This window comes from Polyodon spathula, chromosome 23, assembly GCF_017654505.1.
Source record: "Polyodon spathula isolate WHYD16114869_AA chromosome 23, ASM1765450v1, whole genome shotgun sequence".
Lineage (NCBI taxonomy): Eukaryota > Metazoa > Chordata > Actinopteri > Acipenseriformes > Polyodontidae > Polyodon > Polyodon spathula.
In genome coordinates, this window is record NC_054556.1 from 23338095 (window position 1) to 23410183 (window position 72089).

Sequence of the window (72089 nt, forward strand, 5' to 3'; positions counted from 1 at the left end):
ATGGCTGGTCCATGTCTCATGACATAGTTACCCTTGTTTACGTATCAGTCATTTACAAGGCATAGGCAAATCATGATTGCTTTCACCAAATACTCACCAAAGTCTTCTAGTTGTCTAGACATCGCCGAATTTTAAATGTCATTGTTTTAGTCTTTTAGTCCCTTTCAGTCACAGTGTCTGATTTTCATTCTAACCTGTTGGTGTTGCATTCATTCTGTTTGTTTGTCTGTGCAGGAGAGGGTAAACAAGTCTGGACGTAAATATAGAGGAAAATCAAATCCCGAACTGAACAGTTTGTTATTTTCTTCTTGTGAAGATCAAAGCAGTGGTAATACAAGTTTAATTGCAACTGAACGTGACAAAAGGAGATTTGCTTGTCGTTTACAGACTTTAAGGAAGCTTTTCTGATTTTTTGAAAACAAAACAAATCTTTAAAAGGTAGCTGTGGCCTGTGCTGATTACGACTTACAAGAGATATGGAGGTGTTATTACCTGTGTGAGAAAATATATTCACTGTACTGGTTACTGGCCAACAATGACGAAAAACCAGACACACATCTGAATGCGTTCAACTGCATTCCAGATACTGTAACATACCAGGCATCTCGTGGATGTTTCCCTTTTCACATCTTCTGCCATCTCTCAGTAATGTCTCCCCATGGGCTCAATATTTGTCCATTATATGCCTCAACTCCAGTCTATATCTGTATAATATCAAAAATCACAGATGGTAATATACAAACAAACAAGGAAATAAGTAAATAAATAAACAAATAGATAAAGACTTGACTTGTTGTCTCCAAAAAACAATGCACCATTCCACTGACACCCCTCCAGCTAAAAATCTCTGTTTGAACCTCATGGTTGTGAACTAATGCTGTTTTACCCTTGTGATCACAATGCTCTATCTGTCTGTGTCCTTAAACTGCAGTTCAGGATAATCCCCCCTGGAAAACTTTGGAAACAGTACGCATTGACTGACAAACAGCATAACCAAATGCTCATCTGTACAAATGATTATCTTAATTATAATCTTTTTATACAACCACATAATGATGTATGAAGTGCATTTGATACACATTTTAATAAAAGGACAAAACACTGCTTCTTGTCCTAGTTTATTTCCCTGATCTACAGTGTGGCAATAATTCATCAGCTTTTTGTTCCTGAGGTAGTTAAAATAACACATAAAGCATATCTGTATTCCTCTTTTTTCTTATTGTGGTGAATGGATTGCCTCCTTTCAAGATACTTTCCAGATCTATGTAGTTTGCAGATTGGAGGCCCAACCTAATATTAGTTACACCTCCACTCATATTTTCAGATTGAGAAGCACAAACAGGCCTCTCAGCTGGACGTCTCTGTGGAGGTTGACCTCTTATTCTCCAGTAATGGGTGGGCTTGCAACCATTATCGCTAAAATAATAGTTTGAGATTTTTATTCTGTTTTTAAAGTGAGCAAACGCTGCTCTTTTAATGTTTCACTGCTTGCGAGACCTTCCAGTATGCATACTATTATGAATAACCTTTTTATCAGCAACTATGTTTTTTGCCACTTCTGTTGGACTGCAATAGTTTTTTTTTTGTGTGTCCTTACATGAATATCTCTGAAAGCAGAAGAATTATAATGCTTGTACAGTACATAGTGTAACTTGGAATAAGCATTTTCATAGAAAAAAGGCTGTTGAGGCTTACTCGTATGATTCCTGGCCTCTTGCATAAGTTCTGAATTTGTTATATGTTTTCTACCTGAAAACATTTGAAAGAAAAAATTGCTTCTTGGCTGGAATTTGTACTGGATCTCTTTAGTATGCTTCAAATCGAAGTCCCAATTTCAAAAACATTTTGCAAAGGTATTGACCTGTAGAATAACTACTTAAAGCCTCCTTGGCTGAGATGATCCATGAGGTTTATTATTATTATTATTATTATTATTATTATTATTATTATTATTATTATTATTAGCAAGGAAATACAGGCAAAACAAATGAAATTAATGGAATAAAAAGCAGAGTGATGAATTCTGTTTCCAGTTGGATGGGTTAGGAGTGAGGCCTCAACCCTTTTCATCCTGGAGACTTCACAATCTATTCCCTTTCGACACAGAGGCGCCGACAACAGGATGAGATGATGGAACCATTCCAGTCTCCTCCCTGGGAATGGAGAACAGCAAAATACACAAGCAGGTATGTAGGTTCAGAAACTATTGATAGCAAATAGAGGTGGAAGAATGTAGTGGACAGACATAGAAACTCTAAGTCTCCATGCCTCCCAGAAACACTGACAAGTTTAAATTAGTGCTTGAATATTTTAACAAACATCACTGGAAACGTATTAGGAGGTAAAAACAAACATGTTTGCTGTTTGCAAGAAGTATCAAACTTAATTTATATACATTACTCTACCAAACAGGTCAAAACAGCACCTTGTCAAAGGATCTCCACGACTAATATTTTCTTTATTGTGACAGATAATATACAGCCAATTAAAAATGAAAGTATAGTTATTCTTTTTTTTACTGTTTTATTTTGAATTAATATTCAATGCAAAACCATGGTTCTCTGAACTACCTGACGTGAATCGGTTGTGTGGCCATGTCAACAAATACTCTGTACTAGATGCCTGGGGCACACTGATGGCATCACGTTAATGTAACTATCATGTGCTTCTCCACATCACACATCACACATCACATAGCAGTAGCCACACATTTATAGTTTATTTTGTTGATATCTGTGGACTGAACTAAAGGACTAAAAGATATATTATTAAAGTCTTGCCTTGGTAACACTTTACATGAAATGTCTCAGAATGTTTTTAATGATAATGACCCTTTAATTACATGTTATACACTGTAACCATGACATTGTAAATACATATCTGTTAACTTTTTATTGGCAGTTCTAGCGTTATTATAATGTAACCACACATGTACAGTGTAGGTAGATAATCTTCATTTAAAGTAAGTAGTGTTGCTTGGTTCTTACTGTTAGAGACTCTTCATATGTAGTAGTTCTTAGAAGTGCCATCTCTTCTACAAGTTTGTCATGGTCATTTATTATGCATTTACCATAGTTTATCATGGCGTACCATGTTTTTTACTATACCTCTCTGTGCCAATGCTTACCTATGCTTTACCATACCTTTACTATGATTTATTACATGTTGTATACTTTTAGCAAGGGATAAACAATTTATTATTGATAAAAATAATCCAATGTTTTGAGGATTATTGATAAATGATACTTGTTTGTTAATTAGATTCATTTATTTCAAACCACATAGCATTTGAAAGGCTGCATATTAACTATATAATAGGGCAGCTAAAACTACAAATACAAACTGCAGAGCCTATGGATTATTCATTCCTAGTCGATCATATATTTGAAATCTGTTCAAATTGTTTCTATAGTAGCCGGGCTCGTCTGCATTCATGGCTATAGAGCTTTTAACCTCGTCTCACAAACAGGAATCAGAGCCTGTAACGGCGGAGCATCACACAACAGGGCCTGTTGCATTAGTTTGGAAAGAAATGAATGTAGCTCAAAATGAACAATGTTTGTTAACAGTTAACAAACTAAATAAGTAGTCCTAAGGATAAAGTGCAATCACAAAATCTAATAAAAAAATATTCTAAATGGAGAATAATGCTCTTCTGTTATACAGCATGGTTCATGGTGACTAAGTACCTAATTAATTATCAGAGGGCTCTTAAATGCCAGTGCTCTATGTCTATACTGAATCTTAAGATAATGAACACCTTTTATCAATTACATTCGAATGACATAATTAATACTTTTTTTTTATTTTTGTGGAGTTTTATAATTTCCATTACACGAGAGTAGATGTTAAAACTTCATGCTGATTTGAACTCGGCTCTCGCCAAGATAAGCACCAACTAAGACGTAGCTTTACAGTAAACTAATGTGATCCATATGTGTCTCCATCCATTTGCATTTCCTTCCATATAATGATGTAGATATCCTTCTGTCTGGTGTTAATGGCTGAAGTGTAATGCTGGCTCCAGGGATCAGCTTATTTGCCTCCCTGGCGCATCAGCACACACAACGGCTGCGATGCTGGCTCCGGGGATCAACCACAGTGCGACCTTCCCAGCGCATCAGCATGACAACCGTCTGGATTGAGCTAAGTAGGGTACATCTCTGGGGTCTTCAAGTGGGCACCTTCCATCCTCAGTGTTTCGTTGACTAGCCCACGACACCTCAAGAGGGCTCGACGGTGATTCTGGCGACACAGCATCACCCCCCTCCGTCCCCCACTCAACTCAGCCCAGCTTACTTATCTGTACATCAACGTTTCTTTCTTTCTGTTGTGCTTGAGATCCCCAGTCATTATCTTTCCGTCTCAACCACAGCCAGTTGCAGCTCCTCTCTGCTGCTTCAGATAAGTTCTTCACTGTGCGACGCAACTCTTGGCCACTGAATCCAACATTTTCTATTTTTCCTCAGGAAAATACTTTTAGTATGCTGTCAGCATTAACAGTGAGTGGTTCATTTTTCTTTACATGACACAGCATACAATAAGCATTGAGGAATGGTCAAGTAATAGTCCCATTGTAGAGGCTGTCACATCACTGTCTTGGCCCCCCATGTGGTGCTACACCCGAGCAAAAGTAATGTTGAAGATTATCCAGCCCCTGTATTATTAAAGACAGGGGTGGACTTCTCCAAAAGGACCTGAGTTCTTCAGACTCATTTGTTGCCTTCCATGGTCCTTCTTGCCTGTTCTCTGACCAAAGTTGTGGACTGCACCTTAATTGAGATGGCCCCTGCCAGAATGGGAAACAGATTGCTGGAAAGCGCTGTTTGAAAATTCCTACAAATCTACAAGGCTTACATGTATGTTCATAAACTGATCTATCTCCCAGTGGTGTAGTACTGAAATCTAAAGGTACTGAAACTAAAATATTGATGTTCTTAAACAATAATTATTATACAAATTCACATTTTATTTGTATACTGAACTTCTGGTAACACATATAATAGGTAATGCATTATCTAATTTCTAGAGTTAGTTTATTTCCACAAAGTGTCGTTGCTTTACTTGTCAGTGGCAGAATTATGTTGTCTCAGCTGCCTGATAGAAAACAATACTGGAGCAGTGTTCCAGCTTGAATACACCACTGCTCTTTCCTCAGAATGCTCCTGAGAAACACTCCCATGAAAATAAATTAAAATTAAAATAGCATAGACACAAAGCCTGTTAAACACAGTGGAAGTCCAGACGCTGACCCCTGGGCCATTCAGAGGCTTACAGAAATAATGAAAAAGATTTTTGATTGTGACCTCTTAGTGCTGATCAATCTATGTGTATATGCTCCTGGAATCGCTCACCTTCCTGGCCTTTTGTTAGTGGATGATTCTTTAGTATGAATATAACTGTGAAGCACATTGAAATTAATTCAGAGATTCATCTCTGTTTTATATATATATATATATATATATATATATATATATATATATATATATATATATATATATATATATATATATATATATATACTAGAATTGTTCCTTGTTTTCCCTGTCCTCAAAACACTTGACTGCAGTGAGGAGGAGAGTTCCACTGTTCCTTATATTGTCCGTGGTGACTTTTACCGGAAATAAAGATGTATGAACATAGGTGACACTTTCAGTTAAAGGGAACAAGTCACATACCATTTTTATAGCTACTAATTGGTTGAAAACTATACATCAGTGAAAGCATCTGCATACTGTACTTACTAAAGTCTGACATTGCATTAATTAAAACATGCTTTAAAAGCAGGCACTGGTCTTCCTAAGCCAGCTGTGGGAATCTACAGGGCAAGGCAAATTTACAGGCTGGGGCTGTAACATAGGTATCTTGCCAGCCAAGACTGTTCAAAATAGCTGGGCTAGTTTGGATGAGTATGTACACATCCGAGACATTGCCTGATGTGCACTGCCTTCTTTGCACAACTGTAATCTCTGGTAGTATTTAACCATAGTAGCCTGCTAATCGTACAAGATCGTTATTGTGCACAGCTTGACTTTACTACTCATGTGTTATGTGTGTCATGTGGGGGCACTATAACAGCAAAGAGAGAGAGAGAGAGAGAGAGAGAGAGAGAGAGAGAGAGAGAGAGAGAGAGAGAGAGAGCCTTGTGTCTCTCTCACTGTCGGATTCTCCCTCTTTCAGCTCTAGTTCATACATCTCTCCCTGCTCCTCTCCCATCCCACCTGGATCTGGGAGCTTTAACATAAAAGGAAAGTGACCAGTTAACTTTTGGGCAAACAAAATAAATGACTCTGCAACTTTTAGGAAAAAGAAAGCACATTCTGGACCATATCTATCACCCATGAGTTTGTATAAGGATTGGCATCTCTTCCCAATAAGGTAGGGACAAATGGTTTTTAAAATGTTGTTTTACTTTTATGAAATTCTATTGACATTATGTGATGCAACTTTAGGGCACCTTTTGTTTAACCCAGGCCCTCTAGAGTTAATGCATTTAGCCTTTATATTTAGTTTGTTTAGTCATTCTGAACTCAAATTAGTTTCCATAATTGTGTTCTTAAATACTATGTACTTTAACATATTATTTTTAAATGCTAGCTTAATTGTAAACTGTTTTGAAAATGCACAGCTGTATATATTTGCAAAGGCAGTTAAAAAGGCATTGAGGTGATTTTAATTTTAATAAAGTAATAAAATACTGGCTATCCCTGTTCCATGTTTAACCACTCTGACAGTGCAAATGGAATTGTATGTACAGTACTGTATGTCAAAACCACATGAGTTAAATCAATTTCAATTGAGAGGCGTTAGGAACTGAATTCACAGTTCTTACAGGGATCAGAAAATCATTAAAAACAGCTTGTCACAGAATTGTTACAGAGAAAAAAAAAGTTGAAGTATGGATGGGAGAAAAATACAAATTACCCTGTCCTTTCCCTTCCCTGACTCAAGTAAGCGGGCAGATTAAGACCATTCAAAATGATACATTAAACCGATATATAAATGTACCTGTCCACTCCTCTAAACGTCTCTTTGCAATTCCTAAAACAAGCAGAAAACAACAAAAGAGAGGTTTACTTCAGCCAACAGTCAATCCAACAAGCAAACCCCTAACAATATGGACATCCTTTAACTGAGAGGGTACAACAATAAATAAAACAAAGTGAACTCGGTTTGGAGAAGAAGCTTCATAGAAACAGCTTACAAATTGTGGCAGAGAAAAAACAAGAGTGAAGGAGTGAATGGCCAACCACCCCCAAATCAGAAGGGGATTTATCACTGCCAGCGGCTGCCCATCTTTAGAATCACTGTAAATACCACGAAGGGGAAATATCTCCCTCATAAACGTGGCTATTCCAGGCACCTTGCGGATTACTCAGCAGGGCATATGCTGTGGTGTATGTTTTCTTGTTTCTCTGAAAGCTTGTGAGGTTTATAACTTCTGAATGCATATATGTCTTCATAATGCTGGGGGAAGGAAACGCACAGATATATACAACAAACTGTTCTCCTGAAAAACTAACCAATGATTATGAATAGGTAAACAAAAATTAATTTTACATTAATTTATTGGCAGCAACAAAGTTACCAAAATACCTACATGAACCACTGGAGCTGAACTGGTACCAAGGCAAAGCATTTGTCAAACAAATACAAGAGGACTAAAACCCATCCATCAACTAAACACATTTCAGTGCGGACCTAACCAAGACAAAGGGTTGCTGTCACTTTCTTAATAAATTGGATTTCCCATCAGATAGTAATAATATCTACTGGCCTATACAAATGATTCACTAGTTATACAAACAGGTTATTATCATCAGTATGCCTTCAGCTGAGCCAGATTTTACAACATCATGTGTTTTTTTTTTTTTTTCTTAAACCCTTTTTGTCCACTATACAGTACTTAGAGTTAAGCCTTCTGAGTTAAGCTACATGTACACTTATTAAGTTGTATTTATGTTGCATGTGAGACTATTGTACTTGTACTAGCTTCCCAGGGAAATCTCTGTAAAATGATTTCCATTACATGAGAGTAGATGTTGAACTTCATGCTGATTTGAATTCAGTTCTTGCCAAGTTAAGCACCAACTAAGACGTAGCTTTATAGTAAACTAATGTGATCCATCTGCATCTCCATCCATTTGTGTTGTTTTCCATCTGATGATGTAGATATTCTTCTGTCTGGTGTTGATTGCTGAAGTGTAATGCTGGCTCCAGGGATCAGCTCATTTTGCCTCCCCAGTGCATCAGCACACACAACGGCTGCAATGCTGGCTCCGGGGATCAACCCAGTGTGGTCTCCTTAGCGCATCAGCATGACAACTGTCTGGATTGAGCTAAGTAGGGTACATATCTGGTGTCTTCAAGTGGACACCTTCCATCCTTGGTGTTTCCTTGACTAGCACACAATACTTCAAGAGGGCTCAACAGTGATTCTGGCATCCTAGCATCACCCCTCTCCACCCCCCACTCAGCTCAGCCCAGCATACTTACCTGTACATCAGCATTGTTTTCTTTCTATTGTGCTTGAGATCCCCATCCAGAATATTTCCGTCTCAACCAGAGCCAGGTGCTGCTCCTTTCTGCTGCTGCAGATAAGTTCTTCACTGTGCGACGCAACTCTTGGCCACCAGACCCGACGTCTCTGAGAAACCAGGTTGTAGAGTGTGCCACAAATCCTTGACAACCCACCTCCAATGGGTAAACTTGGACTTTCCATTCTCGTTGTTCCACTTCAGCAGCTACTGAAGTTTCTTCCTCTCATAAGCCTCATCCACAGCATCTTCCCATGGCACTGTTAACTCTACCAGATGAACCAGGCGTGCTGATCCAGACCACAAGACAATGTCTGGTCGAAGGTTAGTGGTGGCAATCTCAGGTGGAAAAATAAGCCGTTGACCAACATCTGCCAGCATCTTCCAGTTTCTAGCAGCTTCCAGTTGTCCTGTAATACCTCAGTGAGTAATATCCCAGTTCACCTGAAAATGACTCTGCAGTCCATTAAGATGAAAGCAGTCTATATCACAAGAACTTACTGGAGAAATAGAAACTGTAGAACACATTGACCAAGAACAGTCGATTGGGGGTTGACACAATAACAATATTCAGTTCAGCAGATACATCAAGGACATGGCAGCAGGGTTAAAAAAAAAAAGCATGAGAGCTATAATTCAAACTACTGGACACCACCAAAGGAAAAACAAACTTTCATTTTCATACTGCAGGGCACTCGTATTTCCAATGGGAAGCCGAGAGGGTCACATACCAAGAGACCTGCTTACTTTAAAGATTATCTTGATCCCGGGTATAGAATTAAAATCCCACAAAGTGCATATTGACTGTTTTGCCTCGCTTTCTCTCCAGTTCTGTTGTAAAATGGCTCTCTGTTTCTACCTTTTCTTTCCTTGATCTGCTGAAACTGGTTTTAAATAATAATAGCTGTGTGACAAAGATGTGAAGGTATACATGACAAACCATGAATTGCTTAATGGGGATTAAGGCTATATTGTGTTAAGGGATTTAATTGACTAGGGGTTCTGCGCTCTGAGATTTCAACAGGGTTTATGTGATAACAGGAGCTGAAATTAAATAAGAACTCACATTGGAAGATGATTTATGATAGTCTCCTAAGAGAGGATCAGAGTCACTTATAGGTAGAGGATTTATTGACGTGGGGCTTGGAAAAATATGGATTTTCTGGGTAGCTTGTGGACAGGGACATAGCGGGTCAGCAGGTTGAGGAGGTACTTGGGACCTGTGTGATGAAGGGCATTGTAGGTGAGCAGGAGAGTTTTGAAAATAATCCAAGGCAAGACGGTAGAGGGGGGAGGGGTTAAGGATCCTGGCAGCAACATTCTGGACTAGTTGCAGTTGGTTTATGGTGTGTGCTTCTCTTCATCTGACATTATTGCAGAACTGCGTTCAGTGCAGAAAGACAGAGGCACTCAAAGCAAATGTCGCCCTGTTGCTGGTAGGATGCTTGTGTGTGTGGTGATGCATAGCACCTCTAATGAGATCTTTAAACATTTCATCTCACTTGATTGGAAAGTCAGATTGATTAAATTTTCTTCTTACAGGAGTAGCTAGCAGGGTGATAGATTCCCTATTTGTAATTTGTATTTCCACAATTACAAAACTGCAATCATGGGAGGATCCAGGACAGTTAATATACTGTGGAACCAATATTTATATGGGACCAATACTAAAACCATAAAGCCTATCTAATATATTTTGACCAGTTTTGGTGTGCAGTTTAAAAGGCTGCCTGAGTCCTTGTGAATGGCTAGAGGCTTAATTAAATGAACTTGTTTAATGTAAAAAATGCGGTGTCGAAAATTGCTATTTAAAATTAAAACAATTTTAAAATTGCTACTTGCAATAAACTGATTGAAAAGGGAGCAATATTTACTTGGCTCATGTATCATACTTTTCCATATTTGCTCTGTATTGCATATTATTTAAAAACTAATAGCTGGTCTCTCTCTCTCTCTCTCTCTCTCTCTCTCTCTCTCTCTCTCTCTCTCTCTATATATATATATATATATATATATATATATATATACTGTATGTATATATATATATATACTATATATATATATATATATATATATATATATATATATATACACACAGTATATATATATATATATATATATATATATATATATATATATATATATATATATATATATATATATATTACATTTTTCTTAATTCATGCAAAACTATATGTATATAAACAAAGAATAATCCAGTTTAATATCAGCAAGGAGATTATGTTTATTAAAAATAAAATTAAAAAAACAACATTTTGCAGAATATGTGTTGAAACTGTTGTTATTTACTGCACCATGCCGTGAACCGTAAGTCAAATTTCCATATTGGCCAAGGCACTATATAAGTACCACGGCAGGCCAGTACTTTACATTGCATACAAGTGCTAGATCATATTGAAAACATTATTTGAAACTATTAAACACACAGCCTGTGCTGACTGACAGTCTCTCTCTCTCTCTCTGCAGATGAGAAATGCCTCAGAAACAGCCCTGTTTGTTTCCACCATCTCCAGGGAGAACGATTTGATCATGGGGATGATCTATTTGGTGTTCGGTAAGCAACACCCCCTCACCAGATGACAACTGAATTTCAACACTTGAGTTACAGCTGACATTACAGAAGCGATAACCCAGGCTTTCAATTCTGATTTCTTATTAGTATAGGGTCCTATTGAGGAGAACATCTTAAACTTACAGAGTTGTAACTGAGTTTTAAAAGAAAACTGGAAATTAAGCTTCAGTTCTCGGTGTTTGTGTCCTCGTAAATATTTTTTAAATAAATAAATAAATACATTCTGTGAAAGAACAACCTATCAGCTGTAAACCAAGGTGAGAATGATCTTATGCTGAAGGGAAGAAACAAATGCATCGTCTTGTGAAATACTGGCCCTTAATGACATGGATATACTTTGCTCTCTCATTCCCCCTGCAGGTGTTCTCTCTCTTCTCGGAAACGGTGTCCTGCTCTTTGTGGCATATCGCAAGAAGTCCTCCCTGAAGCCAGCAGAGTTCTTCATCGTCAACCTGTCTCTAAGTGACCTTGGAATGACCTTGACACTCTTCCCACTGGCTATCCCTTCCGCCTTCTCACACAGGTAGCGGGGTTAAAACAGTGACCATGTCTGCTAGGGGTATTGGTGTCCTTTGCATCTCTGTTTCACCTGTTTGTCTACTTGACTTTCTACATTTTTCTCTTACAATTCTAAGCAACTGTTTTTGGAGTTGCTGATAAGAGGAAGGACCGAGCTGCATCCTGCTCCCAGTATTCTTTTAGTTGCAGTATTTAGACAGTTGAATGTTATTCCCAGCAGTCCCCGTACCAAGGCACTGACTGGCGTTCGTTCTGCCTGCAGGTGGCTGTTTGATGATGTCACTTGCCAATACTACGCTTTCTGTGGTGTTCTCTTTGGACTGTGTAGCCTTACCAACCTCACTGTGCTTTCCTCTGTGTGCTGCCTCAAAGTGTGCTACCCATCCTATGGTAGGTACCGGTACAATCAACCCAGACGTGACACTTGCTGGAGCACCCAGCACCCACACTTAGATCCTACATTCAGTGTCTACACAGTTTCTGACTTTGAGAGTTCCTTTCTGCCCTCACTCTGTAGCTCAGTCAAATAACCTCTCATCTACTGTACCTAATGGCCAGATTTAGAAACAAATCTCAAAGGGTACCACTGGTTATTACAAATGTTCGTCTACCATGAAGTGTTATCTGCTCTTCATTTGCACCATAATAAGGGTGAATCATAGATAGTTTTAGAATCAAAGGAAATGTCTCCCTTTTTAATCTTCCATGATTTGCAATCATGATTTGCAGGAGGCATATATTTCAATACAGTATTTGTCTTTGTGAATGTGAGTTGAAGTAGGACAGTTTATGAATGTAAAGATCTTCCATATCAAAGCAGAACTAGAAAAGAAAAAATAAAATAAACACAAGCACTATTTAATGTCATATGATAGCCACCACACAACGATTTTGAACTTGTTTCATAGATTGTGCAATTATTTGCAACCTCTATTGTACAATAAACATTGCCCTGCTATGAAATTAATGCAATCATTAGAAAAACTGGGCCTTAATTGGGCTCATGCTTTGCATTCCATGTGTTCATGAAATGTAGAGTTCATTCTGGTGAGCTCTAAGACGTTGAATTCATCGAAAAGGAACTCATTAGTATGTTCCTGATAGGGGAAATTGCACTACTTCAAAAAAAGAATTTTAATGTATCCTAAAGGGGAAAAAAAGAAATTAGAATTTTAATAGGGCTGCATCATTACCCAGAAGTGATCAGTTATTCTGATTCAATGTAGTGCACCTTGGACTGCACAAAAGAAATCATTCACATTGAACCACACAAAAAACACACAAGACTATATTCCAAGAGAGAGAGAGAGAGAGAGAGAGAGAGAGAGAGAGAGAGAGAGAGAGAGAGAGAGAGAGAGAGCAAGCTTGAGCTTTTTGTAATAGTCTCACTGCTTTGGCAATTGTGTTCTTGAGCAGGTTTAATTTCAATGACCTCCCATGACACTGTTTTGGACTGTTAGCTGTATTGTTAGCTGCTACCTTGCAAGAGTTAAATATATATTGCTTTGCCTGATAGCCTTACTGGATGTTTCACTGCCAGTTTATGTTTCACTGCCCCCCACCCCCCCATATGTAAAAGGTTAATGTCTTTCAATACAATGCAGCATTAGTACCGCAGTATGGGTAACTTATCCACCATGATTCACTTTATTTGTCCCAGATGTTCCAGAATGTATTCAACTTCTCTGTTCTTTTTTTTCCTGTGTTCCCTCACTCCCAGGTAACAAGTTCTCATCAGCCCATGCCTGCCTCCTGGTGGCAGGTGTGTGGTGTTACGCTTCAATCTTTGCAGGAGCTCCCTTGGCAAAGTGGGGTCATTACGGGCCAGAGCGTTATGGCACAGCCTGCTGCATCGACTGGTAGGCGTCCAACAGTGATCTGTCTGCCATGACCTATATTGTGTCTCTCTTCGCCTTCTGCTACGTTGTGCCCTGCACCATCATCTTCACCTCCTACACCTTCATCCTGCTGACCATGCGGGGTTCACGACAGGCTGTCCAGCAGCACATCTCCCTACAGACCAAGACCAGCAGTGTCCACAAGCTCATCATCAAGGTAAGGAGGCTGAGGTAACAGCTTTACCTGAAACAGAACATTAGAAGCGTTTTCCAGTTCTGAATCTGAACCTACAGTGTACCATGATAAACAAACAAATGATCAGGATTGAATGATATCCCCCTCCTTCTCTTTCAGCTCTCAATTGCAGTATGTATGGGTTTCCTGATAGCCTGGAGCCCGTATGCGGTGGTGGCAATGTGGGCGGCTTTCGGGGACGCCACGCGGGTTCCGCCTATGGCGTTTGCCATCGCTGCCATCTTGGCCAAGTCCTCAACCCTCTACAACCCTATGGTCTACCTTCTCTTCAAACCCAACTTCCGCAAGTTCCTGTGCCGCGATGCTGCTCACTGCCGACGTCGTCTATGTGCCCAGCTATGCTGCTGCGAGCGGCCGGTAGTGCAGAAGGAGACTCTGAGGAACAAGGAATTCAGCAACTCCACGCGGCTCTCTAACGGGTTGCCTGAGAGCCATATCACCTGCTGGCACTGGCTGGACACTAGACTGAAAGCAGCACCTTCACTGCACAGGACTACCCGTGTTCTCACTACAGCCACACACTCTGAGGTGCCGGTCGCCCAGCTCACCTACGAATTCCACAAGGAAATCCTTTAGGAGTCTATAGAGATGATAACCTAACCGATGGATTACAAAGGTGGTTAAGAGCTAACCAGGTGGGCTGGCCAGGCAGTTAGAGCTGTGGACCATGTCTCAGTTTATTTTTATTTTTTGTGATTTTCATGAAACTGAAAATTAAACATCATTAATTTTAATGATGAAGGACAGACAGAAAAACTGTTGTATCATGCTGTAAATTTGATATTAAATGGGTGTTCTCTAAAAGGAATATCAAACCAGTAAAATATGTTGCCATTGATCTGGTAACTGTCCTGAAAAATCTATACAGAGTGGTCCTGTATTCTATACTGGTACACAATTGATAGTCCTACAATCTCATCAGATTGCCAATGCTAAGCAGGGACAATTGTAAAAGATCAATGTATCCCTTGCCCAGTAATTTGGAGTTGCATCCCAGCTTGTGGGGCACTCAATCAACAAGGCAGCAGAGAGAACATTCTGCATGGATGAGTGGAGGCGCAGAGATAAGAGGCATTTTTAAATTACTTTTGCATTTCCGTCAGGAGTTCTAATTAGCATGCACTGCATGAAGCTCCAGGCAGATTATTGTAAAAGTGATTCTTTTCTCCTACAACCACATCGTGGTACTGAAAGGAAAGCATATGTAATCTTTAAAGAATTCTCAACTGTCCCTGATTTTGAGGGACCGGAACTCTGTTTCTTGTTCTTGCTGGTATAGAGTATTAATGTAACCAGTGTGAGACTTCGTCACCACAAGAAGAAAGGAAAAGGCTTGTGTTGCTTAAAGAACTGTACCTCTTTCCTAGATGGTAGAATATATTTAAAACGTTTAAAAAATGAAGCAGAAATGAAATGCACATCTTCGGCGCATTAAAATACCCTACACAGGGAATTACAGAGTGTAATCTCTAGTAATTCCTGATGAGCTGTCCAGTTGGAAATGCATGGTAGTAAGCAGATTTCTGAAGTTCTTAGGAATTCACAGGAGAGGGTGCAGGCTGTTGTCTGTGCCACAGAGCAATCCAGTTGACTGACTTCTATCTTATTCATTTTAGCCAAATAAATATTAACATTTGAGCAAGGATTGCTTACTAGTTTTGATTCAGTAATCCTTGGCTTGTTTGTTCTAACTATCTACAAGACCGCCCCGACTGAAGTGAAAGACTTTTGAGGAATTGTCCCAGAATTCATATCGCAGCCAATCATTCCAAAGGCATTCAAACTGAAGACTCAAGTGCAGTGAAAGCATTTCATAATATTTGCATATCGGGACTGTATAGCAGCTGCCCAATTTGCAGTCATGCCATTTAGTTGCTGTTACACACTGTTGGCCACGTACCGCTGGGAAAGTAAAATAGACATCGCCCACTGAAGATGAACCGATCTAGCGATCCAGCCTAGCAGCATGCATCTACACTCCTGCCTGCAACGATGTCAAAAGAACTAAGCAGTAAAGCTTCAATTACATACAGTTAGCAAGATATTGGTTAGAAAGCGGTGGTGTTTATATGAGGGATAAAGTTAATAAGTGGTGAATGGGTGAGTGTCACTAGGAAGAAGAAACTTTGAATTATTAGAACACAGATTCACTTTGAGATGTTAATCCCCTTTAACCCTTTGTGGTCCGGTCTGACCAGGTCCGAGATTACAATTTTCCCTTTCCAGTCCGATGTCGAACCCTGTCCGACATCATCAAAAAGACGTCAAGCACAGGTCGCTAGTCGTTTTTTCTCCGGAAAATGCTGAGAAAACCCCTTTCAATGGCCGAGTGAGACCGATAGGAGTCGAGATAATGAAAAAAAAGGGGGCATATGACAAGCACTGAATAAATGGACTGCTAAGGGTTAAGGCTTCATTCAGAATGCCACTGCCAATTTCCATGAATCTTCCACTTCTCCTTAGCAACTAACTGACTTTCAAATAAGACAACAGGCAATTGACTCCTGTCTATTTGGTCACTGTGGTTCCTTTGACAAAGCCACAGTTTATATTTCAACTGGAAAAGGAATCAATAAAAAGATCAAAGCATGGCATGATTGAAATGCTGGAGTCCATCCAAACAATGAACGCAAACCTGCACATATTTATTTCATTGTTTTATTTGTGTTGTTTATAATCATCCCTAAAAAATGTCTGTACAGGCAGTCTCTGAGAGTGTGTTTAATACCAGATTCACTATGTGGGATTGAAATTCACTGGGAAGAACAGCAGTGCACGTCACGTCTTAAAGGTCATATATCAAATAAGGTTATAGGATGAAACACCTGTGTATGTGGGTAATACTGAGACCGGTAGAAGTGAATGGACCGTGGATGGAAAGCTGAGGTCTGTTTAAGTGTTGCAAGTTCCGATATAACCTATACACTGATGCTTGTGATCCTATAACTCTATTATATAGTGCTTTATTATACAAGTTAAAAAATGTAGCTTTTGTTTTCTAATCATTACCAACTCTAATTTAGTCCATTGGCATTTTCATTGCAAAGAGGTAAAAGGATGAGGAAGAGAATACTGTTAGGTGGCTGAGGGTAAGTGCCAATTGTGATATCACAATTCTGCTGCTGTAATTTGTTAAGAGTCCAGCAGGTGGCATTAATGAATATACAGAGAATATACTAAAACAAAAAATTATAACATTATACACGTGGCTTTTTGACTCCAGATTTGAAGTGACTGATTGGAAATTCAAAAGCAGACGGTACTAGCCACAAGTAGCAAATTATGTGTACTAATAAAAAGTATCTGGCCACAGCCTTAATTGAATTGTCATTCTTATTATTACATCTGTCCTTGGGTTTGAAGACACTGGCCTGCCTCCTGCCAGAGTCAAGTTGGGCTCAAACTTTTCCAGTTAGAAAGCTTTCAGCAGGGTCCGAAACACAATGGACTCTCTTCAGTCTAATTGTATCCTGAGGACAGTACAGTGAAGTTAGCTCCAATCAAAGGGAACTCTGAGACTAACAGGAACATAGAGGAGGCTGCTAATGCACTTTCATTGATTAAGCTGAACAGTGGGAGGAATGTAAAGCCTGTGAAAAGTGAGGGACTGAAGCCCTGCTTGTTTGTCTGAGGATACTGCACAGCGGTTACCTAATTAACAGTCATTTCAAAGTGGGGATACCCACCAGCAATTGATTTTTATTTTTTGCATATTATTATTGTTATCCACTGGGAGATGTATAGCTTAGGCTGCTAGACTCTGAAGATGAGCTGACCTTGTGAACCAGGGTGGCAGCATGCACTGTATAGTATCTGCCCTCCTGCCTAGACAAGTAAAGCTTCAGTTATACAAATGAGAAAGATACCAGCTAGAAAGCGGTGGTAATTATGTGAGGGATAAAGAACGATAGGTGGTGAATCGTTGAGTGCCATTGGGAAGAGGAAACTCTGGATTATTAGAACACAGATGCATCCCTTTGATGTTTGTTTCACATGAAACATTTCTAAGGAATCTGCTTTTTATTCCCAGTCACACTAATATTCTGCCTCTTCTTAGCAATTATGCTGGAGTTAACAATGATAGTATTAACATCCAAACATCCGAACAAGCAAATATCTACTGTGGAGCCGATGGCTGTGGTTGCTGTGACAAATCCAGTTTTTAACAATTATACAGTGAAATGACATCATCATAGAGAGTGTGGAACTTGAAAATAAAAGCTAAAAATAAACACATTAATATGAGGAGCTGGGGAACAATTCGTCTGTTGAAAAAGTTCAAAGACATCCAAACAATGTAATAGAGTGATACTGAGAAGGTACCGTGGTACAGAGACCACCAGACCACAATGATACACTTCTCTGCCCGACTACAGCATCGGAGAGCTAAGAATAGTGAGTTAGTACTTATATTTAATGGTCGAGAAAGGTGAGGTTCATTCATGTTATCTTTACTAGTTCTCTGATCAGCGTCTGTGTCATGGTGTAAGCCTGATTACAAGAGGAACACCGTGCATGTTGGATACCCCAAGGGCCCTTATATAGGTCAACTGGTGACTGTTTCACCAATAGCAAGCAGGTGAACAGGGCATGCCCTGCATCTTATATTTTCTAAAATAATGAAACATACCACAAAGGATGCTGCAGTTGAGCAAACTTGCCAGCAATGTACTGATCCAGTAATGAATGTGAATTATATTATTATTAGAGTTCTTAGTGGTATAAGAGTTTGGAGTGCTGGTTTAAGAGATTCTTACAGCTAATCAAGAAAAGCTTCATTATTTGTAAAATGCATGATGAGTAGTGGACTGCCTCCTGCAGCAAAATACATTGATCCATAACTTCAAACCCGCATTAAATCTTCCTAAGTGGACAAAGTTTGGGCTCCTGCCTTGATCCATACATTGTTTATTTATTCTAGTTAAAACCTGTGATGGCTCTGAACTCTTTCTATTTTTCATATGTTCATCTAGGTTTACTCACTGTTTGGATTTGAACCCTTACAAAGAGTTTGAAGTGTGGCAAAAAAATGCAATTGCTACTTCCATCCGGTGAGCTTTATCACAAAGCAAACACCAAAAGACCACTTAATACTCTCAGCTCATTTATAGACCTGTATTCCACCAGCTCTCCCTTATCTGCAAGGTGATATCTTATCTGTAAGGTAATATTGTGCAATGTGATATTTTGTAACAACTGTAAGTCACCCTGGATAAGGGCATCTGCTAAGAAATAAATAAATAAATAAATAAATAAATAATAAAATTACCATAGTAAAAGCATGGCAGATTGTAATACAGCACAGTGAAAGCATGGTAATGACCAGGTAAGCATTGTGAAGAATTGAGAGGTATGGTAAAGCATAAAAAAAACCTGGCAAACCAGGTAAACTATAGTAAATGCATAGTAATAGCATGTGAAAAACATGAACTGCAAAAATACCATGGAAATCTTTTATAAGGGCTGAACTGTAAATCTTTATAGACATTATACTTTAAAAAAATGACAGAATCTAGGAAATGAAGCAAATAAACAAGCATCAAAATTGTACATTAGGACTGGTGTTCCTGCACACCTTCATATGCATGTTGGGACCCTTTCATGTCCCCTTATCTGTCTCTGTCAAACAACATGATGAACAAGATAGATTTTCGCATATTTTCTCCAATACTTTAATCCAATACTCTTATCCATCGTTTAGACTCCACATGTGTATGCCCAGGTTTCAACTCATTCCTCTAAAAAGTACTTGCAGGACTTACAATTGAAGCTGCCTTTGCAAGAAATCTTGCCTCGATATAGCAATCTGGAACTGAATGGGTTAAAGAGCACAAAACCGGCTGTCCGGTGGTCACCAGGGATTCCAGTCAGGGCCTTGATTATTCACGCTGAATGTGCTTTCTGCCAGCAGGCCTCTCTGAACCTCTTCCACCTCACAGAGCGCACGTACCTGTTGTGAAGTGCAGCCAGTTTGCATCTCGCCTTGTGGAGCTAATCCAGAGAGAAAACTTGCAAATGTTTTTCGGTCATGCTTGTTTATCGTTCTTCTTCATTCGACCTTTGTTGACTTGTTTCAGAATATCCGGAATATTCACAGAACAGAATTTCATAATAAAACAAATTACTTGAATAGATCTGCCAGTTACCCAGCATGCAAGACTGCACTTTTCTATGATCTAAGGGGTTTGCTACAAACCAACATACACATCAATGTCTCGCTGCTTCAGTAACAAACAGGGTGCCACCACTGTCTTGAGAATTCTAAGGAGTTAACCTAGTTAACCAAAGGGCCTCAGTTCTTATCTTTCGTTACTATGGATACTAGGTATGCCCTTAAATCACTTTCATTAGAATCTAGAGGTATTTGTGCAAACAAAAAGATTTTTAACCTTTTAACTATTCTTATGGTCCTAGAACACACATTTTGATGCACTGTTAATGTAATATTGATTGAAATTCATGACTGTATGGTAATGAATCTTACCTACTTTTTCTTATAAAAAGTTCAATAATCACTGACAGTTTCCACTCAAGCTAGCCAGTCAGCCTAGATAAATTGAAGATTACGGCTGGATCCATATCCTATATTGAGAAGGGTGTAACCATTCTACACAATACAAGATACGTAGCTAGAGCTAATGTTTTCGAGTTTCCTGTAGATCTAGTCTCTTCTCAATAAGCTATGATGAAAAAGGCAGAAGATAACAAGAACGAGTGCTGGCAGGTGGCATTATTAATTTCTACTCTTATACCGGTAATTCAAACTCTAAGAAAAAGAAAAAACTGCCTGTTAGCATTGTCCTATAGCAATGCTTCTGTGTTGACAGAATATTTCCTTTCCCACTGGTTTGCTTACAGATTAACAGTATTAACCCTTCTGAGCATTGAGATGTCACTGCTGGATTACTATCCTCCCATACTGTGTGTTAGCACAGCTTGACTCAAGTTGACGTGGGTTTTCCTTACACCTCAGAATCTATGTCTTACATTGTTTTTGCGACAGGCCTCTGTTGTGCAAATGGAAAAACTTGATCAAACTTGATAAAACTTTCCATCTGCTAAAAGATGTTCCTTTCTCTGAAACCTGGCTGCCTGAGCAAATGATTCATGTACTGTAGGTTATGGGAACCTAGTTTATCACAGTACTGACACCGGCATGGCTGAGTCTACGTCCTGAAACATGGCAAGACACTCGTCCATAATTAATGCATCAATTATCAGCTGTTCCTTTTCTTCAGTAGCGATCCAGGTTAATATAGCACCTTTTTAAGTCCTTTAAAGTAGAGTTAGGCTTTCTTCCAAGTATATTGAATTGTTGGGGTGTTTCAGCTGGATGTTACTTGAGAGCTGGTATTTTCAAGTTCTTTGCTCCCCTTTCTCCTTCTAAACCAGCTATCTCAGCAAAATAAACAGTGTTTCTCATCAGTCAGCATTGCTAAGGTGAAGAAGTTAAGCTTGCATAATAGCTGAAATTCCCAAATATGTACAATGGCTCTTTGCCCATTTTTATGTTTGTTGTATGACTTTTTTTTTTTTTTTTTTTTTAATGATTCCTAAATACTTCATTCACATTTCTGTTTGTCTATATTTTATTGGTACTGAAATCTTATATGAAGTGTTTTTTTTTTTTTGTGCAATTTCTAGGATACTGCTATGTATAGAATTGAATGTGTAGTAAGGCTGCCTTTATTCCCTTTAGCCTCTGGGACAACACTGAATGTGGTCAAGTCACTTAATGACTTTAGTTCTTTTCTCTGCATTCAGAAATCAGGATAGAGAAAGTTTTTCTTTTCTCATGATTTCTCTTCAAGCCAGGTCTGTGACAGTGAACCTGTGACAACACAGTTCCCATCCAGATTTTTGCAGTGTACAGAATCTGTAATAGCAGTGCGTCACACAGACAAGGTGCCGCTCATTTACACCTCTGCACAGTTAATGTCAAAGACAGACCCGCCCCCCCCATGTCTAATACAACACAGTACAGTAGATAGCTCTGTGATTGTTTCCTGGGATGTTTGCCAAAGATCCACAAGCCTTATATATGGATTGACCATTACATCCACAAGCCTTGTATATGGATAAGACATTATTAAAAGTTATGTTTTGGTTGTCTTTAAAAACTTAATTAAAAGTTTTCCTTTTCCTGTTCCTTACGCTACACTCCCCTCTGGTGGTGACTCCTGGCACAGTAGTTTTAAATGTTGTTTTAAGTTAATTCTTCACCCCATCAAACAGAACAGAATTAAGAATGGATCTGAAACCTGATTAAAATGAGGTTTTAACAATGGGGTTTTAAGAAAGGTTCAGAATACAGAGGGCTATTGGTAAACAGTGGCTTTATTGAAGGCAATATGTCTGAAACAGGTTCCTCACACAGTGCCCTAAAATGGCACTCGACATGCTCAAGGAGGCTCTCTGCTGGGGAAGACAGAGAACTGTACGAACACATAATAAACAAGTCGATTTTTATTCATTTTGGCTAATTAAAAGAATGCCTTAGAAAACCAAAGTCATACAGTAAACAAAAGTAACTCAATTGCACTTATCATTTTGTTTGACTTCAACTTCATTTATACCCAGTATAAAAAAAAATATTAAAACAAAAAAAAAAAACCTGAAATGTCTACAAATGCAAAAGCAGCTCAGAAGATGCGATTTTGACCTCAGTGTGTTCAGTTTGAAATGACCAGCACACCCCAGCTTTAATAAAACATTTTTTTAAAAGCTGCTTAATGTTTGTACGCTGCTCAACATTAGTGTGCACACTTTCAAGGAAGCATATACCCACTGTAAGTGCAGTTTTGGGGGTTACTGGAAAGGGTTGAGCAATGTACACCCCTGTGACAAATAGCAGCCAGTTTCAGTAAAATGTCTATTTTTTGTGAATATATATATATATATACAACACATATACACACACACACACACACACACATACATATATATATATATATATATATATATATATATATAATATATATATATATATATATATATATCACTAAGAATCCGATCAACAGGTTTATTGCTGAATAATGTAAAGTAAAAACAAGCAAGGCATGTTTTTGTAATGTTTTATTCTTGGCATTTTATTTTAAAAATGATGATTCAACAACAAATTATTTGTCTATTTTTTCCAAAATAAACCCAGCTTTATCAATCTTTGTATCTTATGTACAGGGAGCATTAATAGCTTTGTCAGACATGTACGAGTGCAGGAGTGTGTGCGATGATGAGGGGGGTCACTTCAAGAAACTACAAGTTTTTAATACATACACCACCAACATAAAATACCACAAACAAAGTACTTTCAATCAAGAACTAATTTAAACTTCCACAGGTTTATGTTTAACACCCCTTATGGGGTTAGCCCCAAAACTGATTTGGTTTGTCAACACACTACTTCAATTACTACATAAACTAGAAACAAATAAAATAAATCAGACATTTCTTTTGCAGGGATGGGTTTAATTAACTGGGTCTTCAGAAGACTTTCTTTCTTTTTTAAATACAGAAACTGGCTTAATCAAGTGTCCATCAGATTACAGCCCTCGGATTTCATTATTTTTTACAAACACAGATCAGTTCTAATACCAGCCAGAGGCAGTGGGTAATAATAAGCTACTGTAATCAGCTCCCTCTCTATTCTCTTATTGCAATTTATCCACCATCTGAACTTTTCAAGAACTTTTTTTTTTTTTTTTAAGGTAACCTTTCTGTGCCTGTAGTTCACAAAGGTATGAAATGTACTATTTTACAGCTCCTTCTATGGTATCAGAGATGACAACATCAAAACCAGTCTTGAGGACACAGCACAAAGTCAGTTTGTCATTGAGAGACTACAAACTTCTGGATGTTAATACATGCTAAATAACCCAACTGTTGTTTTCACAATACTTATGAATCAAAGGCTCCTGCAAGGCGAGTAAACCAATGGGTAAAATTGTGAAGATAAATTAATTGATATGTACAGTATGCCTCCCAAAGTCTACTTTTGAAACTCAGAAACAATCCCAGACATTAAAGGGTTAACAACTACAATTGTGCAAACTTGAAAACTCCAAATTGATTTCTTGATACATCCCATGAGCACTGCATGCCTAAGTAATTTACTGATGGTAAGTCCTTGCAATTGCTACACTGGAACAACAACAAACCAATTCTTTCCATCCTGTCTTAATTTGCGATACCGGAGCCCAACTGCTGAAAATAAAGATTTGTTTGATTGTAATACTTTGTGGGTTTTCTCAAATATGTATTTTTGAGATTTGATTTAGTTTTCCCAAAATGGCACAGGTAAGAAAGAAGACTGCATGGACTGCAAAAGAAAAGGTGCCCTTGTTGGGAGCTGGCGTTGAAGCCTGAATGCAGAAAGTTATTAAATCGATATAGGTTTTGGTAGTAATTGGGAATTATATGGATTAGCTCATATGGTGGAGGTTTTTTCCAAGTCTTGCACATGTAGGTTAAGGTTTCAAATAGCAATGGTAGAAAACATTTTAAGCAAACTGCACTACAATTCTTTATTTGTACCATAGATGGGCAAAGCCATGGCAGCACACCAAGGCTCTTTATAAAAATGTACTAGTCAAAAACCTCACGGGTGTGACCAGTGTCCAATTCATTTCCATTGGACTTCCCTGGATTTTGAATGGGTATGTGCTGCTAGCTAGGGGAATCTCTGATGCATGTGCCCATGCTTTGACTCAAACTCCACTCCAGACACCCTACAGTTCTGTTGTACCATCTGAGCTACTCAAAACTACCTGTCCTTTGCATGTTGGAAAAAATAAACAAAAACAAAGCAAAAATAAAAGGCTGGCTTGTTTTCTATTTTTCAGCAGTACTGTACAGTATAGAGCCATGACTTGAAGTTCTACTGGCAGTAAATGAACAGCCACAGTACTCCACCTTATTCTGTAGAGAAATCCCAAGCTAATCCATATCTCTCCAAGTTTGTTTTGCATAGAGGCTTTTGGACTCCACTTCCTGCTGCAGAAAACATAATGATTACAACAAACGTGGGAAGATTATATGATGGAAAAAAGGCAACGACAACATAGTAAGTGTTAAATATTAAACAAGTTTCCATTTTATACTATATATTATGAATTTCCTGTAACACACAGGCATTCCTTCACAGTAACAGTCAAGCCCCTATGGGCTTGCATCAAGTATATAATAAAAAATTTAAAAAAAAATTTAAGGTCAAGTTGACAAACAACTTGTGCCTTCATCCGTGTAACTGTATATTTTTTACTTAAACAATTACATACAAAACTTTCAGTTCATTGCTCACTTCCTTCAGTTCAAGGCCAACTGGGTGTGAGAGGAATTCAGAGGTCTAAAATTAAATTGGTAGTACAGTAGTACAATATATCAAGAAGCTTGGGTTGAGAAAGGTGCCTCAGCCCAGTCAAGGCAAAAAGAAAGCTCAAGAAATCCAGTGTAATGATTTACCATGGTTTCTGCGAAGTACCAAACAGCAGATAGGCAAGCTTGTAAAACTGTGTTACTGTGCAGATAACTTCATGGATGTTATGGTAAAGATTATGCTTGCAAAAGAAGCTGCATTTTTTGTTCTTGTTACTGCAAATGTAAAATTAGTGTCAATGGGTTCTCAAGTTGAATTCAAGAGTATACATCTTGTACATACCAGAGATTTTAATAGTATAACTGCAAGCTGATGTGTACAAATGGTTACCCAAAATTTTAATGGAGGTTACTTCTTACATTAAATCAACAAATGTGAGATGGGTCTGGAAATACACTTTAGCTGAAGGTTGTGAATACAGCTCAATTTGCCCTGCAAGTAAAATAATTTGAGTCTCCTGACAGTTTTCAAAACAGGCAGGAAAGTCTGGTAACAGTATCAGGTAAGCATGAAGATTATTTGCTTGGCTTCCTTGGTAATGACATCCCCTAAAGGACATGAAGATCCAATACCCAACTTTCACAAGTGCCTAGAGTAGTATGCGTCCTATCGATACACCAGGTGAGAGATGGAGCTGCATTTGTAGTTAAGATGGTTGTTCGGCACAAAATTATGGTGTGCATTCTTACGTCCACAGAAGTCTTTAGCATAGAGGGTCATGCAACTGTCACAGGACACTTTGGAGCAGTGCAGACATGTGTGGGAGGCACCTGGCTTGTTACAGAACCCGCAGCGCGAGCCATTGCTACCGCTGCTGGCGGTGCTCAACTTACTGGGGAAAAGCTTGGGGTTGGACTGGGGCCTGTCTGGGAGTTGGGCCTGAGTGGGAGTGCTGGAATAGACGTACAACTTCTCTTTACCAGATAAGTACCCCTCGCTGGGACGCGAAACCTTGGGGAAGTCCTGGAGCCCACAGCATGGGGAGTGCTCTTCTGCGTGGCAACTAGGACACAGGATCATATCGCACTTCTGGCAGGCGATAACACTGGTGCTGCCCACACCACAGCCCTGGCACTTCACATTAACAGATGGGGCAGCGGGACTCTTGCCTCCCCAGTTGTCTCTAGGTTCCCTGCTCGGCTGCTTCGAAGGCAGACGATAGCCGCCACCTCGGTCTGTGTAGAGATCGATTTCATCAAGAGAGGACAGGTGGTAGGAAGAGTATGAGGAAAGAGGGGGAGGCTCTGTAGGAGCAGATGTGACAGGAAAGAAATCAGCCAAAGGGCTGTAAGCAGGTCCTGTTGCAGACAGCAGAGAGGGTGCAGGTCTAATGATCTCATCCTGCTGGTCCTCCTCTGCATCCACAAAGAGAGGCTCCTTGCGGAGGCTGAGCGTGGTCATCAGAACCGGCTTGCTGGAGGGCTGCCAGTGACCTGCACCATCTGTCACGTCCATCGATTTGTAGGGCCGATCTGCTCGCTGCTTCAGGTAGGCCCGCTCACACTCAGGCCGGCGCACACTAAGCCGGGACACCTCCCCTGTCAAGGCCTCTCTGCGACGCAGGATGTCAGCACAGCCTCTGGCATCTTCGCGACTGACTCGACGTATCTCAACAGCCTCCACCGCCATGTCTAAAGAGCCCCCACCCGCTTGTGCCACCAGCTCCTTCAGCAAGCGGCACTCCATCTGTGCCAGGAACAGCTCAAAGGCCAGCTGGCGTAGCTGAGCTATCCCACCACTAGGCTCTCGGGCATGGAACTGTAGCTCCTGGTCTCGCGAGTAACCCATGGAGCGCAGCAAGGAGCGAAGGTCTGAGTCACACAAAGCTGACTGCAGGCAGTACACATAAGGGCCAGTGAAAGTCTAGAAGTGACAAAGGGGAAGAAATAAAAATACATTTTTAAAGTGCCAGCGCAAGAACAGGTCTTAGCAAAAGAGGGAGGATTGCTAAAGGTCAGTTTGCATTAAACAACTGACGGTGATTGCTGTAAGCAATGAATTATTACTGAATTTGTTACTGAAGTTACTGACAGACTTGCACACATACAAGTTACTCCTTCCCATTTTTCTCTGTAGGTTTGATTCTTGTGAAACCATTTTTAAACATTTGATTGACATTCCTTGGCTCTAAACACTAGTTCACCCTCTATAGTTTTTCAGCTTTTATAGGCAGCCGGTCTCCACATTTTCCCCAACAGACCAACTTGTCTCCCACTCCCTGAACTTCAACCATTAGGAAATCCTGCCTCCCAATCCCTTCTCTCTAACCACAAGGCTACTTTGCTTCAATTTTATTTTTGCTGTGCAGTACCACCACATACCTTAATGGAGCGGAACTCTTTTTTCCAAGGGTAGAGCAAAAGGTTGGTGCAGATTGTTTCCAGTGTATTAAAGGCTGTCTCCAGCCCTTGCAAGCTGGAGCTTCTCAGTGTGCGCAGTGCATTCTCTGACACTTCATAGAAGCGAACCAGCTGGAAACGGTGAGCTGGATCGACCTGGTGGAGACTAAGTAGTGCTGTGGCGGCCGAGCAAAGACCGGCCTCGCCCACCCCTTGCTGCTGTCCTCCTCTTCCTCCCCCCACCTCCAGCCGACACTCCAGAGATTGCACATACTTCTTCAATAGGTCCTCTCGCAGCTTTGAATCCATTAGGGACACCAGAGATGGTCACTGCACACCTCTCATAGTCGGCCGGATTCTCTGCCTATGAATAACTTCATTCAGCAAGAATCTATGGTGTATTCCACTGGCAATGATGAATATTCCAATAGGCCTCTGGACAAATCGACAAGGTCACAAAGTTCAGGAGGCTACCTCTGTAATCACTGACAAGCATAAGCGAAAGAACAGATATATATGAAGATATGTATTAATTAGTAAGACAGGCCAGCCTACTGCAGGACAACATCAGCTGCAAGAGACAAGAAAAAAAATAGTAGGTCTGTAAATATTATTCTTATTCTGTTGTTTTTTTTTTCTATTCTGTACTATTTATTATTATTATTATTATTATTATTATTATTATTGATTACTTGTGGTTCTTGCATGTTTTCTTTTCCCCTGTGCAGCATACCAAAAAGAAAAAATGCACTTAATTTGTAACTATAATATAATCCTGTCGTGCTAGACACAGGCTATAAGATGGATATTTACAAACGATGATGTTAGGAAGCACACAGAATCATCTACCATAACACTGTGATTCTACCATGCCAGGCCAGCAAGATGCATCTAGAAAGACATTCTGGATGGAAAAATTCAAAGTAATTTGGAGGACACAGAAGCACCAGCCAAAGGAGTCCCCACTATACAGTAAGCCCTATCCTGGCTGAAACTACTGTAGCATATAACAGCTGAAGGCAGCTGTTAATTGCCAGTTAATCCATTTGCTTCAAGACAACAAGTCAAGTGAGGGGTCAGCTCATGATTGCCATACTGGCAGGCATTGTTGCGTCTAATGCTTATACCTATACATGGATATACTAGTATATCTACTCCTTGTAACGAAGGAATGTAGGCAGCCCATAGATAGGCAAGCTAAGTATTATTCACAGTACAAACCCCTCAATCACTGTACGGATGCGATACTCTCTCTGTTTGCCAAGTTATTTTCCGCCTCGCACTGAATAGGACAGTCGGGGAGACGCCAATAATAATAGTAATAATAATAATAATAATAATAATAATGTCTCGTTTAATTTTCCTTTGATATTACTGCAGCTCTGTTATAGAACCAACAATCTGCACGTTGATATGCAGTAGCAATTCTGTATTTTTAAATTATATCACCTCTACAAAGTGACAGCAGCAACAGAGGGACAGGTTCCGGTTGTCAGTCCTTTTCATTCCCAGACACTGGGGGGAGAGACCCACTCATCCAAACAATTCAACAGCGACGAGCAATCAATAATGTGCGGTAGCTGTTCCGATCCCTCATTTTTAACCAAAACAAAACTCGCTATTTTAAATGCTTGGTTTGCCTCCCTCGGGCCCCACCAGTAAATACACCTCGCTGAATACACACACCGCTCAAACAAACCCTTCAGAAATATAAAATGGACTCTGAAAAACACACGCCCTGGTCCTGAGACTATGGCTCCTACAAGCCCGTTTTTGGAAAGTTGGCCACATTTCGCTAGAACGAGAGAAGCTGTTTTCAGGAGACGCCAGACTACACTCAGCACCTTACCTTCGCCTTCTGCTGGAAATTCCCAATACCTCTCTACGCATGCGTGCGCCGGAAACCCTCGGCAGCGCGCTCCACGAAACAGCCAACGGGAACGCGCATGTCGAAAAAGTTTAACTACAGCACTAATCTCTTGAGCTTCTAGTATTGCTAAACCCGTAATTATTATAGCCATTCAAAATGATTTTAATAACGATCTTCTAACTGTAGGCACAAATCTAATAGCAATTCTATGATAACTAAAAACGATTATTATTATTATTATTATTATTATTATTATTATTGAAATGAAAATACATAAGTACGGGAAAACACACCATCTACTGAAAACAGAAAGGTAGTTTTAAACCCTTATGGAAAGTTGTCCAATGGTCTAAATAACCATGATTTCTGCGCCATTTATTTGCCCTGGGTATAGCCATTCTGAAGCCTCGGTAGGAACAGAGTTGTCAAGACAACAAAAAGCAAAAATGTCTTAAGATGCCACATGTAACACAATACTGTCTCAAACCAGAAGTGGGATTAGTAGCACTCCACCAGTGAGTGCCAAGTATTCTCTCTGCCTGGTGCCGTCGCCATCGCTCCTCCTTCAGCCGGTTTGACGCTCTGACGCTAGAATATTTTGTACACGGAAAAGGCAGATCAGAAAGCAATCGGTAGTGAGAAATGGCGATGTTTCGGGGCTTGGACTCAGGGCTGAAAAAGACCAGCGGCGCAGAAGGCGAGAGGGACATATCAGAATTCGTCTGCCCCGTATGCCTTGAGATATACGATCGCCCTATGACCACACAATGTGGTCACACGTGAGTGAACACATTTGATCCTATTTTTTTTTTTCTTTTTGCCCTCAGTAATGTGTTTCTATTTCGGTAGTTTTGTTTTTATTATCATCAATTCAGACTCTGTCTTCAGTGAATTCGGGTTGAATAGATTATGCTTAAAATTATCTAACAAAATCGTTGCACGCCGATTTTAAGAACGCTGTGCATATTCTTCTTTTTTTTTTTTAAATGTTTATTAATAATGACAGGTCACCTGTTAAAAATAATCAGTATTTGGTACTTTCGCTTTTTGTTTACATGAGGAGCGATGTTGCACGATGGGATTTGTAGTTTATGGGAACTCTTAATGACATAAAATGGATAGTAAGTAAATGGTCTGTAGGACTACATGTCACAGACATCATTGCCAGCGTTTTGTTATGCTCATTAACTTTCAATTCCCCGTTTACCTACATGAAACACGAGGTTTCTGTTCCAGGTTATGGGTTTAACTAGTTATAAAAGCATATACATTGTGGATAACCATACTTACATTTTGCTATATATATATATATATATATATATATATATATATATATATATATATATATATATATATATATATATATATATATATATATATATATATATATATATATATATATATATATATATATATATATATATATATTTCGAATATAAATTTTTGTTTACAAACAAATGTTGCCTCTTTATCTATGCAAAATAGACAATATTGAAAAAATTTGTTATATTATTTTAATTTTTTTTTTTTTTTTTTTTTATGTATGTATTTAATAATATTTATTATTGTTAATAATATTATATTTTCAAAATCTCACAGTCCAAGACAGCCTGTATTAGTTTGCTATAAATTATCTCGTTTTGAAAGCTGGGATGTCCTACCCGCCAACTTTGTGGTGTGGATGTGGGTAGCAGGGCTGTCAAAAACCGGCTAGGCCAAGTAATACAGAGAATGAGGGCTTTGAGAGTGTGGGCAACTAACAACACTATTCAGAACTCCAAAATAGGGATGCCATTGTGGTCAAGGTTTATATTTCCAAAATAACGAGCTGAGACTGTCTAGGGCAGAGGTGCCTAATTCCTTTCCTCAGGGTGCAGTGTCCTCCAGGTTTTCTGGGTATCATTAAATAATAAACTGAAGGAGGTTTTGTTGGTTCATTTGGGTAATTTTAGGGTACTGTGAAAAAGGCAGATTTAAAATGTAAAGGTGGTTAGAATCCAAATGTTTTACAATGGCCGACAAACAACACAGTTTGTACACAGGGTATGTTCTTTTCTTTGTTTCGCTTTTCAGTATATAGTTCAGTGTTTTACAAATCTTTTGGATAAGGTGCTGTCATATGTAACCTCCCGGTATATATTTTTCATAGTACTCAACAAAAATGGGACAGGGTTTTGTTTAGTTTTTTTTTCTCCCTTAACAACACCATCATCCTATGAATGTATAGAAGCAGATATGTGCAAGGTGATGGTATGCAGCATGTTTCCCATTCTCTCATCTCTAACACTGTGTCCACGTTGATTCTTACTGACTCTTACCACTAAGCCTGCCCGCCTCTAAAACCACCCGCTCATAATCCGAAGATTATGTTGCTTCTCTGCCAGTGCACGTTCCAGACCCATTGCCAGAAGGACTGCAGCACACTGCGCATTGGGCATGTTATACAGTATTATCCCCATGGCAATGGCCACATAAAAAAATCCCTTTGAGTTTCTATCACTGAAAACACCTTGTATTCACCATAGGTGCAGCCCTGTGGCACAGTGTTGCTTCACTTCCCACCCACCCCCAATAGTGATGCTTCTTGCTTTTGCTCCTCCTAGGTTCTGCTCGAGCTGTCTGCAGGAGTGCCTGCGTCCTCAGAAGCCAGTGTGTGCCGTGTGCCGGACTGCACTCACCAAGTGGACAGCCTCTGTCGGGCTGGAGGCCCACATTCAGAACTCCCAGGGGACCTGCAAGGGCTGTCGTGCACAGGTGAGCACCCCTGACAACCGCATGTAATAGGCACTGACTGCACACCGTCATACACAAATACATAACAGCTTCGGCGCAAGGCAGTGGCACAGGGAGATTTCAGTGCAGCACATTCTGGAGAGAAAGGTTTGGTGTTTACAATAATAGGTTTAACCTGTAATTCTAGTCTGGTTGTTCCTCGACAGGTGTACTTGTCCCAGATGCGCAGTCACACTGCAGCCTGCCCCAAGTTTCAGGAGTACATCATGGAAGGGGTCAGCACAACTGCCAAATCACAGCCTTCCCGACTCAGGTATAGAGCAGCTTTTTAAAAAGATTTATTTTAAACGTGTGTTTTGTATTTGCAATTGCAGGTGACTCACAATAAGCTATATTTAAAAAAATCCTGTCCCTTCTCTTGCAGCGCTGTGCCAAACCGCTTCACCTTCACCTGCCCATACTGTGGCTTCCAGAACCTAGATCAGGAGGGGCTAGTGGAACACTGCAATGCCCAGCACTCACGTGACCCACGCCAGGTGGTGAGTGAGCCCAGGTCGAGGGCTTCCTTTCATTACATCCTTTAAATACAGTGGCACCGAAACCTATGTATTGTGTGTATTGTTCCCAAGGTGTGTCCAATCTGTGCTTCGATGCCATGGGGAGACCCAAACTACAAGAGCGCCAACTTCTTCCAGCACTTAAAGATGCGCCACACTTTCTCATACGATACTTTTGTGGTATGCAATTTTCATTCATTTTAATTCAGGATTTTTTAAATGCACTAGGTTTCTGTAGCTCTGATGGATTACGCAGTGTCGCTCTGTGAGTCTGTGGGCTGCAAATCGATGCCAGTTTCCTTTCATTCTATGCTGCATTCCTGAGAGTAGCAGAGTATCTCTTTCACACCCCCTGTCTCTCTTCAGGACTATTCTGCAGACGAGCACGCTATGATGCAAGAGGCTCTTCAGCGCTCCATGCTGGACAACTAGCCATCTACAGGGGGCAGTGTGGTGTCTCGGATAACCAGTGCTGGCAGGGTTGTCATGTACTGCGAAGGGAGCGGGATTCCTACTTGCTTCACAGCACTGTTCAATAAAGAGATCAATACAAACTGCATTGCAACCTATTCCCTTCCTGTTCCTTTGGGGGACAGACATAAAAGAACGGGTACGTGTTTTGCCCTTTTCACTGTCTTACCATTATTACAAGGCATTTAAATAGGACCTACCCCTCTGAGCATGCAACCTTGTTTGCACACACTCTCTGCTTCCGATGCAGGGGCAAGGCAACGGATACAGTGTGTACGGTATTGGTCTGAAGGATAAAGACTGTTAAAGAGCGTGTGCAATCAGCGTGTATGTTTGTTTGGATAAGGTCACAAAATTGAGGACGTCTTAGAATCAGAATAATTATAAGTTGATGACCGTCTGCCTGGTGATGACTGGATACCTTAGGCAGACTAGGTTTGTTGAGAAAAGATGTACAACAGCATGTTCAGTGCAACTGAAGGGCAAAGACTCTTCTTGGTAGAGGTGAAGCAGTGAGGAAGAATGTATTGTGACAGTGTGAGGATCAAGAACAAAGGTTCTGAAGATAACAAAGCCCACTGAAAAATCCCATTGAGATAACATTATAATATCAGTGTAGTACTGTGTCCTGAAAGAACACTAGCACGCACATGGATTAAGTTGCAATACTTCACTGCAGACTCTGGCTGATGTGCTACCAGAGTCTGTATTAGTTGATACCATTGTGATTCTATACCTAAATGTGTTACCACTGTGGTTTATAGCATTGTAGCTGCCCTTTGCTTCCATTGTCTCTTACTACAGAACCATTGCGTGTCCATTGAAGATTATTATTAGAGGGGCTACTATAATGTATTAGATATGTACGTTTTAATAATTTTCTATAATTTTTAGTTTTGTTAATGCCCTCTGGGAACAGCTGTTTATGAAGGCAGCATTTTGGAGACTGCTATAGGGGTTTTGCTGCATTTACAATGTGCAAAAATAGCCAAAATTACCCATGCTGGTGGTCTTTTAGAACAGTCTCTTATAAACTGTGAATTAAGAAAATACTAAAAAATAAAATATTCATGACATTTTGCTGGTAATAAATCTTGTTAGAACTTTAGAATTGTGTTTCGCTGTCATTAGAAAGCTAGTATTGTGTACAAGCGAGAGGAAAATTCTGTATTACAGTGTTGCTCTTGTATATTGGATTGCCCTGTTCATGTTTCTCACATGACTGTATCCATACCAGTCTACTGTGTGTTGTACTTCTGATGCATTCTACATATATGCACACATATATGCACAGCATATGTATTATTTGTTTGTAAACGTTTCTCTATACTTCTTGTGTAAGGAAAGTACACTTACCATGTATTGTAAAATAAATTCATGGTAAATACAACAAAACAGGCTCTTTTTTCATACAATGGATACGTAAATATATTCCCATATGTTATACAACTATGGGTTTTCCATTCAATTTAATAAAGGTATTAGTAGTAATCAAACCTCCTGGAGCTGTATCTTCCTGTCAGGCTACCTGGCTTCTTGTGAACAGTGTGTCCACTGTTTATCCAGTTGACATTCTGTTGAACTGATGGAGATGGTGCATGATTCTTTACCACTAGAATGCGTCTGCCTTCTCTGGTCAGGCATGGTGATGTAGAAACCTTTTTTTTCTCTATCTGGGAAATAATGGGAACGATTTTGACGTAGTATTAGCTGACATTTCAGCAGACGGAGATGCATACAGACGATCGCAAACCTGGCGACAGACAAGTAGAACTGCATCAGCTTTCAATTCTCCTGGTTTGTAACAGCGTTATATCATTTTTAGCATTGTTTGTTATTTGAATAATTAAAACACACACTGTATTTACAATGATATGTTATGGAATTATAATGAATGATCTTCTGTAAAATAATCATTCTTTTATTCTAAATTGTAAGAATGCAGTATTGTATTGCACCCCCAGTGCCCTCAAACTATTGCATGTATTCAAAAATATCACCTAACAGTGTAGAATTTTCAAAGTCCCTTCTAATTGGTAAAATACTGTCATTTTTGTAATGTCCAGCAGATAACGGTCTTGCTGCATTAGTGTCATGTTATAATGATTCCACCAGGGAAAGACTGAGAAATAACTACAAGGCATAACAAAAACAGGCTGTGTTTGTTTATGGAAACAAATTGGCTTTCACAGTAAAATTAAAAATAATAGAGCTGTTCCTTTATGGATCCAGCAGGTGGCACTCTTGCTCTCTTTGTTGTTCTTGAAAGAAGAACATGATACTAGCTTTACTCCTGTGCTTGTTCACAGGATCTGCTTCTCTGTTTAATCTATAAGGATAACCTGGACCAGTTCCACCTACTAGTACCCCAGAATAGTGTATTTGCATGACAGTGCCAAGGGCCAAAACATGCCCAGCATGGACCATGCAGTAGCTACCAATTCTGGCATAGCTGGGGCTAGAGCGGCCCTGATCAGTGGTAGTGGAACTGCATGTTTTTTCCTAGTAAATACGGTATTCAAGACTGCATGCATGCTCACATAGTCATCAATCAATGTGTGCCCCGTACAATCGGCCAATTGGTGATCAATGGCAATCATACAAGCTTATAGGATTCTACTGTATGTAGCTATAAAAGGCTTAAGCTGTGCCTCTGCCGAGTAAAATATTAATGATCTTATTTATTGTAATGCATGCAAAAGTAGTTGGATCACTCTGAAACACCCAGAAAGTTCAAAGTCAAAAGGCGAGGAGCCCTATTGATAAGCAGTTGGATCACAAGATTCTACATTGGTCAAATCTGTTACCAGATGGAGTGATGGGTTGGGATTTCTCTGACTGCCAGTTACAGCTAATGTCCCCCTGTGTTTCTCTCTCCTCCCCACCCTCTTTCTCTTGCTCTTGTGCTTCTAGTTTTAAGTAACTAAACCTTGACAAATGAAAGCTCTTTAATTATTTAAACCCCAAACCCTGCAATCAAAGTGAATGATTTATACCTGTGTGTAAGATTTGGAAGGAAAAAGCCACTCAACCATGAGAAATTGCCTCTAAAGCAGTGCGAGGCTAAGACACATAGACAGCTTTGCTACAGTGCCACTGCCTCATTTGTCAAACACTTACAGACCCCTTTTGGGCACAGTGTAAGGTACTCTGGTGCACTTACCAACATTTCAGAAATTTTTCACATGTACTAATTATTTTGTGAAGCTGTTTGTACCGTAAAAGGGAAGAGTGATTTGAAGACAGGCACGGCTTCAGATCTGCAAAGGATTTATTCAGGGTGCTTGTGTTCTTCATAGCAGAGCCATGGGATCGATAATAGCCTCAATGTCTCTTCTGATAATGTCACTTTCACTAGCGCAGGGCTTCTGTAACACCCATCCTTGCATTCCAGCCCCTTAGAGGAAAGGTCCCCTCTACTGTGAACTGGTGTTTGCCATCCACGTACTGAGCAGGGGGATTTTGTGGTGTGTAAGGAGTAAAACCAACCCTGTGGTTTAATATATGGTTTTGTCTTTGCCATGTCAATGAATCTTAGACTGACCGTTTATCGTCATAACCTGGAGATAAAGAGAGGACCGTGGATATATGGAAATGAAAACATGGAAGACCCACATATCCAATCATAATACCAACCAGTTGAATCATTTATAAAATAATCCTGTTATAAAACCAAACTTTTGTACATCGACATATCCCAAAGTATCTTTTTTTTTTTTTCTCTACCATTTTGTCGCTCGTCGGCACAGCACTGGGTAACAAGGAGGTAGTAAGAGCTGTATCCCTTCCAGGCAGGAAGGAAGTGGGTCTGATGAAATACGATGGCTCGTTCTCAGAATTACAAAACGGAAAAGATGTGAACATATTGAATGAAAATTTAATAAAGTTCTGTGTTTTGCTGCTTTGATGAAAAGTTAAAAAGTGTGTTTCATCCTGAGGCTGTGCAGAAGCAGCAATTATCGTTACATGAAGCCTTGGGCATTTATAACTGAAAGAAAATGAACCAACTGTGTATAATAAAACACAGTGTAAGCATGGTAAAGCATAGGTAAGTGTTGTAAAGAATAATGAAGTGTGGTCAAGCATGTTAATAAACTTGAGAAACCAGGATACACTATGGTAAATGCATAGTATAGTATAGTAAAACAAAAGGTAAGAACTCAGAACTCTTTTAATGCACGGTTGAAACTCTGATACACTGAAGTTAATGTACTGGGACTTAGCTATCCTCAATTCCTTAGTCTGTAGAAAGCAGGAAGCATCTCTATCCGCAGGAGCCCACCAACGCATGCCAGGTTAATCAATTCAAATGTTTGAACAGAAAAGGCTGTGGGGCATCCCGACTTCAAGACAAATCATACACCACCTCCCTTCTTCCGCTGTCAATTCCCTCTGTCCACCCGCCTCCCCTCTCTCTCCACAACGCCTGAAAGGGATGTGTTCTTATCTTTGTACCCATGTCCGATGAGACGCTCCAGCCTGTAGGAGAAAGCGGCTTGAGCTCTCCTTCCTTTAACTAGAGGGGGATTGAAGCTGAAGCAGCGGCTTTCTCAGAGGAAGGCAACATTCCCAACCTGATGGGCAGGTAAGCAAAGATTGGATCAGGTAACTGACAATCTCTGGCAGCTTGCTTCAGCCAGGCATATTTAACATTACACATACACTGCCATGCTTAGGAGTTGACCCCCTCCTCACCACCACCTCAGTCCTGGCTAAATCAAAATGAAAGCTGATTAGACAGAAAGAGAAGCGAGAAGTTGGTTTCTGTCTTAAATTAACTGAATGTAGTTTTTTTTTATTATTTTACATCAGATCACATAACGTTAGGAACAACCTTACTTTACCGCTTACTATAGATAATTTTTGTAACTGAAAGGTTAATATGCTTGACCCCCTCCTGCAGTCTCCAGTCTAAAAGATGGCTAGTTGTCAAAGTGTTAATTGTGTCAGGGCTTCTTTACTGGAGGAATAAAAAAAAAAATGTAAAAAATGGTGTAACTTTTTGAATGCTCTGATGCGATGCTGATAAATATTAGTCTATTCAGGATCAACATTCTTTCAAAGGCTTAAAAAAGTTACCTCCTCAAAAACTGACATAGTAAGCCAGATACCTCCAGAGTGTGTTTCGGAGGTCACAGTGGAATTAGCGGGCGCTAAATTTTTAAAGCCCTCTCCAATTATTCATCCAAAAAAAACAGTGCCGGGGATAGAATCGTCATAGCGAGGCTCTGGGCTATTATTCCATTAATTTTTCCATTTGAAATAAAGCCTCCCTTGATTTGAATCTGCGGGCTGGAAAGGGATATAGCAGCATTAATGTCCGACAGGGGAGACTGTGCTTTTAAGACATCGTCTAATTATTGTGAGGCTGCCTCCCATGTTCACGTCCCAGCAAAGCCCCCGGCTATTTCTCTGCACTAATTTTCCATTTGAAACAAATCCCCTTTGGTTACCAGTGCTGGTGTTCGAGTGCTTCTTTTATGAGTTCCTATTAATACTGACGAGTTGTTGTTTTTTTCTAAGGTCCTGTCCGTACTATACCTTTAAACCATATTAGTTGCCTTTAAACCAGCTTAAAAGTGCTAAATACGGTCAGCGTCTACACTACCCAGCTTTTGATTCATTACTTGAGAACCGGACTCAAGACCACCTCAGGCGGTAGTCTTGAGTCCCGTTCTAAATTAGATCGCATCAGGTAGTGCAGTGTCAGAAGTGCGGATACTAATACCACAACAGTTTTTGTGTATCCTCCAATATCCCAATATTCTTTCTGATATGTTTTGGCACATGGATATTACACATACAGTACTCAGAATAGGCGCCTGAAGGAGTTGAGAATGACTATCAATACTGATGTACCATTTTTAGGCTTATGTTGTAAAATGGTGGATCATGGAGCGATGTGGTCAGATGCCGAAATCAAGGCACTTATTATATCTGGATCGATGAAATCGTTCACGGAGAACTGAATTTATGATAAAATGTAATGTTCATGTTAGGCAGCGCTATGTTTTCCATGGGCACCGGCTCCATATTTGCTAGGTTGTAAACAAACAGTGCATGGTGGGATACTGTCATATTAAGTCAGCTGATTCAGCTACCTGGCAGTTAATTACTGAGCCCAGAGGGTGAAGATGTGTCATTAGGGTTAGAAGGAGGCTCTGGGAGAGTGACACATTGGGCAGCTTCGGTGATTCTCAATGGAAAAAGAGGAAATGGGGAGATTTGAATCTAAAAGGGGAGAACGTGGGGATTTGTGAGTCTGGTTACTTATTGAAAAGTGTTTAGAATGTAGTTACAGGAGAAAAGTTCTTGGACTGTGGGATATTGTTATTCCTTAGTGATGTCATTCAAATCTTGGAAGAAGAAACCAATGTCTTGAACAGTACAGCATACTGGTAAAAAAAAAAAAAAGAAAAAAACAGCAACAAATAATATAAAAGTCTATTTGTTTTTAGAACATCTGTTTTTAAAATACTTAATAGTGATCACAATCTTTTCAATAAGCTCCCTCCTTGTGAACAGCACCTCTTTAAAATCAGTCTGATGAAGACGATGAATACATTGTTTTGTAGTAATTCTGATGGAACAACAGGACTCCATTGATATTTCCAGTCCTGCTCCCAGTTGCTTTAGATGTCTGAGAGATATCACCTGGTGATTCTTCATCCACCGCTGGCACGGCTACTCTTGTAGTCCCCCGGAGCTCTATGTGGGCTTGTTGCTTCTTCGTGTTAACATGCTGCCTCTGGGTGTTTTCAGTGCAGATTTCTCATTTTAGAATCCAGCAACATTTGCTGCAGTTAAATCCTTACAAGAAACAGGCCATGCTTCTTAGCTCTGTTTCCTACAGCAGTTAACCTTCTTTTGAAATGTGCCCTGGTGATCTTTCAATCCAGCCTTTCTTTCATATCAGAAACCCGGGTGTGGGTTTTGAATATTTGAGTCGTACGTCCAGACACTGATCCCTTACCTTATCCAAACTCCAGTTGTTTTAATTTCAGGTAAAGGTACCCATGTGTTGGCGTTATACCTGACCACAGTGTTGAATAAAAGCTTTATTTTAATTCAAAATGGTTTGTTCCTCTTAATGAATATTGTATCATCTCCAGTGCTTTGTGACAACACTGCCTGCTGTTGGAAGAACGCCCCACACTGAGAACTTTCATTCTAAACACTTTTCAATAAGTAACCAGACTCACAGCTCCACATTTTCTCCCCTTTTAGATTCAAAATTTCTCATTTCCTCTTTTTCCATTCAGAATCATTGAAGCTGCCCAATCTGTCACTCTCCCAGAGCCTCCTTCTAATCCTGATAATACACCTTCATCCTCTCGGCTCAATAATTAACTGCCAGGTAGCGCGTTGAATCAATCTGCTGACATCCCCAAGATGGTTCACTCCTGTCGCTACGACAGCATGTTTAGGATCTCTGCTCAGACTGGGAAGACAACAGAAGCCCTCACTCCCCCTCACACACCCCCACCTGGGCTGTCACATCAGTCGGCATGCCGTGCGTGTCTGTGTGGATGCGTAGGAGGCGAGTGGTGCTTCTTTAGTGCTTCTCTTTGATGGCTTTTTTGTTGTCTTGTCTTAAACAAGTGTTTTCATCCCACCAGACTTGAGCTAAACATTAACCTGTGGTCCGCAAAGGGAGCCCCCCGAACAGGACGTGCATGGAATCGTATCAGAGCTATAATAGGCGCGGCTGAAAGGGTTTTAATATGATCAGCACATTCTCTTCTTCATTTATTTTATTGTAGTTTTGGGTTTTCGGGGTTCTGTGAATGAATAGAATGGCATTGTGCTCTTCTTTCCCATACACCTCAGCATTCCCTACACAGATGGCCTCTAAGGCTCATCTACCAATTGGAATATGTCTGCAAAATCTTAACAAAGATACCTTTAATCATACTGTTGTGTATAGGCAATTAAATAGGAAGTATGTGTAGGTTTAAAACTAATTGTACTTAGAATAAAGGTGTAAATCATTGACAAAAATAAGTAGTATCTTTCAATAAATATGAAGCGGTGTTGATAATTAGTTAGAGTTGTAACTGGTGACAGCAAACTGGCACACAAGCAATCCTTAGGTGAGAGTCTCAACAAGTGTAAAAAAAGGATTAGAGAGCTTTAAACAAGTCGTTTTATAGATTGTACCAGATAACACCATCACTCCAGCAGGAGTTTACAGTGCCCTAATAGACGGTCTTCATGCAATGCATCCCTATCAGTATCAAGTATATACAACCTTACACGGAAATGTGGTGGATTATTCTAGTTATCATTTCCAAATGATTTATCCAGATTCTCCAGCCAACGCTATATACGTCTACAGTATATAAACCTTGACAGATATTACTGAAAATATAACATTACATTGAAATTATTACATGAGGGGTGCTTGTATGACTACCTTTGGTGACGGCTTGTCAGCCAGGCTTATGGTACCCTCTCTTTCTCTCCTGAATTATTCACTGCAGACCGGGGTAATGAATGATTCTGCTGAGTAGTGTGGTGATGGATATGGTTTCATGTCGCCTGTGTTTAGGAAGTCTGTCCATTCAGTGAGATTACACAGCATGTCCACTCGATCAATAGCCCACTACTCACTCAAGCTGCAACACTCCAGCCAGTGTTTGAAGGTGTTAAAGTAAGAACAATATAAGTGACCTTTAATTCATATTTGATCAGAAATACCTACCACATAGGCATAGTGCTCAACTTACGAACTAACAAGTAGCATTTCTAAGTTAATGTGACATTATAAAGATAGCTATGAAATATTCTAAAATATAAAAGAATAATTAATATGCATAAAGTGTGCCAGAGTTTAAATGTGGGGGTCTCCTAACCTATTCAAATACTCCCCTCTTAATAAAATTACATCCATTAATGTTTGAATGAGCTTGTGAATGATTGTTAAAATCCCTTAACGACTCACATTTTAAAAAGAAAATGAATAAAAGAAAAAATTTAATTGGCTTAATAAACTCATTTGCTTTTCGGTTTTAAAGAATCATTTTAAATATTGAACACATATTTTTATGTCCATGTGTGGACCCCTGGCCCGAGGGGATTCTTGCTTAAAGCATTATTTAATATAAATTACAATCATACATAAAAAATAAAAAGCCATTTCCATTATGCTATTCATAATCATTTTAAGGAAGTTAGAACATGTTAAAATAGAAATAACCCCCACAGCCTCCACTTCATATAACCACAGGGCAATCCAACACTAGAGAATTGTTAGCACATGATGGAGTGGAATCATCTCAGAAAACCTGTTTCCTTAACATGGCAGCTGGAAGACTCTGTGATATAACTCTCAACAAAATAATTTATCACCAGCTAGTTAATAATTGAACAGATAGCAGGTCTTCATACAAAAAAACAGGATGTGCCGAGCGACAGGCGTGAAACTGAGATAGCTGAGATGCAGCAGAATCCAGAAAAAAAACAAGTGAATATTCTGTGAAATGTATTGGAATGCTGTGGTGAGAAATTGAGTACAATAGCTTACATGGGGCATTAGAGAAGTCAGTTCAACAACTGACATCAAAAAGCTTTAGAGGATTGCTGACGTTCAGGGTTTTGAAGATAAAGAAAATAAATCAAATTAAAGTTAAACCCAATGGGAACCACTGCTAGTATCCCTCAATAAAGTCATTTTTTTTAAATGAAAATCATACCAAGCATTTTAAAAGCATGAGAACATTCAGTTGGTAATCCTTTTAATGTTTACGGTTTATTTTTTTGTTTTGTTTTGTTTTTTAAAAAGGAGATCATTGGTGTCAAAAAGTACTTTTTATCATTTCAGTGCTATTTAATTGTTCAGGGTTGAAATGTCTTACACGTGGCTTGAATTAAACGCCATTTCCATCTCTTGAACCAGCATGGCCACCGGCTAGAAATCTGCTGACCGGCTCAGTGCCAGTAGGCTACTGGTCATTGCTGGAATTCAGGAGAGGGCAGGAGGTCCCAGACTTGACGACTTGTCACTTTGGCCCTGTTTGATGAGTTTAATGGTTTTGATCAGCCCGTTCAATTATTAACCACTGGTTTTGATTAATACTGCTGACTGGTGCAGTAGAGTAGCCCGCTTTAGGAAGCACCAGCCCTGAGGTCCATCTTAGGGCTGGACCATCCATCAAATGCACTACCAGTCTGACAGCTTTGGATTAGTCCCTGAGCTTTCAGGTTTCCTAAAGTTTATATTTCATTTTCAAGCCTTTTATTATGCACTGTTAATGGGCTATTTTATTTGTGTTTCTCCCACATAGCTGTTTTATGATGCAACAGTAAAAGGTGTATTTACAGTTTTGAGATGTTGCAGCACAATCTTGAATTTATGTGTTAAGCATCTGAAAACCTACCACCACCAAGATACTAGCTTCTATATGCTGCTGCCATTAGTGAATCAGTGACACAAAATCAATGGCTGTTATATTAAGATAAGGTTTTAATCAGGCTGAGATGGTACTTCAATTGATAGGGAGCCAGTACGTTGGGTGCCGACTGCTCATTTTAAATGTCATAGCCAAGCACACTCGGACTACCTCTTCATGTGTGAGCACTCAGAGAAACATTAGAGAAAACCTTGCAATTCTGCTCATGTATGCAAGTTTGGTTAACTTGCAGCTGTGTGTTACTCGTGCAGCCCAGCCCTGAAAGATATCTCTATGCTCTTCATACTAAATGATTAACCCGCCCATTTCAAAGAGTTCTGCTGACTGGAACCTGTGTGATTGTCTGCACTGTCATATTCAGGATGTGCTGCCCTCTCACACATGTGACAAAGGATCTCCACCCTGTCACTCCACCAGCCCTGAGTCACTCATTTTTATTCATTGCATAAATAACTTTTAGTTTTAATAGGTGGAACTCTCCATTTATATTGGAGGCATGGTAGGCGAAAATATGTAACTGTTTTTCATTTGGTGCTGGTTTATGAACAAGTTCTGAAAATGGTCACTATTCCAGTCCCCAGCATGCCTCCCTCCAAACTCCTTGACATGGTTACATTTTTCATGTGGTGGCATTTCGTGGTCGTTTGCTTCTACTAGACCCATTTTCCACAAAACACTGGTGACCACATGACATTTTCTTTAACTTATTGTTTGAAAAAATGAAATTCCACTTTAATATATATATATATATATATATATATATATATATATATATATATATATATATATATATCAGTGCCAACTGCAGTTGATAATTTCCAGTTTTTTTTTCCACAACTGTATTTTTGCAGCACTAAACTTGTAATTAGGTTTTCCATGGTAAAAGCATAGCAAAGTGTAATAAAGTTCAGTGAAAGCATGCCCAGAGGAGTATGGTAAAGCTTATTAAAAAAATATGGCAAACATGGTGACCTATACTAGTATGGGAACATTGATAAACTAGGAAACAGCATACCCTTCAGATGTAACAGATAATGTTGTGTCAGGTTGCATTCTTGAAGACATTTAAACTACATAAAGCTATTAAATGAAGTTAGTAAATCGTTCACTCTGCTGATCTCGAATTCTTGGTTAATAAAGAAACACGCTTGTTGAGAAAGGTCCATTTCATTATTAAATGTTTTACCAACACTCTCATAACATGCAATACAATCACGTGACTCCTAGGAGTGTTAAAGGGTTGTTTTTTGAGGAATTGAGCATTCGTGGTAATCTTGTGGAAAGTTCAGCGTTACAAAGTCTGATATAATAATTAAGAGATGAATATTGATTTCATGAAGTAGGTTCTAGAAAATATATTGATAGTAACAGTGCATTATTATTATAAAAATATATATAAAAAGAATATATATCCTTACACTAGGCCATTTAGACTCTTATAAAATTAAAATCATAGTAAAATCATTGGAAAAACATTAAACCACAGTAAATGCATTTAAAAACTGCAAAATTACCATGCACATTTACAGTGGTAAACTTTTATAAGAACACTATTTTATATGAAACATGTAACCCTATTTGGGGCAAATATGTCTGTTCCATATTAGTGATCTGAGAGTGTTTGCCCAGCTGTAGATTCCGGTTCTTTTGCTGCTGATAGCAGTGCTTTTGTTGTCTCTTCGTTTTTTCAGAGCTGGTGTTCTGAGTCTTTTCTGCTTCTTTATTAAACTCAATAGGCTCTTCCCATTGTTGGCAAACCCCTCTCCAATCACTTATTCTCATTATCCTTAGGACTGGTTAAAGCATTAACCTTCTGCTGCTGAGCCTTATTGCTGACTGCTACATAAGCAATGCGATCAAAGCGGGCATGTAAAGGGAAGCTATCGTTTTCAGACTGGCTAACAGGGCAACCACTCCATCTTCCCTGGCCATTCGGACGTACTCCCACTCACTCCCTCACCCCCACCTCTTATCGCCTCACCTCCACTAGATCACACCCACTGACTTCCAGCTACCCACCTTCCCAAGACAGCCTTAGAAACAAGGTCATTAATGTTAAATGATCTGTGCGATAGAGGGTTTGCTTTATTACAGCTTCAGAATGCACAGGGTGCACTGTAAGGAACGTGCTGTCTGTATGCCACCATCAATTGGACCCTACCTGCCGTTTTGCGTATTTTTACAGAAATACACCATAGAGACTCGCAGGCACTGGTAGACATTACCCTGGTAAACAATAATATAAGCAGAAACAGTCTTTGGATCACCAACTGTTTAGATTAATTGAATCAACCCCATTGCTTTTTTAATATTCTTGGTCCAGTCCCCGTGACAGGGTGATCCACCGCTATCCTCAATACTCTATTGGTAGCTTGTTGGCATTGGTAACGTTTCTTTGGGGAGCTTTTTATTGGATCTTAGAACAAAAGCTAAATGCAGAATAGGTGATTTTATTAACAATTAGACAACCCTGACTCAGCTACACAGAAGTGTCACATCTCCATATCCCTCATAAGCCAATTCGATTTTCACATCACACCACACAAGGTAACAGTTAGTAATGACTTTATTTTATTTTTAAATACATCTGTTTTAAAGATGAAAATACTTTTCTTTTGTTCATAAATAGTGACATTCTGAAAAGTTTTCTAGGGTTTTTCAGCTCTTCCATCGCTGTGTATTTATACAGAGTATACATTAGGTGCCATCTGTAAAATATTTCACACACTGCCAAGGCATTACACACCCCTGTGAGAAAACTAGCCTGAAAAAAGAGACTGTGTTCAGGAATTAAACTAGAGTAGTGCTGAAGCGCTCCTGTTTCTGGTGTCGGTCCAATAGAAATAAAATGCATTTTTATTCGAACTCATTTGCACAAGAATTGAGTTCAAGCACAGCAGGTTCACACACCAGCCTTTCAACTCTGTGTGAATTTGGAGTGAATGGGATAGATCACACATGGAATGAGTCTGCTGGTGTCCACTTTGACCTCAGCGGACCTCAGTAGCACAACATAACTTGTCACACTTGACACCGGGCAGCTTTGCAGATGAGCACAGACACTGGACTTCTTCCTCACTCCAGAAGAGGCATGGGCATGCTTATGGGTCGAGGTGGGGAAGCTGTGGCATCCACAGTCTGGCCTGGTTGTGAATGGGAATCCCCCTCGTATTTACTGTCTGTCCCATTGGAGTGGAGTGGGGAGTAGGTATCTCTCTATGTATTTGCAAAGTCGTAGAATTTTGTCTTTGTTAGCCTGGGCTGTTATCATTATTATTACTATTATTTATTATTTGCTCTCTTTCTTCAAACAGGACTCATTTAATGATAAAACTAGCTGTCAGTAATGTGAACCAGACTCATATAGGGCTGATAAATGTGCACTCCAAAGAATGCCTACAGATGGGACATAAGTGACTTATTCCTTATGTGAAATATCTTTAAAAGAAAGTACCTTCAAAGACATGTATTACTAGTTTTAGTAGGTAATGTAGTGCCTTTCTATAAAAATGTAAACCATTGAAGCCTTCTGTCAGTTTTTAATTTTACAGGGTATTCAGTTTGTTCCATTGCACAGAATTGGCACGTCCCACAATTATGGTACTGTTGACTACCCACTAATGTATTGCTATTGTAGGAATGCATATATATAACTAGATTTTAACCTAAAAAACTGAAGCAAGAAACAATTCAAGAGTGTTAATGTAACTGCTCTGACCTGCACCATAGCTGTGTCCTGCTGGTTTATTAACATTAATATCTCATCTTTTTTTCATTTTAAAAGTCTTGGTTTGCTTTAAGCCCTATCTTAGTGATTGTGTTCTCAGCTGGCTATTTTACTTACCAGCTGAATGTGAATAGGTTTCTCTAATTGAGTTGCAACAGAGATGGGGGGGGGGGATTTGTAGGCCAGTTGTCATAGCGCTGTGTGCTGTCCACTCTGGCACAGAACAGCAGTTTAACAAGAAGGGGCCTTGTCTTCCTTTAGTGGAGGACACAAGGAGAGGTCCCTCGCGGGCTTGAACGACAGGGCCGATTCATCACTGTCCTCTACGAACTGGGAGAGGCACTCTGAAAGGCAGAGCTAGTTAAAGTTTAACCTGACTGCTTCCTACACATTGCAGCCTGCCACCCACTCATCCCAGCTTCTAGGTTTGCAGGATGCAACCATGTCGTGCCCATCTGGTCTGTATGGGAAGGGCAAGGAAAGCACGCAGGTGATGGGAAGCTCGGGACCACTCTGTGTTGGAAGAAATGTGGGAAATTGATGGATTGCTTTGAGAAAGAGATTCCTGGGGGGAATAGTTTGTATTGACGCTCAGTCTGGTGGCCTTGTCAGCAATGCAATAAGTTTGAAAGTCTTATAACTGGACTTCTGTAGTGGTAAAAGCTAAAGATCTATTGGTTACATGGTAGGCCTGCAGAGTGAAAAGAACTGGTCAGCTGATGGCACACTCTTCTGAGGACAGCGTGTGTTCGTCTTCACCACTCCTGAGTCAGCACAGGGCTGGTAGCAGCCTAAATACAATTTGGCATTTCAAATTGGGAGAAAAACAGGGTAAAAAAAATTATTTGGTGACTAGCAAATTATATATGAAGACACTATCTCAAAGGGTACAGTCTTTCATGTAGAAACCTAAAAAGGCACCTGACCTAAATATAACTGTATTATGGCTCCCAAATTTATATTCCAAAAGTAGGAGTGCTCACTGAAAAAATCAATTCATTGCAGAGCAATTCGTCAACTGCTTTTTACTTATTTCTCAATTCTCCGGATCTCCAGGTTTTTCCCTGTAAGTGACATGCACTTTATTCACAGGCAAGGCTCACTGTTCTACTGTTGTGTAAGGAAGAGGGAAATGATAAAGAAGCAAGGTCAAGGTCAAGGTCGAGAACAGAACATGACAGGTTGCTTTGATCTCATGGGGTTTTATCATTCAGAAACTTTCTTTTTATCACTGTGATATAGTGTAGAAGCTAGCATATAACTTAATAGCACTAGATAGAATATATTAAGCATAAAGCAAGTATATTACTGGCTTTATAAATAAGGTTTATTTCAGAGTCATACATTCCTTAGCAGCGCTGACAGCCATTGGGTTAAACCCCTTCCAAACTAAATGAAAAATAAAACCTAATTCTGTCGGACGGAGACATTAATTTCCATCCTAACCCATCTTCAACATTCGCAGCCCATCGCGTGGCTATGTGCTGAAACCAAGAGAGCAAATGACTTCATTAGGTTACCTTCTACTGAAGTTAATAATGTAATAATTTTCATCCATTTGACATAGAAAGGCAGCCGTTTTGGGGGGAGCTGTCCGATCGCACAAATCTGAGAATCCGTCAAACTGTCAGGCTCGATTTCCCAGGCCCAGCAGAGCCCGCTGACAGCCACCTTTCCTCCTCAACTGTAAATGACATTAGAGAAATTGTGTTTGCGGATTCGTCGGGGGCCCCAGGGACACAGCAAGGTGGTGGGGGGTGAGGGAGGAGGGGACAGCCGTCAGCAGATTCACTCATAGACCCCTCGGGGGTGGGGGTGTGTGAAGAGGGAGTTCTGCCTCTGTGTGATGGAGGGTCCACCCAGCTCTTTACTAGGGGACACTTTCAAACTGGACCGCAAGAGTTGAAATTCAAATTGAACATGATGACATTTTTTTTTTCATGTTTTCTACCCAACAGGGATATAATAACACATAGCAATAACAATTAAATTTGCATTATTTGGTAACTACTTGTAATTGCTGTTTTCATATAAGTGACAGGGTACATACAGGTCACATACATTAACATTAGAAGTCGTGACAATATCCTTACTACACAGCGTCAAGCAAGTGTAATATGTCATTTGAAAATCTAATAAACAAACAAATACATAAATTAAAGAAGTGCCAAAACATTATTAAACTCCACAATCATCTTGGTGACAAAATAACATTGACTTTCTAATATGTAATTTTTACAAATTTATTAATTAATAAAACAATTAAAAAAAAAATAATTCTGTTAAAGCTGCACAGGTTGGTCTCTAAATTTTCACCCTAAAAACTAATTGTGTGATTACAATTACACCCCTGTGTCTTATTTTAAAACAAAACAGGACAAAATATGCATTAAATATTAAGTGATGATTTTTTAAAATGTATTTATTTATTTTTTATTATTAAATACATTTACAATTGCCAGCATCCAAAAGGCTGTGAATGCCTCCACAGGCCTCAAGGACAGCCGGGACCCCTGGTGAGACTGAATGCCTTATCTCAGAGGTTATACCCCAGCAGATATCCAGCCATTTTCCCGTATTCTCAATGAGCGGGCCGTGGGTCTGTGATTAATGGGGAGCTGCCCTGTGATCAAAAAGCTTGCTAACAGTTTAAACGTGCCGTCCCCCTTTTCTTTTCTACTTGTTAAGATTAATTAGACAGGCTAATAAGATAGATTAGGCCATAGTGTTGACCTCTGCACTGTGGCTAAGGGACAGCATGCAAGGGGGGGCAGTGGATAATGGACCTGAGCGAGGACTTTAAAGGAAAACACGTTTATTGCTACTTGGAGGAAATTGATCTAATTGGGCCGGAAAATGTGTGTATGGACAACTCTGGCATTTTTATTGGCTATTTGTCTTAAAAGTCACACATTTAAAGAGATTAATACTCAAGCTAGAATGAAAGGGGAGTTGAGGAAGTTAGCCTCACTGAATAGAAGAACATATAGTATTATTATTAATGTACATGTATTAGATATTAACCAGTAATATTATTAACCTGTGGTTCATTTGTTCCAATTTCTACTTTTTAAGATGTATATTGAATAAACAATAGAAATAAGTAACCATTTATTTCAATACAATACCAAAAAACACTCTAATGGACAACAGCAGCAACACAAAAACATGCTTTTGTGTTGGTTCAGGGAGTTCTTCCATGTTCTTGATCATTGCATGGCTCTGTATTGGCTTGGCAGCAATAGAGGCTTGAATATTATATAGTTTTTGTGTAAATGTTTTGTTGAAACACACATTTCTGTACAATGATGAACTATTATCTCAATGGAAAGTACAGTCCCTTTTAGGTACAGCTGATACTTAAACTTCTTATTTCAGTGGATAAATGTATGTCATTTTCAGCTCCAGCATTCTATATATTTATTATCGTTTTGCCATGCTCCACCACACTGCCCTGGGTTTCACTGTCCCACCTATGCCCAAAAGACAACCACTGTGCCAGTTTGTCTTTATGCAGCTTGATGTGTTCATAAAACTCCACTGACATGTGTTGTCTAAGGGGAGGAATCATACCAGGCTGAATGTGATCTATAGTGCCTGAAATGCATGTGAACAAGATGTTACAGCTCGATGCCCTGTCCTGTATGAAAACATTCAAATAAACCCAATGCCGGGCTCTCTCTGGGCTGCAGCCAGTACAAGTGCAGCCATGCCGAGCTGTGCTAAAGGGTGACATGGGACTCTGTGTGGGGAAGGAGCTGTGCCTGCAATATTAAATTAATCCTCCCCTGATCAGAATATGGTCTATCCATCCTGTTTAGAAAGGCTGGGCTTCTATCTATATCAAGTTCCACAGCCCTGCAACTGATGGGGGGTGGGGTTCCACTGTATTAGCATTTGAGTCATGGATTGGGTTCAGTTCCCTAAGGGCCCAAAGCTCAAGAAATGTGTTGTATTACCAGCTGCATAATCTATTGATACGATGATGCAGTATGTCAGTATAGGGTTAGGTGTATAGTCCCCTATGAAAGTTTACTGCAGTAACTTTGCTTGGTTATTTAGCTTTTTTATTTTGCATTACGGCCTCTTAAACCAGCATGGTGGATTGATAAACCAAAGCAGGCTTTTGCTTCCAGCACATCTTACGGGGATAAAAACATTTCAAATAAAAGTTCATGCAATAAACAGAGTGAATGTGGAGCACTGATTACTCTGGTTTGATCGTCGTTCAGTTTCTTTCTCTCCACCTTGCTTGGCTGCAGGAAAATCACTCCCCTTGCAAACCCCTATCTCCTACCAGGGAGCCATGTACAGACACTATTACTACAGCATGCTGTCTTCCCATCTGGACAGCAGTTGATAAGTCAATGATCCATCCCACAGCACAGACAGCAGCCAAAGCATGCCTCAAACACTGTGGGTAAAAAAAAGGGAATAACTCATTATGCCTACTTCTTACCATTCTCTTAATTATTGGAATAGCACACTCAATAGCACTCTCCAAACAATGAGATTTGTTGGGTTTTCCATCAAGATGGAAGATGAGATTTAGTCCATGCAATCTGTTGAGAATTGCAGCAGATACTCTACAAAGTGATTAACAATTTACAATGCTTTACTGTGGTTTTCGATGTTTGTTTTTTACCATCCTTTACCACACCTCACTTAAAGTTACCATGCTTGGATATGCTTTATTGTACCATATCGTACACCAATGAGTGGTGTAGATAATTGCAAATTCTTCATTGTAGTTTCCTCTTTGATCTGACAAGAAACAGCCCATTTCTAAGTTGAGCAACATGTAGCTGCATCTTTGTACAAAAGAATATGCATACCTAGAGAGATAATTGCTCCCTGGTGTTACCAGCTCTAAACCCTACAGATTATTCCATCAAGACTCTGTTAGACTGCTTTAGTCAAACACAGTGCCTTCCTTGGAGCCTACATTAAGGGAATACCACAAAAGCGTCTTGATGCTAAATTCATACGGGGGCAAGGCTGACTCATTTGATACTAATGTAAATAAACCATTTCTACATTATAATTTATGAGTACTGTATGTCTAATGCATATGAGATTTCTTCAAAACTACAGCCAGTATATGTGAGATTCACTGTCATATTTACACACTCCTCTTCACCCTGAGTCCCAATTGTGTAGGAGAATAGTGTAGTTTGCCTTATACGAATACCCACATGTAGATACGGGTGATGAGGCACATGTGTATGTTCCATATTTTGGTAGCGAGACAAAGGAGGAAGAACAGTGGTGTGGAAAGAGGGGGAAGGGAGAGAACTTTTCCCTCTGATCCAGGTAAATTGGAAGAGCAGTATTGATTGATAATTGATTTAGGTCGATACATTCAGTGCTGTATTCTGTTCTGTCACCAATCAAGAAGCATCGCTCTTCCTTAGCTGTTTAACTAAATCAAATTTATTTATCAGTCAATGCACTCATCCTGCCATCCATCTTTCCATTAGAACACTGCTGCAGTCCCTGAGGTGTTGGGGAGGCCAAGTGCAGCTGTTGACCTTCCACCTTCTCCATGCTGGGTTAAAGGTAGCCTAACCTGTCCCGGATAGGGTCAGGGCTAGCTGACCATGGGACAGTGACAGCATCCCCCTGTGACCTGTAAGTCTGATCTGTAATGAGACCCACAGGTCTTCTGATTATTGAGAGGTCAGAGACAGCGTGGATAGATGAGAGAGGGAATGAGAGTTAAACAGAATCAATGGATCAAATCTGGTTCTTCTCATTCCAAAAATTAATTATAAAACTCTCTGTATTGCCGCCTGGCAGTGCGTTCATCTGTTTAACCTCATGGCTTGGACAAAACCAATAATCTGCAATGTGTAGCATCTCTCTATCCCATCTGGCAGACTTTTGGTTGGCATGTCCTTTGGTATCAAAGACTGTAGAATTTCTGATGTGTCACAATGAACAGTCTGAGATGAGATAAATGAGACAATTACAAATTCTCACCACCAGCCTACCTGAAGGAAGCACCGAGGCATGGTCATCAAAAAAAAAAAAAAAAAAGATGAAACCGTTGTGAATGTTATATGCACCCAATCCTACTCTTCAAATAGCCCAGAACCATTGAGAATATGAAAGGCACAAATGGCTCATTAACTTTTCTAACCATGGCTGACCGATGGTAAATGACCCACAGAACTAGCCAAGGGTGACGATTTCATTATTCTAGATTACGGCGGTTTTGTCACCATGAACTAAAGACAAGAAATTGCCAGGGATGCAGATTACAGACAGAACACTAATTAAGGGATGAAAATGGGTTTCCATAAACCACTCTGTTTTTGTATATTCATTCATTGTTTATTCATTCATTTGGGTTCAATTCCCTAATCCCCTCAGGAGACAGGCACTTTTCCAATGAGATTTCAGTGGCAAGTCAAAGCGGGTTACATTCTCATCCATTATAAAGAGACCTGGAACATTTTACAACATTAATAAATGAATGCCGTTGGGATCAATCCAGGAGTCTCTCAATGTCGATGATTTAACAGCAGTCTGGAAGTCCAAGTGTGTTCTCAGTGATTAAGGGTAGGTGTACAATGGCTATAAATGTAATGCCTGTCTGTCTATGTAAAACTATATAAACTGCACACATGTCAAAGTCCCAGGAAGAACATTGTGCAGAATATGTAGTAGGAAAGCATCTTTTCACATACTCCTGCACAAAGTAACATAGTCACTTGACACATATTTTTGGTGTATTCTTATTAATATGGTTTAGAATTGTCTCAAAAGGCACGTGTTTTATCTATTAAAAAGTATGTTGTTCCTTGTATGAGGACCTCTTGAACATCTGTACTTCAAGATAACTGTGCACAAGGACTCACATCACACTTTGGTCCAGGTTTTGTTACAGTAGATGTCTAGAAGAACATTCTTCGGTTCCTGCAAATCACCAGGGTGTGATCTCATGCAATGAAGTTGGTTTTCTGATATGCCACAAAGAAGGTGAGTTCATCTTCAGTCTTACGACCTGAGAATGATAAATGTTGAAAGACAAGGTTGTAAGAGATGAGCTCATGTTTCTTTCTGTTGAAACTCAATTGAGGTAATTGCCAGGTAATGTTCAGCAAACTGTCTGGAGATAATGGTTGTTTGTGGCCAGTCAGGCAAGGGGGGTGGTTATAGAAAACAGAGATATATGGGCAGAATAAAGAGAAGTTGCCAACTGCTTACTCAAGGATTCTGCCAAGTATGTGTAAGAAGGGTACTGAAGGAATACAAATACTGCACGGTCCTTTTTCTTTTTTTGCAGTATGCTAATGTTGCTGTGTTTTAAAATCGGTCTTCCTCTGCACGTCCTCCCATGTACTTTTTAGTTGTCAGCCCTTTGATTTGCAGCCAGTCCTGTCTTTCTTTAATTATGACAGATAAGTCCCTGTTCCATTTATTGCTTTGCAGGCCTATTTTGACAGTAGTTCATTATTGGGCTGGACTAAATGCTTTCAAAGCATTGATTTGTGTGAATTACAACATCACACCCTCACTCTCCACTGGATGGGGGGCAGTAGGAGACCGTGTGGCCACACATCATGGGAACTCCCCCTCCCTCCCGATCTTCAGGGCATCGATTGCTGCCATAAAAAGTGTTTAATTCAATCTGGAGAAAACTGAGCATCTGTTTTTCTGGGTCCCTGCCGATAGCCATTAGATCAATTAGACCTGCCATGCAGAAATGATGGGGTATGATGAACCCAGGAGAGAGGGATATTAATTCTCATCCATTTCAACAAATATCGCTTCTTCAGCTTCTGGTTTTCAATATCTGAACCTGGCTGAGGGTTTACATTTGAGAGCTCCATTGGCTATTTCCAAACAGGAGTTTTCACTAGGGACTGATGACTGTACATGAGGGTTTACAATAGGGACAACAGGGTAAATTGAGTTTAAAAACAAATTTTCCCCCCATCTCTGCTACAGTATACTATATTGTTTTATCTGCAATAGCTACAAGTGGATATTTACTATAATTTTTATAAATCCTGGCACAGTTAACAGAATAAATTTTGTCCAGCATGGAGATTATTCTTCAACTTGCATGAAGCCTTCAAATTCAAAAAAACTATAAGAAACGTTGTACTCCCTTATACAGCAGACTGTGTAATTAGTTTCTTGATTTCAGTTAGCCTGTTTACTTTGTTATCAACTCCAATAGAAAATAAATTGTCGTTATAGCACACATGTGTTTTAATTTGAAATTATGATATCTGGTACTACTTTATGTAAAAGGAAGCTCTCAGTTTGCTTATTCTTGGGCAAACTGTTTGCATTTCTGTTTTGGGTCATTTCACCTCAGCAGTGTCTTCTGGGTAAAAGTTACTGGCTGAAAGCATGTCAGTCAACAGGGAAACCAGCTGATTGGTTGATAGGTGAAAGGACCCAGGAAGTACAAGACAGCCAAAAATCATGGCTTTCTCTGTAGTACCAGATATCTTTAAGGTTGTGAGCACTTTTCTACGGGGACTACAGTAAACGTGCGACGCTAAGCCCTTCAAAGTCAGAGTAGAGATTGATAGGCAGTGAAAAAGATATTCACAACACAATATCAAAAAAGAGAATGTAACTGTTCACAAAATTCAATTGGGCGAAATCTTTGGAAATGGTTCAGATTTCAGCAGGAATAAAAAGGTATGCAATTAGCATTAAATAGATTCCACATTGGTAGTGGTACATTGCATACAGCAGAGTGAAAGTCAGTGGCTCATTCTTTTCTGTTCTCTTTGTTGCCCTTGCTATCCTCCCTACATGGAGCAATAAAAGGAATAGAAAACAAAGCCTTATTTATCAAACTCAGCCCAGTTGCGAGCAGCAAATTAAACAATATTTCATAATCACTTGGGAAAAAATAGCCAATTTGTACTTCAAATAACCCTTTAATTTGAAGATACAATTGAAGTGCTCTTCCCCCTTTTTGGAGCTAATTATCAGAGAGAACACGCTCTGTGGCCGAGGCTGGATCGTAACTGCCTAATCATCAGTCCTTCAGAGGCAAACGATAAACCGTTCATTTATCTTGTCTTTGGGGATAATTATCCCCACTCTTCTCCCTGACTGTCGCGCTCGCTCGCTCTGGTGAGCAGGGAAGGGAGGCAGCAAATTACCTCCTGAAAATCTCTATTAGACCTGCTGCCATGGGATCAAAACTGCTGCTGCCTTTAAACACACCTTCATACACATGCATATCCCCAATCACAGCGGTAAATCAATGGTTATGGAAAACATATTTTACAGTATCTAGAACCTGATTAGGGTAACACTTTATGATATTGTGCAATAATTACTGTACCTGAAATGTTACGTTATTTACCCTAAGTCTAACATTAACTTAATAAGAACAACTATCAATTCCTGTTTATTATTGCCAGGTTTATAAAGAGGGACCCATGTTTGCGTTAGGGAAAAACCAGATGCACTCTCCAAGACACAGCTCTTCCTTAAGGAGCAACCTCCTGTCCCTCGCTCGGCTCCATTCCAGCCCAGCACCTTCACTCCTGTCTCCTGCAGGGCAGAGGCTGCTACATTTTTTGTCGAACCTTTTCAGAGACTAGACCTGTAGGCCGGCATGGATTTCCCATGAACTATTTTTTGATGACATTCGATCAAACAGCACAGGTGTTTTATGATTTTTTATTATTATTATAGGAATGTGAACCTTAGTCTTTCTTAATTGTACAATTGCATGTTCAATCTGGGTCTTCATATACAAGCATGAACAGGGCTTTAAAGCAGGTCATGAAGCATTGTTTTATGTGTTATATATGCCTAATACTCCTGTATGAAGGAGAAGATTGTCATCTTTAAATAAATTAAATAATATCCAATTAATATTCTTAGGCCATTCATGTGGTTTATAATTTTTGTTTTTACACTATTGTAGGATTATTTAATCTTCCTATAGGTCGAAAACAATTCATCAGATTTGCCTTGGAAGGTCTTCACATGAAATATAGAAATTGTATTAATTCAACAATATGAAAAGAAAATGAAGATTCTATGTAGTCTTTGAAAAAAAAAGTCAAGATGTAATTTTCACGAGTGGTGAAAGACAAATTGTAAATTGAAATGTGCGTGTATCGTAACTTGTGGAATCTGGGCCAGATCTTGTTATTGTATCTGAGGAATTTCTGCTAATTGTGTCAAGAGACCCCCAGCTTGTCCCTAAAGCTGCCCCCTAAATCGGTTAGAGAATGCCCAGGTTGGGGTGTCATCACATTGCGAGAGCCATCGATCTTCTGCTCTGGATTAATTCTTTTCATTTCTGCACCTCCCTCATAAATCCTGGCACAGTTAATTAATTTCAGTTCCAACACAGGAATGTTTGAGCCAACCCCATATTAATTATGCTATTTACAGCAATCTCATTGAAGGCAGTGTTTCATCTTTCGTAATTACATTTTCAACAACAACGGTAATAATGGTGTCCAATTATGGGTTTGTTGACGGTTCTTGCAGTATGAATATAAACAGTAAGGCTGGAAAGTGGACAAGACCGCTGGCTTGGTAAGGTCTACAATTCCATTACATCTCTCTCTCTCTCTCTCTCTCTCGCTCGCTCTCTCGCTCGCTCTCTCCTTTTGCTTTGTACTATATTGTGCCAAATTCAAAATACTTGAGCTGAGCAATTTAACATTCATCTAGGCAGCTTCATATTTTATTTATAAAAATACATTGGAAAAAAACTAAATGAAACCGAGAGTGGATGCTGGCAATGTTAATGCCTTTCCCTCCCTCTCTTTACAAACTTTCTGTAGCAAACCCTGATAAAGCACAGTGAAACACAAGGAACAAGCATGGGAAAAGCACAGTACATTACCTCAGCAAAGATTACAAATCAACCAGAAAAACAGTTTAAAGGGTTATGTTTTGTACAGCTTTGCTTCATCACTACTTTGATTGCTGCCTTTAAATCGACCAAGCAACATGGAAACTACTTTGAATGTGTTTTCTAACAACGTCCCTAGATTTGCGAGATGTCAACAAGGCTGTTTTCCTCCGTGTCAGGACCCCAGGTAGATATATTACCATATTGGCTTGGTGGATAATAGCAGATAATTAAATTGGCCTAACCCTAACCTTAACCCCAAACTGATGGGCTCGTATTGCAGCTTGGGATGCTAACATAAATATACGTTAGTGCTGTAGTTAACCTATGCTTCTCCAACTCCACAAATTCTACTTACTGTACGCTTCACATTTAACTTTTACTAAGTCCTCCTAAACTCCATGCCTTCACTCCCCCTGTCATTAACAATAAAGCTGCTATCTAGCTGTTGCGGTCCAACCAATAGGACAACTATGTAAGAGAAGAGGGTCTTAAAATGACCAAAAGAAAACGTGTCTATTCTAAATAACATTCCTGAAGAAAAGCCCCCACTCTTCTCAGGGCCCCAAGGTAAACAAATCACACAACAGCCTCTGAGAGCTTGGGAATTCAGATGCAGTTATGATTGTTGATCCCTCCACAAACAGTTTGTCTAGCAGCATCACTAACATTCAGCTCTGGGGGCCTGAGGTTGAATCTGGCTTAGGATACAGGTGTGAAATAAATTTGTCAACTTAATCCTCTGTGGACAGTATCCTGAATCACAAAACCACCACACAATTCAGCTCCGAAAGAGAAGGATAGTGAAGCAATTGCCACTGATTGTGCTGTCCCTGCTTAGTTTATCTAGTAGCTTTCATGAGGACCAAAATCAATATGTGTAGAACCGTGCATGAATGCACATGTATCTGTGTGTAAGTAGTGGGGGCCGTTACTGCAGTAATTTCTAGGAGGAGCACAGGCGTTTTAAAAAGTTATGTAGCGCACGTGCAGCAACGTTCCCATGTGGGTTTGAAGGCTGTCACACGGTATCCCTGGCCACCTCCCGGATTGTTATTCCAAGGACGAGCGGGAGCGCAGGGATCATCAGAGGTTAAAACTTACAAATCAGGCTGTCCCGTCCCCAGTCCCAGGTGGGGGCTAGAGTCTCATTCATATTCCATTGCAAGCATTGGCAGGGGGAGCCGCCTGGGACCAGAGGGCAATTACTCCACACATTTAATTGGCGTTATCATTTTAGTGGCCTGACAGAGATGGATCACCAGGCTGGGTGGAGGCAGCCGTGTCTATCTAAGAGAGAGGAGAGGAGTGGGGTGTAAGAGGGAGAGAGAAAGAGGCTCCATTCTGCATCTTTTACTCTACAGGTTTACAATGCAGCATTTGCTTATCTGATCCTTTTATGAAGTAGAAGACATATATAAGACAATTTACAACAACGAATTCTATTGTCATAGCAATTGCACATCAAGTCATGCTCCAAAGTTTATAGTGTGTGTGGCTGACCATCATCAACTATGTAAGAGAAGAGGGTCTTAAAATATAAAAGACACAGTGTCAGCTGTTCGTATTAAGACATTATTAATGATCTTCAAAAGTGAAGCAGGATATACAGATTTTGTAAACAAGTTTTAAAAGTCCATTTTGACCTTTCTTAATCTTCAGGAATCAGGCATTCGGCTAAGTGTAGCATAAAGTCTTTAAAAAAAAAAGCAATTAAAATTGAGTGGAGAGCATGTAGGGTTTCGGATGAGCTTAGCATCTACAGATAGTAAAGTTCTTCTAGTTTCCCTTCATGTTGAAGATAGACTTCCTTAAATCAAGTGTGTTCTAAGTTCAGTATTTACTGCAGAAAAATCCTCCATTTGTACAGAGACTTCAATTACAGATCTAGAGAAGCAGCTGAAGACTAATTCAGTATTTTTACAAGGACATGCTGGCTATCTTCCAAGTCAATGAGGCAAGTGAAAATGGTATAATGAAAGATTGACAGTAGTTAAAGACTCTTTAAGAATCTTATTAAAATATCTGCATGGACCCAAAGGGTAGATGTTGTGCTTTTAATTGGGTATACTGTTTATTCCATTTATTTCTTGTGCTAGTCCTGCTCAGAGCTGAGAATTAGTGTAGCCTTATGTGAAGCAATCCACCAGTATAATGATCCTTACTGCAATGATGCTATAATTCAGGAGCAGTAAAACTGTCGCTGGAATTAAGACGGACCATTATAGGTTCTGCACATAAGCTCTTGTTAAATTAAATAAATACAAGACGTTTTAGTCTCTGGGGCCACAGCAGGGGATAATTTCACCTACTTTATGAATCGTCCACGTAGCAGTTTCTACCTGCAGTCACTGGCCTGGATTTGCACCCAGTTCCCTATATTAGGGATAAAGGGGAGTGTTGAAAATTGGGGCTATTCCCCTTATAGCAATTAACCACTGTAAATGGGTACTGTCATTTTGCATGACAAACCATGCAAACCATGTTTTAACTATGCTCTACATTTGTATATGCTTGGGCCATGGTATACCACAGTAATCCTACGCTGTATTTCCCTTAACACTGTTCATTTTCCTTTATCTATAAAGGCATGTCAGCATTACACACAGTGCCATCTGGTGGTCAAATGCTGTAACTACGGCAACATTTCCAAAGATTCAAGGCGTGCAAAATATCAAAATCACTTTTCATTTTTTCTTGTCTACAGTATTCCCTTGTTATTTCGTTATCTGAATTATTTTAATACCGAAAGCAGTAAATTAGACAGCACTGTGGTATATACTGTGAACACAGACTAACTGAATTAATAAAACTTCAAATGATCAAAAGTTCCAGAAAAAAGTCACTTGTTTCTAAAATGTGTTTTGTTCATACATAAACTAAATCAATAATTGTTGATACACAATTATAAAATAAAAATATGGAAAGCAATTATCCCAAACTATGTCTTGTAATACTAGATGTATATCGAATATCTTTGATTATAACTAACAGAAATTTTAGCGAGCTTCTCCTTAAAAAAAATAGAGACCGTACCTGTATCCCGTAGAAAATGAAAAATGAAAACTATAAGGGGAGACTATAATAAAAATAGCTGTAAGCATGGACAAGAGGGGAGAACGGCTTGGTTTGGACTGCTTCATTATTCACCGGCTGTTCTGTTGGTGTAAAAATGTGCAGCATGCTGCAAAACAATACATCACTGCAGGTCCAAACAAATGGCCTGTCGGAGCGTATTTACCTTGAATTGTTCAAACACTCCCAGGCAAATACACTCAGCAACAAAACATCAAGCAGCACAGACTAGACAAACAGATAGATAGAGATAGAAAATGTGTAGGAACTATTAGGAAATACATTGTTTCGTACCACGCCAGGTCACTGGAGCTGCAGTATAGAGACTCAGAGCTGTTAGATGTTAGGGTAACACTTTACATTAAGTGTCTCTAATTACTTTGTATTTACATAGCAGCTTCCTAGGAAATACGTGTATTAACCCATTATTACATTGTTATTACACAGTTACAATGCACTTCATGTGTAAAATCATGTGTGTAAGTACACAATTGTATCAGAAAATGATTAGATTAGGGTTTTATTGTGCAAAAAGATGTATACATTAAGTACACTGTAACTTTGCACAATAACATTGTAACTAATATGTGAATAGAAAGTAATCAGAGACACTTACTGTAAAATATTACCGGAGGTTAGTAAGTTGGCCAGGGTTTGCCGCTTCCTCCAAATCTACCTGAAAAATGTCCCCTAAACTCAATTCACTCAATTACATTTTGATTGATTATAAGGCATTACTAATAAGATTGCATTTGTGTTACAAAGGATTCATCGCGCATTCTTAAAATGTGACCAAGAATTGAACGGAATAAGCAAAGTGATGGCTCGTACTCATCCATTCCCAGAGCCAAGTACCCCGCTGCTATTGTTCACTACTTGTGTGTGCAAAAAGGTGTCCAACAAGTGCTCTGTTTGGTGTCTGCTGTAATTAAGAGATGCAGGGTGACATGAGCCATCTCAGCCTGTCACTTTGGACAGGCTCACCAAATCCATTATGTCCACAGATCTTGCATGGCTCTCTGTTTGCTGCGAGGCTATCAAAGAGCACACATAAATAATAATGCACTCTGGCAATATCTGAGTGGACAGACAGATGGCACTGCCTGGACAAGCCTGCGAGGTGTGGCTTTGATGAAGGCATTTATTCAATCGATCTGAACAGCAGCGGATCTGACAACGAAAACACAGTCATTTTGAATACATGCGAGTTTCTTTAGCACATTTGTGTTTGAAAGTAAGTAATCAGTGAGGAAGGGTTCTATTTTACATGGATTATTTCAATGATAAACCAGTGGGACACATGTACCAAAACCTCTCATTTCTAGATTAATCTTAGACTTGGATTTGACAAGAAGCTTTCATTTAGATAAAATAGCATAAAGGAGGTTTCTTTATAGTTTTTTGATTGAGTGTTCATGTATTGATTAAAAGTAAGAGAATAATTATTGTCCAGTGAACTTTGTTTCAGCTTTGTGCACAGTGCTTTAGGCTTCACCGCCTGTACAGCATTGCTGCTCATGCTGTTGCTGCTGTGCTCATAGGGAGACTATGTAATTATACTTCTGTGGTTCAGTGCGTAGCCTTTTAACCGACAAGGCTTTCCGCAGGATACGACTGGCGAAGATAAATACTCTTTAATTACATACCACTACTTAATGTCACTGCTGGAAGCGGGAATTTTCTGGGCAAAGATTAAACAGCTTCCCGGACTCACTGAATTATCTCTTTTAAAACCATTATTTTACCCTGATTTACTTAAGTCTTTTATCTGTTAGCCCAGTCTTGTTTACAATTGGGGGGGGGGGGGACTTTCTTAATATGCACAGTGATAATTCAATATTAAACAAAAAAAAAATAGAAAGTGCCAAAGACCAGGGTACTTAATTTATGCTGAAAGCAGGTATGCATGGCAGTGATACATGAGTTTGTTAGTCAATTGATAAAGGAGAGGACATTTTTAAGAAACATTTATCACTGCAGGAGATGGGCACCATATATCACCTATTTGCAAACAACAGGCTAATATTCATCCTGCAAATGATTCAGTGACCCTCCCCAATCCAGGCAGATCCGACTCTGACCTAATTAAGAGCGAATGAAAAGGCTTTGTAATTGCAGCGTGAAAACGCAGTGCTCGCATTCTGTCCTGTTTCTTCATGAATTACAGAACAGTATTTGCATTTCCTTTTTTTTTTTTTTTATCTTGTGTTTCATGAACCCGAAACTGTAACAGAAGTCACACAGCACACAGAAAACGCATATGCATATGAATGTCCTACATGCATGTAAGTCACATGCATTTGCAAAATTGCATATACTGTATTGTATTATCCACTTTGTACATAATTACACACATCCTGTACATACAATAATGAAAGGTGGCACATTTGTGTGACTTTGTGCAGTATGTGGTAAACTATATAACATAAATGCATGTTACATAGAGCCTTTATCCAAACCCTTCATATATGCAATAAGACCCTGCACAGAGTGCATTACTCACTAGCCTTTTGCTCTGGGTACTTATCTATCCAACCTGCTAATTATCTAGTAGTTAGAGCTATAGTGGGTATCATTGTATAACTGGCACATGCTGGCATAATGCATGGTTTTACAATTACCGGTTAGGATTGATATAAAGTGCTTTAGTTGTCAGCTAATAAATATAATAATAATCAAAATTCTGGAATTGCAATTCAAAGCAATTATAAGCTGTTGCAAATTATGTTTAATTTCAATTAATGTAACCTTAGGTTACACAAACTACTAATAAGCCATGCCTCATTACTCTGCTGTAAAATATAGTATAAAGAAACAGAAAATATTGTGGTTTATTATTACTCCATCATTCCATTTACAGTAGTTATTGCTGCTTGATAATATTTAAACAGAATGTCTTTGTTAAGATTCATATTCCAGATGAATGGGTTTTGCAGAACGCATTATTTATTTTTCTCCATAATGACACAGGGAGATGTTATTCCCAGACACTTGCTTTGCCCCACATCCTACGAGCTATATTTCATCCTGCACCCCGAATCCCCAAACAGATTTATTTACGTCTTACTTTTGTACAAATCTGCTGCTCTCCATCGACCCTACCTTTACTGCAGCGTACCACGGTAAAAGCACAGCAAAGTGAACTAAAGCACGGGCTGAAGCATTGATAAGCATACATCACATTAGCATACTGCCATTGCAGTAAAGTACAGGTGTACCCAATTACTGCTTCAAGTTTTGGAGCTGGATGGAACAGCAGGTAAATGATCTAGGTTTTTAACCTCCATAGACAATACTGCACCCCTCTTCCTCCCCTCATACAGCTGGTGTCGGTGCCTAAAGATCAATTTTATAAGTGCAACTTGACATATTGTTGAGACATAGCTTATATGTGTGGTAAATGCATATTACAGTGCTGGGATCTGCACTGGCTCACTTAATAAAAGTATTGTCATTTAGAGTCCAGTGTGACTCATGTAAGAGTGGTTCAAATTTCACTCGCCCCAGGTTGCCCATCTGGGTTTATGGAGGAACAATGGCTGGGGCTAGATCACCTCATCTCGCTTCAGCGACCCCTACTGGTCAGACACCCAACAAGTCCAGGAAGAGACATTCCATGCTCAGCCCTTGGCTTCAGGGCTCAGGAGTTTGGGATCAGTCCTCCTGATCAATAAGTAGATTGCAGCGGCTTGGCAACCAGTGTACATAAAGAATGAGAGCGCCTGCTACTTTCACCACATGCAATAAAAATGAACGAGTTTAGAAAAAAGAGAAAGAGAACAAACGAGACAGAGAAACAAACAAATCCGAAATGTCATTTTTCACTTTTAATAGCTTTCATTTTACTCCCTTATATTAATGAAGCGTGGATGCCGTGACGTGCAGAAAGCTGGTGGAAATGAATAGTAGGTTCTAGAAGGGTAAGGGGGGGGGGGAGTGGGGGATGGTCTTGTGGTCCAGGGCACCTGTGAGTAATGATCCAGGCTGCTGCCACATCTGAGTCTCCCCATTTATAACATTCCAGGGGCCACTCGCTCTCATTTTTCTCTGGCTTTCCTGCCTGGGTACAGAGGGTGATTAATCAGTGCCCCGTCAGAGGGGACGGACTGCCAGCTGGGCAGGATGAATTTATCTCTCTGCAATAAAGACAAGTCCTGGATTAAACAAGTAGGGGAGAGAGGGGACCTGACATCCCCTGTCAAGACCAATGTAAAATTTGTAGAAATGAGATTTTGTAGTTTACCTGCCATGACAAATTAAATCCACCCGCGAGCAGCAAGAACCAAATGGTCATCCGAGCTCTATTTGCGCTTGTCCATGGATGACCGCCATTAAAGTTAGATTGTTCATTGATTCCTACAGTGACGGACCATATATGGTCTCTGGAAAAATAATCTAACTTGCCTTATTCATCCCTCAGAGCTGCAAGCAGCTGGAATTCTGTATATGTCAACATTAAAATGCAGCTACTGTTGGTATTTATAAGAGTACGATAATCAATCTTCTAAATGCACTTGCTATTCTGTTTCCCTCTGTTTAATATTCACCAGTCTGTTCCAATTATTGAGCTGATTGTGTTTCTAGCAATGCGTTGCTTTCATCTACCTGCTGTCTTGCAGAGCCCTCTTTGAAAATGAATTACCCAGGAAGTGTAATAGGTAAACAAATGTACAGATAAAAAACAAATGCACTGCTGCTTTAGAAAACAATAAACTAGTCAAATTGCAAGATACCAGCCGCAAAGAGGTATTCTTACGGAAAATCTAGCATTGGCACAATAATCATATAGGCCATTATACTATAACAGTATTAGACTGGTTTCCCGAGGTGACACTATCATAATGATTTCAACTTATAAGGACACCCATATATATATATATATATATTTGTAAAATACACTACACCAGTTGCCCGCTTTCATTTTGTCAAACAAATAACCATTGAGACCAACTTGGGTCCCAACTAAAACTAACATTCAGAAACTGTGTGATTAAACTCTGGTCCCATTTTTTAGGCAATACAGAATTTACTAACCTAAAGTGTAACAAAGCAAATTACTTTGTACAATACTAAACTGAAGCATGGACTAGACAGGTTTAAACTTCGAACCAATACACCCTTCCTGGCTGACATTTATACGCCATGTTTCAGCTCTGAAAGATGGCACATTCCTGGTAGTTCCAAGGTTAGTGACGTCTGAATACAGAGTGTAGGGCGAATACAGAGTCACTGATTCAGACGTTCAGTGAATTATCAAACAAAACAAAAGCATGAATAAATGCAAAACTACAACAGACATGTGAAATGTCTCATTCTTGTGTTGGACAGAGCGATCTTTAGCAGATGTATCTCCGATCTTTGATGCAGTTGTTGTCTTTTAAGCTGAAGACATTTTAAAGAAGTCGTGCAGCTCCATGCAGTGTGTTCAATCATTCACCAGAAGCAAAATAAACCGGCTGCCAGGATCCTAAATGCTGTGTAGCAGGTAGTGCCTCAATAAGGCAAAGGTTTGCTGTATTTATTTTTAAGTGATAACAAATGTATTTTACACTAGTCTCATTTTCACAGAGAAGTACATATTACGCGACAATGGGAGCATTTCATGAAAATCATGAAATCCATGTTAATCATAAGAGAAAAATACAGCCTTAGTCATTGGTTACCTCTGCATACAGAAGAAAAACTGAAGGAGATGAAGAGTACTGTATATGGTCATAACAGAAGCAAGACAACTTGAATTTTAAAAAGAAAATGTTTTAAAAGCAACGTACTGTATTGCAGTTTGTTTCATAGAGAATAATCTGGAGAGTGCATTCTGATGACAGGGAAAAGTGCAATTTAATAGACTGAAACAAATGATAGGGCTTCGGTTTATACCTGTTTAGGAAGCTGAGAATTATTCTCCATCTATCTTTGTCTGCCCATCTATCTCTCTCTCCCTCCATGTTATCTGTGATTTGGTCTCTCTCCATCTCCCTCTGAGATGCTCCTTGCCCTTGAATATATCAGAGGCTCTGTCTGAGATCCAATACAGGAGTTACAATACTTACAATTCTTTCAGAACAAGCCAAACATTAAAATGATCCTACTGCTCTCCATTAACTACCATACCTTATACAAGCACACTATTTCTACAACTCCACCTGCACCTGACCTCCCCAAGTCACACACCTGTAGCTCTGTTCCCTCAGTCCCTCTACCCCCTCTCAGTCAGGGCCTCTGTGTGTCTGTGTCTCGCTTGTCTGTTGCAATACCAGATTGAGCCCCTTTACTCCCCCCTGCCCTCACAGGGGCATGCTGTGCGGCCGAGGCTGTGCGTTTGGTTAATGATCAACAAGCTGTCAGCAAGCTCCAGGGATCTGTGATGGATTAATTGTGGAGGGGGCACAAGGCAGGTTGAACTGACGCAGCAAGGGTGTTCGGAGTCCCCAAATCCAGCTATATACCTTATCAAATGAAGAGTATCTCACAGTACACTACAGTAGGCTTTTTTGTGTGATAATGGATTATTTAATTGAGCAAACTGTCATTTTTGTATTCAACCTGGAATCAATAAGAAAGCTAAAAAACCTTTTTGACATGCAAAGGCATCTCCCTTACTGTATCAATCAGACAAGCAGTGCGGTCTGGTCGTGCAATACTGCAAAAAAGATCAAAAAGATTTATTTGACTAAATTATAGATTTTGATTAATTTTGATTCTAAAATGAATCTCGAAATGTCACTGGTCTCCCAAAGACTGAAAAAAAAAAAGATGCCAGTTTGTTTTTCAAAAGGGGAGAAATAATCTATTGGCTGAAAAATAAAAGTTATGCCATTTCAGCAATAATGGAAAACACGATTCACCATTTTTGTACCGGAAATGAAATACCAAAGATTTACTAAATGCAAGTTCACAAGCTGTGAAAACACCCCCCTTGGTGTGTATTGACATAAGTGGTAACCAATACTATATCTTATAATGTAATACTCACACAAAACATTGTAATGATCTAAGAGTGGCAGATAACAATACCACCCCCTATAACTGCATAAATCCTGCTGCTGTTTTTCCTAAAGGGGATTACATCCTTTTCATCTCTACTTGTCAATATTTTACAGACATCCTAAAACAGGGTATTAAGATCTGCTACTGATTATTAAAATACCCCCTGGTAAAAAATATTGCTGCCCTAAAGAAGAATTTGTCCCTTTTTTTTAACTATTGCAAAACTTGAAATTCCAAAATTCCGATCTGTTTAGAATTAGTCCGAGTGTACAAGAGATTTAAAAAAAAAAAAAAAGTTTTCTTATAGATATTGCTAAAAAAATAACTACAATATAGTTTAGATACCTAGAAGAAAAAACATGCAAATAAAATGTGATACATATTTCTTTACAGTTGTGTATGTAGGACTATTTAAAAAAACTAAAACAAAACAGCTGGCTCTGAGTTTTATATATTAGCATTTTTTGATATACTGTGTTTTAGTGTGTGAAAAGAAATCAATAAAAAAGTTAATAAGAATGTCGGCTTTAAATGGGCTCAGTTGTTTGGTACTTAGGCACTGCTCGTGATTGATACCAGGAACGTGTAGGTGGACCAGGGCATCTGCCTTCCCAGATCAGAGGAAGAAGGCAGCACCAAGCTGGGCTGTGAATCCACCCTCCCTCCAAAAAACAGGGTCATTTATCAGGGGCCAAGAGAGGAGTCCCCAATAGCCATGTGCTTGTCAGGTGAAGCAATCAGCTCTTTGTGCAACGCTGCAAACAAGTGTTGGATCAGCAAAAGTCTATTAAAGGCTGGTGGGCTTTTCAGAGCCAGTTGGTGGCGGGTCACTGATTTCACTGCTGCCTCCTCCTCCACACTGCCTGGACCCCTGTCGGTGTTGCTAGGTGGGGTGACACAGATCTGCAGAAGATTAATGATTTTTTTTTAGCAGGCGTCTATTTTAGCCTTTCCGTGTGCTTTGGAAGTTATGGCTAGTAAATTGTAAAAGTACACTGCTCACCCCAAACGGTAGATTACAAAAAAAAAAAGACACCTATCAAAAACTGACGTTACAAGTCATCCAACAGCTATTTCTTTTGCCATTAAGAGTGATTCCTAATCATAACAGGTTCATGCCATGACCATTTTATTGTTATTGTTAATATATTGGCTGGTTTCACAGACCCTGATAAGCATTCATCTTGAATCATTTGATGTTACCTTAGGTAGATAGTTTAAGATTAGGATTAACCAGCATAAATTAATGAACTATATAATGTACATGACATGTATACATACACCTCAGTAGCATGTTCATTTTTACATACCAATTAAGAAAAATGTTTATTATTGTGTATTAATGTTTGCAGAGTAGAATTCTTGGTGATTTTGTGTGTCAATGCTGTTAATTAGGTCCTAATAAAAGCAATGCCTTTTAAAAGAGTAGTTGAGAAACATGACTATATAATATACTTCATTGTAACGTGATGCATGTTTGTCCATAAAGATGGCGAGTAGCCAGTTCCCTTGTCAATTATGTCTTTGTACGAGATATCCCTCCCCCAGGACATGGCAGGTCACCCCAGGACAGCAGTCAGTGCTAAACCATGATTTACATGCAGCCTCATCGCAAGTGGAGACTCACCATTTCTAACAGAATGCATCATAAAGCAGGAGCAAAAGCTATTTTTTGAGCTCGCCGCAGTGGTCAAGTGTGGCTCCACAAGCAACATATTTCTAAGGTTTTAAAAAAAAAAAAAACAGCTGGTCCTGGCGTTTAAGTTAGCATTGGCTGGCTGTGGTCTGAGCAGTTTATTAGAAAGCAGCGTGCTGAGAAAAAACAGACCACTAATCCTTACCTTCCCCAGAGGAGAACCTATAATCACTGTCAATGCATGCAAGGCTTTTCTGTGTTAGTAAAAATAGAATGTTAGCTTTACATTTTCCTTCATGGAGGATCTGTACTTGGGTTATACTGGGGCTGCTTTCCAGCTTTTAATAACAAGCATTTCATTTTTTTTTTCTTGTTTTAAATTGAATGTTTTGAACGTTTTGTTTGCTGAAATTACAGAATATATTTATTTATGCCGTCGTTGTTTGTCCCACAATCGCAAATCAATGTTTCATTTACATTAAAGCACCAGGTATGAAAGTCTGTTTACATTCTTCAATAGTCTGCAGCCTTCTGTGCACTTGAAATACACTTTGTTTACAGGCCAGTTAGTTAACATTCCCTAACGATAGTTTAAACTGTAGACACGCTGGCCACTAAGTCACTCTATGCTTCTACTGGCAAGGATTGGTGGGATTGTAAAAGGACACCTCCAATCTCTTATATACACACATTTTAAAAAGTGGACTGCTTTCCCCTACACTAAGCAACTGTCTTTGATTCACTAAGACAGTGGTTCTCAATCTTCCCATCCGAACATATACACTTATTCCTTCATTTGTAAACCAGCATGAGGCATGGCTAGTGGTGGCTACAGAAATATTGATTTTAATAAGCCTTTACAAATAGCGGTAAAGCTAAACTTACTAAAATCAATCAGAGGTTGGTATCTTTAAATATACTTTATCCTTCTACTTGATTTTATTGCTATTAAGAGGTGGGTAGAACAGATGAAGAGTTTAGCAGCTGGTTTCACAGATCCCTATTAGCACTAATTTTGAAAGGCCCAATGTTATCTGCTGCCAAATGTTAACCAAGATTAGTGCTATTCAGGGACACTGAAACCAGCTGTTAAACAGTGTCATTACAGTATTTGACCACTTGGGGAGCCATGCACTAAGATAAAATACCAGGCTCACTATTAGGATTTTTTTTTTTCTTCTGTTGGATCTATCTGGCAATGTGACAAAACCGAGTTATGCAGCATGCCAGGTGGGTGATGCAGTGGTGCTGGAGTACTAGAGAAAGAAGTACATTTGCTCAAATAGCTGGTTCTGTATAAGTAACCCCTTTCACCAGGGATACCTTCGGGTTAAGAGCTTCACAAAAAAAAAAAAAAAAAAAAAACCTGTATTGAGGAGTGTTTCGTGCAATTGCCTCAGCCGGTAAGTTTCATTGTGGTTTGTTTTGCCTTCATGTCGAGCTCTCAGATGACATTTTACCAAAATATATGCATCCCAAAAGGAGCTCAGAATGTGTATCCAGGCTTGTCAAAAACACTTGCAGCACGGTTTGTATAACTTGCGATGCTGCTTTAAAATACACTGCCTTTTTATTGCGCCATCTAATGAAATCTATCAAATAAATACAATAATTCAATGGCATTAGCTTTCCAGTCCCAGGGTGCTCTTCATCTAACCAAGTTATACAAAATAAAAAAATAAAACAAACATTTCCAGTCAGTTGGACTCCTTTGATCCAGACTTTACCTGGAGTTGAATTAGCTGGGAATGATTCAGCTAGCTGGGAATGGCATCTGAACTCACATTACCGCATTGTAAAACATGCAGGAGATGATTAAGAACTAATCTTACATCTGCATGTGTCCAATGATTATTTTAATGGTGCGTTGACATACTGATATAGGTAAGTTGCAAACGTGTTTCTGTTGGCTGGTAAAACTATAGTAATGTAGTCAAGTAGACAAACATTTCCACGTTTTATTTTATTTTATTATTCCAGCATAATATTGTTTTTTAATATGTTTTCTCAGACCTACTGAACTGCATTTTTTGTATAGCAACAGAATATGAATATAGCTTACAGTTTGATACACAAAATCAGTAAATTAATTCATCTTTAACTTATTAATTACACCGTGTAACAAAATGGCTTTGTATTTACAGTATAATCGTAAATCTCGAAAAACTACTCACTTCTAAATCTTTTGTAGTCATTTTTGTATTACTTTAGTATAAATACATGTTAATTTGGATTCATATGTTGTTTTTTTCTGACTTGTGTGAACGAAAAGACACACATTTGCCCGTTTTCCCATTGGAAATAGTG

At 39.4% G+C, this 72089-nt stretch overlaps 2 protein-coding genes and 1 pseudogene across 4 annotated transcripts; 2 read left to right on the forward strand and 1 right to left on the reverse strand.

Annotated features, from left to right (window-relative positions):
- The first annotated feature begins 11012 nt into the window (after window positions 1-11012).
- LOC121298483 lies at window positions 11013-14806 on the forward strand (annotated as a pseudogene).
- A 7997-nt stretch (window positions 14807-22803) lies between these two features.
- Window positions 22804-29540, reverse strand: spata2 (spermatogenesis associated 2). Of its 3 annotated transcripts, none has more exons than XM_041224674.1 (3): window positions 28906-29540; window positions 27439-27891; window positions 22804-26980 (listed from the first exon to the last, which is right to left on the reverse strand). In XM_041224674.1, the coding sequence occupies exons 2-3, from the start codon at window positions 27763-27765 to the stop codon at window positions 25724-25726; spliced, it is 1584 nt and encodes a 527-aa protein (XP_041080608.1). In that variant the 5' UTR covers window positions 27766-27891; window positions 28906-29540; the 3' UTR covers window positions 22804-25723. The 3 variants fall into 3 exon arrangements, with proteins under 3 accessions (XP_041080608.1, XP_041080607.1, XP_041080606.1); XM_041224673.1 differs by having other exon boundaries at window positions 27439-28027; XM_041224672.1 differs by having other exon boundaries at window positions 27439-29540.
- Window positions 29541-29662: 122 nt separating this feature from the next.
- On the forward strand, window positions 29663-34132 carry LOC121298000 (E3 ubiquitin-protein ligase RNF114-like). The gene is made up of 6 exons (XM_041224675.1): window positions 29663-30105; window positions 31930-32080; window positions 32266-32372; window positions 32484-32598; window positions 32689-32796; window positions 32983-34132. The coding sequence occupies exons 1-6, from the start codon at window positions 29969-29971 to the stop codon at window positions 33046-33048; spliced, it is 684 nt and encodes a 227-aa protein (XP_041080609.1). The 5' UTR covers window positions 29663-29968; the 3' UTR covers window positions 33049-34132.
- Window positions 34133-72089: the final 37957 nt, after the last annotated feature.

Excerpts from the sequence above, each read along its gene's own strand:
- spata2 (XM_041224674.1), bottom strand. The coding sequence starts at position 27,765 with ATGGATTCAAAGCTGCGAGAGGACCTATTGAAGAAGTATGTGCAATCT. Across the intron at positions 26,981-27,438 it reads AAGAGTTCCGCTCCATTAAG|ACTTTCACTGGCCCTTATGT; the intron begins GTATGTGGTGGT and ends TGTCACTTCTAG.
- LOC121298000 (XM_041224675.1), top strand. The coding sequence starts at position 29,969 with ATGGCGATGTTTCGGGGCTTGGACTCAGGGCTGAAAAAGACCAGCGGC. Across the intron at positions 32,373-32,483 it reads TCACAGCCTTCCCGACTCAG|CGCTGTGCCAAACCGCTTCA; the intron begins GTATAGAGCAGC and ends CTTCTCTTGCAG. Across the intron at positions 32,797-32,982 it reads TCTCATACGATACTTTTGTG|GACTATTCTGCAGACGAGCA; the intron begins GTATGCAATTTT and ends GTCTCTCTTCAG.